At 42.4% G+C, this 71,861-nt stretch overlaps 2 protein-coding genes across 8 annotated transcripts; one reads left to right on the top strand and one right to left on the bottom strand.

Moving 5' to 3' along the window:
* The first annotated feature begins 28,154 nt into the window (after window positions 1–28,154).
* Window positions 28,155–55,154, top strand: rimbp2b (RIMS binding protein 2b). Of its 5 annotated transcripts, XM_070904004.1 has the most exons (21): window positions 28,155–28,256; window positions 30,343–30,393; window positions 33,196–33,400; window positions 34,369–34,517; window positions 35,213–35,292; window positions 35,973–36,082; window positions 36,162–37,034; window positions 39,846–39,997; window positions 40,577–40,786; window positions 40,952–41,230; window positions 41,537–41,686; window positions 42,060–42,062; window positions 42,335–42,484; window positions 46,062–46,170; window positions 46,685–46,810; window positions 48,205–48,386; window positions 48,641–48,809; window positions 49,342–49,445; window positions 50,880–50,951; window positions 52,184–52,318; window positions 54,957–55,154. In XM_070904004.1, the coding sequence occupies exons 1-21, from the start codon at window positions 28,155–28,157 to the stop codon at window positions 55,152–55,154; spliced, it is 3,609 nt and encodes a 1,202-aa protein (XP_070760105.1). The 5 variants fall into 5 exon arrangements, with proteins under 5 accessions (XP_070760105.1, XP_070760106.1, XP_070760108.1 ...); XM_070904005.1 differs by lacking the exon at window positions 46,685–46,810; XM_070904007.1 differs by lacking the exons at window positions 46,685–46,810; window positions 54,957–55,154 and adding an exon at window positions 53,210–53,233.
* A 2,761-nt stretch (window positions 55,155–57,915) lies between these two features.
* On the bottom strand, window positions 57,916–66,466 carry piwil1 (piwi-like RNA-mediated gene silencing 1). Of its 3 annotated transcripts, none has more exons than XM_070903788.1 (20): window positions 66,392–66,466; window positions 65,605–65,707; window positions 65,059–65,187; window positions 64,737–64,951; window positions 64,223–64,344; window positions 63,866–63,946; window positions 63,082–63,279; window positions 62,755–62,863; window positions 62,399–62,525; window positions 62,014–62,131; window positions 61,417–61,531; window positions 61,123–61,310; window positions 60,639–60,711; window positions 60,214–60,414; window positions 59,427–59,530; window positions 59,160–59,230; window positions 58,901–59,054; window positions 58,592–58,717; window positions 58,370–58,517; window positions 57,916–58,032 (listed from the first exon to the last, which is right to left on the bottom strand). In XM_070903788.1, exons 1-20 carry the CDS (start codon window positions 66,464–66,466, stop codon window positions 57,916–57,918), a joined length of 2,574 nt encoding a protein of 857 aa, XP_070759889.1. The 3 variants fall into 3 exon arrangements, with proteins under 3 accessions (XP_070759889.1, XP_070759890.1, XP_070759891.1); XM_070903789.1 differs by having other exon boundaries at window positions 66,398–66,466; XM_070903790.1 differs by having other exon boundaries at window positions 65,605–65,692; window positions 66,404–66,466.
* Window positions 66,467–71,861: the final 5,395 nt, after the last annotated feature.

Here is a 71,861-nt window from a genome sequence, read left to right as displayed (position 1 = left end):
TCCTGCTGTTACTGTTAAAAAGACCCCTTTTTTAATCATTCCTTGTAGAACTTAATGTTGAATTGTTTAATATTATAAAGAGTAACGTCTAGACCTGCTCTGTATGAGAAGTACCCTGAGATAACTTCTGTTATGATTTGGCGCTATATAGATATAATTGAATTGAATTGAATTGTCCAATTTCACATTTTGAATTTGGTTTGGGTTGTTAAATCATTGTTATATAATCTGTTTACTGTAGAAATTTTAATTTAAGTATTATTGTTGCTCCTCCTCCTTCCAGTGCAGTCCTTCAGGGGTTCACTGAACGTCTCTGGAAATTTCTAGAAACAAGCATAATGACTTTGTTACAAAACTCGGCTCAAAGGGACAGATTCCTCCAGCAGACACCGGTTTCAGTTAGAATTTAACTTTGAGATTATGTCACTTTGTTGGCTCTGATGACATATTATGTACAAGTGTTGTGCATTTTGTACAACTTTTATGCAAATAAGCTGGACCGCAACTAATGATTATTTTCATTATTGAGTAATCTGAATATTTTTGGGCTTTTTGAATCTTTTAGTCTATAAAACGTTGAAAAAAGTATTGAAAAATGTCCATCACAAGTTCCCTTCTTCAAATATCTTAGTTTGTCTGACCAACAGTCCAAAAATAATCAGTCTACAATAATAAAAACACAGAGAAAAGCAGCAAATCTTCATATTGGAGATGCTGGAACCAGACAATATTTGGAGTTTGTGCTTAATAATTGACTTAAGTGATGAAACAATTATCAAAATTGTTGCTGATTATTTTCTGACGATCAGCTATTCAATGAATCGACTAATCGTTTCGGCTCTAAAAATGACCTTCTGAGATGTAATTTATCCGTCTGTCTGATCTGTCTTCACTACGGTAACATGACCACAATGGAAAGTCACTCATTATTATTCAACATTAAGCTAAGGCTTTGGTCCCAACCTGACAGTGTCTGATGCTCTGATCATTCAATAGGCTACACTGGAGCTGCTGTGCTGACCTGTTGTTGCATAACACCGAGATGGCGTAGACATTTACCGGCCGGGAGTCCTTTACCTGCTGTTGTTTGATATTGGTGGCGGATTTGAACCCTGTTAAAGAGGCAGGGCGTTTGGCGTTTCCTTGCTGCATTGCTGCCATAAGCACTGCCTTCGACTTAAAGAATGCCTCTCCCCTCTTTCTCTCTCTGCACTGATGATGACTCACACTCCAACACACCCTGCAGAAATCTCCTCTCATGCACCCGAGAGAGAGAGAGAGAGAGAGGAAGAGAGAGAGAGTGAGAGAGAGAGAGAGATGTGTTCTTCTATATCTCTCTAACACACACAATACCTGTTCATGTGTCCTGATCCAACTGCTCTGTCTGTCTGTTTACAGAAATACCTGTACTCATCAGTATTCCCTGCAGGGTGGAATTGCAGCTGGTGATTTTACGGTGCTAAACCCTTGAGTGTATGTTGCATTTTTTCGGGCAACCGGTCCTCTTATCTGCAACCGAGGGGCTTCAGGAGAGCAGAAATCACAAAAAAAGCCCACATTTGAGGTCATTATTTTAGCAGAGGGAGTTGAGTGTCAGATCAAAGCATTAGCAAACATTGCATGCATAAAGACTTAGGTACAAAGGTGCCATTTATAGATTGTTCTCGTGATCCTCTCACCGTAGGCTGCCCTCCAGTGAGCGAGCTAACATTGTGTGACATTTGCAGTGATGCTGAAGTCCAGCCTGCACGTGCTGCAGTGCCGTAGGTCCGCTGCCCTCGGGCTTCTGCTTCTCTGGAAATAGAAAAAGAGCAAAGAGACCGAGCGTGATTAATGGCCATATATGTGCAGCAGAAAACACAACAGGCCTGTCTGCCACCATTTCCTAACACACGGCCCCACAGGCTGAGAATTGCATAACAGATCTGTGAAGTTGCTCATGCTGATTCTTAATTGCTTCAGTTCGTTTATCGTGTGTGATTGCGGCTGTGTGGCCTTGTGCGACGCACGCGTGTCAGGTGGGATCACAGTCTCAGTGAGATGCGGGCGGCTTCAGATTCTGAGTGGTTTGCCCTGCAACGGATCGCTCTCCTCTTATTTACCCTGCCCCCAAGTGCTGCTCTCAGGACTGTCTTTGGAAGAAATGTTTTATCTTTCCCCTCTCGTGCCAGTCTTGACTGGCACTCTGTTTTTTTTTTCTATTAAGAATGTGCTATTTTTAGCGCACTGTGTCAAAACACGGCTGTCTCATCCTGTGTATGTATGTGCTCACTGAAATAACTTCCCTTCCCCAGAAGGCTTGAGTGGTCTCTTCAGCTACATGTGCTGCAGCCCTGTTTGCTGTGCTTCACACTGCATGCAGACCCATTACGCAACCCTGTGCATCAGCCGTGGGGCCACCGGGCCAGAATGGCAGCCAGCTACCAATCACTCTCCCTCTCATCTTTCTTTTCTCTCCCGTTTTCATCTCTTTCTCTGTCTGTCTTTTTTTTCCCCTGACCCCCCCCCCCCCCCCTTCCCCCCCCTTTGTTCCTTTCTTACTTCATGTTTTTCGAGGTAAAGGAGAATGCATGGTGCACTGATTTGTTTGTATACCAAATTTCAGCAGTCTGTGTTTTAGGGAGTCTGTAAAAGCTGTAGATTGCCGCTGGCTTGCAGCGTGGTTCTCTCGGTGTACTGGAGTGTGAAGGCAGGTCAGCAGGGGCCAGCAGAAGAAGAGAGGATGATCTGTCCTTTGTTGTCAGCGGGCTTCCTGTGTGCTCTGCCTCATCTTAATGCAAAGTAGACGGTTGTATTTTCAGAAGTATTGGACCTCTGAATGGACATAGTCGGCAATACTCCACTAATTGTTCGATCTGCCATACATATGTGCCTTGAATTACGCCATCGACTGATCAGGAGAAAGTGTAACATGTAGATCATCATCGTATTCCCATGAAAAACATACTGTAGCTTGACATTCACTGTTAGCAAGGCAGATTTCATTGTGTGCCTGCATGTGATGCTTTTCCTGTTGGCCATGTGAACAGGAGAGTTGTGTTTAAGAATCAGTGTATTCTCTGTAGCTCTACAAGTCTGTTCTCTATGCACATAAATGCACTGTATGTTTACCAGAGTGAGTTGGTGTAGATTATACAAACGCTGCAAAAGGAAAAACGGGAAGAAGTATTTAGTGGTTACTAATTAAGTAAAAACCTCCTGTATTCAAAAGTGAAAGTAAACAAGTATTGGCAGGACAAAAAGTATCTATCATGAAGAATGGTCACTTTCAGAATGTTGGATTATCCATTGATGTTGAAGCAACATGTTAGCATTGTAGCTACAATTTTAAAATGCTTAGCTAAGCTAACCAGCTGCTGGTTCGAGCTGTCGCTGTTATCTTAGCTTAGCACAAAGACTGGAGTACTATCCTGCCTCTGTCCAAAAGTATAAAAAAAAAACCCACTACTGCTGTACCACCACCTCAAAAGCTCACTAATGAATTAATTGTATCTTGTTTGTTTTAATCGTTAAATGTAAAAGTGTAAAAAAAAGTTAAGCCCGGCTCGTTGTTTCCGCCTGTGTCCAGTCTTAGTGGAAGCTAATGGGCTGCTGGTTGTAGCTTCATATTCAATGGACACATATGAGAGTGGTATCCATCTTCTCGTCTAACTGTTGGCACGAAAGCGAATAAGCTTATTTCCCAAAACGGTGAACTGTTCCTTTAAGTACCATTTTAGTAGAGTCGTAAGTACCAACTAAACCACGTTCTGTGTATTTTTCTGAAACTTAATAAGCATGGAGTTTGAAGAGAGAAATTAAAGGCAAATTATGTTCCACAAATTAAAAGCACATCATGCTCTGTTCAAGTGAGAGTATGTCTGCTTTGACATCTCACACTAGCTGAACCTCATCAACATTGAGCTGAGACTCTATTAAGGTGGTAAATGAGCCTCAGACGGATATTTGAAGTAGTTCAGAGTTTTAATTAAATGAACTGGGATATCCGAGAAGTTATGTTGACCCTGTCACGCTCTCTTTCTCACACACACACACACACACACACACACACACACACACACACATAGTCTATTTTATTCCTTCTGTTGCTTCATTTTCAAAGCATGAAAAATGCTTTGAAAAAAAAAAACCAGAGACATCCTGTATGATAAAACAATGCACAACAGTGCCGCCTGTGCCATTTCAGCCTGCACAGGAACACTTGTGTGATGTGGCATATATATAGAATACACATATTCTGTGTGGAGAAATATGACAATCTCAGCACAATCAAGTTCTGCATCAACTTGTATGTAAATGTAAAACCTTTTGCCAAACAGCATCTCTTCAGTTTCACATAAAACCTTTTGCTTTGCCAGCACAAATGCTAAGGTAACCGCTGAGAGCTGGGCAACATTTGCTTAAGTGTTCTCAGTGCAAAGATAATTAGTGTGGTCCTGTGTTACACAAAGGCTAGATATATGGCTTATTTTGCAATGTGTATTCACTCATTGTACTGCACTGTACTCTGATAGAAGCAACCATCACACACACACATTGTATTATTTGTTGCTGTATGCTAGCATGTATGCAAAATGACTTTTAAAACATACTTCCAGTGTAACTGTTTGAGGTTATTTGTTGTGAGTTCCAGTGAGCCTAAACTGCTTGGATCAGTACTAGCATTTGCTCTGTTACCAAAACCAGCATCACCCAGCCCCTGCTGAGTGGAGGCAGCAGAAACTGATGGTGCTACAGTTGTGTCCTTTCTGAGAAACACACAAACACACACACACACACACACATATTTCTACACTGCTCTCGGTTTCGTGGCAGGAAGCATGAAATTGTGGTGGCCATTCATACAGCTCCAAATTGTCCTGAGATGTGTTTTTTCTTCTGCCGTTTGTTGAATACAGAAAGGAATTATAACTAAGATCTCTCTGTCTCACACCCACGTGTCTGTTTTGGACCCTTCTGAGTCAATTGTCAATTTTTTCCAAAGCAAAAAAACTAAATTGGAGTTCCTTTTTTTGTCCTGGACATTCAAATTGGAGTTCATAGTGATGGAAATGGAGAGTCCAATGATTGACAGGTTGGAGTGTTGTTTTTCTGCTGTTTATTCTCTCCCCGGTGTGCAGGAATCAAAGTCCTGACAGCCCTTCTCTGATTTCTGGATGAGGACCAGCGAGCATATTGACAATCAAGCCTTGTGCAACAGCAGCCATCTACTCCAGGCTGTTGTTTATATGGTAATGCTGGACTCTGTCACTCCCGCACGACCGACTCACTTGCTGTTAGTCGTGTATAGCAGGCCTCATATTAATTTTAACTCCTATTCAGTTTGACAAAATGTCTCCTATGATGATCTTTTGTCTAGAGCATCTGTGAGATCACGATACCTGCTAAATTTAGTTTACCAGCAAAGGCCCGTTGATTACAAAATGTACTTCACTGTGACTTCTGGGGAGAAAAAAATAAAAATCAGATTTCCAGTCCCAATTTACCCTGGAGTTACAGGGCTCTCTGCTGTAAAAATAAGTAATTTGTTTTCAAATGAGCCTCAGCAGGGACGCCTCCTCATTTGTTCCATGCTACTATGTCTGTGTGACCACGCTGTCTATCCGTGTACCTGAAAATCCGTGTGTGCATTTTCTGATATACTTCAATGTATGTTTTTCTCCCTAACTAAATCCCCTGAGCGTCTTTGTTACTATGAAATATAAAATAACTTAAAATAGTATAAAGGGTGCTTAAGGGTAGAAGTATTTTTCTCCATGATAGGGCCCTGCATGGCAATGTTCAGGGTCCGTCAGTCCACCACTTTGGTCCAGGCTGAAATATCCGATTAAGTGTTGATGGATTACCATGAAATACATTCCTAATGACCTCACCTGTACACTGGGCTAGTGCTAATTAGTAAATGTTAGCACGCTAACGTGCTAAACTAAGAATGATGTTAAACATTATGCCTGCTAAACGTCAGCATTGTCATTATTAGCTTGTTGCCGTAGTGTTAGCATTTCGTACAGCCTCACAGAGCAACTAGACTATTTTTTTATTAATGGATAATGCTCTTTAATTAATCAATTGTGTCCTTGAGGGCACAATGAAATAACTTCATGCTCACACACCCACACACACACACACACGTGCAAGCTCTGGCACTGTTATTTCATCCCTCTGATCTGTTTGTTGTCTATTGTCTCTTTATTTACCTCTTTGCCTGTATTGCAAACATTATGATAATAATAGAGCTGAATCAAATTTGTCTATTCGTTGCTGGCATTGTTTAGTTTCTCCATCTGACCGCTTGTAGGATTTGGCACTTGGATACTGTAGGCAGCAAGTCCTCGCTCAGGTAATGACCAGTAATTGAGTGTCCTGTAAATTGGCAGTGATGGTTAGAGAGTGTCCCCCAGATGGGAAGCAATGGCGTCTGTTTCTGCTGCGATTGTGCCAGACTCCTGTGGGGTGAGAGCCTCACTCTTTATCTCCTCCTGGGCACCACCTGTCTCCCATTACTGGACACGGGATCTCTTCACCCACACCCTAATGTGAAAACTCACATCACAGTCTGAGTGGTTTCGCTGAGGCCAAAAGCCAAGTCTGACACCTCATAATAATCAATTCACAGACGGGCAGCCTCTCTAACTCGCACGTTTACAAGCCGATGATCCTCTACACCAGGCCACACACGACCTTCCTCTCCATTTTCCTCTTTCTCTGGCATTAAAGACCCATTAATGGACACCTCTGTGGGGCCAGGCTGACAGCAGCTCTTGGCAAGCATTGAAGATTGGGCCGAGGGAGGGATGTTTAAGCCTGGTGCTGAGATTCAGGTTAGAAAAGACAAGGATCTGCTCAGTCCCCGCCTGAATTAAAGGTGTCAAAACATGCATGCCAGCTCTTGACTGTTTACAGCAGCATTGTACAAACTATATTTTGCCAACATAAAGTTTATTTCACAAAGGATATAAAAGTTAAGGTGCACTCATTATATTGGTTTTGCAATCTGGAGAGCAAACTAATTGGTCACCAGCTGTTGAAATGTGGTTAATGAATGGAAAGGCAATAGAGAGCTGTTCCCTGCATCCAGTCCAGCTCCTCCCTGCAGGATGGAGCAGCATATGTCTGTGGCTCTGGCTCAGGATCAAAGCGGGAGACGAGCCACCTCAGCTGGTGGCGGCCCCTTTCGGCTGTAACAGCCTGGGCTCTGACTGTGTGGGGCAGGAAGATGGTTAAATTAGCTGCAGCCAGTGTAGAATTAGCGTTCGCTAAGAGTTTGTCGTTGCATTCAGTTGAATTGAGCTGAGGCAAAGGAAGGGGATGTGCCATCAGAGCTTGCGCTGGTTAGTGCAGACTGTATATCAAAGTTTTGCTGCACTAATGCTGTGAAGCACAAAGTCACAACAGCATCACCAACACAGAGGTGTTGTTGCTGTCTGATACAGTAGAGCACAGGATGTAATCCAGCGGGTGGAAGAGAGACTCCTCAATCTTTTTACAAATTACAGGTGTAGATGAAGTTATAGGACATGATGGTCCCAGCTAATGATAAACAGTCCGATGTGTGCCAAAGGCTGCACCAGTTTGGATCTGAAGGATCACTGTACGCAGTATAACTCGTAATTATCCAACTTAGTCTACCTTGACATTTCATAGGTCAGTGATTTTGCATTACCAGGGACATCGGGATAACACTGGATCCGAACAAATAGGACAGCATGTAATATTTTGTGTTATAATCAGCTTATCTGGTTGGGGCCCAAGTGTGCAGAAAAACAGGCAGCCTGGTTCGATGTGAATTAATTTGATCATGGCAGGTTTGCGAGATTCTCTTTCTCTGTTGGCTTCTGACTGAGAGGGGCGCAGATGTGAGAGCACAACTCCCCGCAGACAGGGAGCGAGCGAGTCTGGCAAATTCGTGACAGCACGGAGGGAAAGATGGCTGCTCCTTTTACTTATTTTTTTACAAAGACATGGCTGTTTTCTGATGTGTCTGGTTGAGCTTGTAATCTGTCTGTTTGTTTCAGAACTGTCCAGTAATTTATATTAAATGCGGTGTATCTGTTTTTTATAATAGTCCAGACACATTGGCCAGGTCAAACTATGTGGCTCTTTAGGCTGACCTCAACAAATTTCTGTACTGCTTCGTTTTTATATTTTAGAGTTTTTGTGTGTCACTAGCCATTAATGATCACAAAATACAACCAAAATATAATGTGGAGGAATGTACTTTTTCACAGTTTGAATATGGTATGCAGTGAATGTTAGCTCCAACAACAGTGTGTAGACACAAAAAGCTTATTTTAACTGACAGTAAATCAAATAATTTATTAGCATCACAGACAATGGGAAGGAAAGAGTTGTTTTCATGCTTACAGATGAGAGTCAGAGGTTCACATTTACAGATATTTACAGATTTAGTTGAAGTTGTGCTCTCTGTGCTTGTATCTTCAGCCAACAGGCTGCTAAAAAGAATAAACGCAGGCCTCTACTGTTGCTAATGTGTCAGCGGCACTCCACAAGTACCTTGATTTCCTGTGTGTACAGTTGCATCGTATTAGTGGGTCTGATTCATGGTTCATTTGTTCTCCCGTTTGCTCCGCTGCTCCGTTTCCAATGTTGACACTGCCTCCTGAGGCTTGGACACTCTGTCCGGAGCGCTCAGAGAGCAGTCCATCATCCCAGTAGCTCATCTACCTGCACGGCTACTGGCCACTCTAATGAGACTGAGCCGTGAAACTCTGGTCTCAGTGTTGTGTATTTACACACTGGCCATCTGGGTACTTTAACTCCTCGAGCCACGCGATGCTACACATCTCTTGGAGTGGTTTTCAGCATTATTTCAGTTATGCTTATTTCATTTAGGTTATTTATTCAAGTAATTCTGTCATCTTCTGACAGTATTACAGTAAATATTCTGACCTTAAGTTGAGGTTGACATGACAGATATGTAGCAATGCTGAAAACCTAATGTGAGTCCAGTTCTGTAGTCGTCCACCACCTTTTTGTGAAATAGGGGCTCAGATATTATTTAAGCCACAACAGCATTAGTTTCTATAAAATGCTTGCTGGGTTGTTTACATTTTGAAATGTTGGTCCCAATGGGCTCCCACAGCTCTCATTGTGAATCTGGCCAAAGGTGATGGATTTTGCAGGAACTGTTCAGAAAAATTGGAATGCAATCTGCAGCTTTTTTTTTTGTTAGAAAGAAATTACAAAGGGAAAAAAAAAGATAGCACTTGAGTGATACCCAGCCTGGGAGTCAGTGAGTGAGCTTTATTTGACTCGGGCTCATTACATTAGTCGAGACATAGATAGTAGTAAAATAGTTTCAAATGAAAAATGCTGTGATTGTGATTTTTTTTGCAGAAATGTTCATTTGCTCTGGCAAATATGCAATTTGCAATAATGAATCAATAAGAGAGATTGAAATATAGATGTGTGGATGCCCTCCTGGTGTGTTTGTTTGGCTTTCAGCCTGTGTGTATCTTTGTGACTAAGCCAGCTGTGGACCTCTGACGCTCTATAGATCTCTGCACTATTGTCTCTGCAAGCACTGTGCACTGCAATCTCTGATGAAAAGGAATAACACAGGATTAACAACACACCACTTCATCTTTGTGGTGCAGTGAGTCAATCCTCAAAGTTTACAGTCCATATAAATAAAATAACTTCCTGCCCACACACGTACCTCCTAGCGCTGTTTTCTCCAGACTACAGTCACAATAAAAGCTGCAGAGGTGATACATGTTTACGTTTTGTTACAAGGTGTGTTACTGTGCTGCCATGAGAGATGGAGGTTACCATGTGAACTGAAAGACAGTCTGTAGAAGCTTGGCCAGCAAATCCAGCTGGGGATGAGTAAGCCTCTGTGTCTGAGTGGGCAACAGCAGTAGGCTTCCAGCATTTGCTTGGTTGCAGCAGTAATCATCAGATGTTCTCTGTGGACCTTTAGTCAGCGAAATGGTTTCAGCTGCCAAAACATGAAAATAAAACCTGTTTATTCTCTGATCATACAGTAGTTTCTCCATATATATATATATATCGGTGCATTATTGAATCCAGCATTGTCATAGGGAAACAAGCAGATTTCACAGCACTGCACAGCCCCCTCCTTTATCTCGGTATGAGTCTGTTGTGGCTGCATGAGTCATTGTTTAGTTTCCATTAAGGTAAAAGTCTCATCTGACATCTTTGTGTTCATGCAGTGGGATTATCAGATTTACAGTCCTCTCTCTGGAGCCTCTCATACACACTGAGCCTGCTCTTTCAAATTAGCCCCCTATTCTGACAACCTTACATTTTATTATAGATCCTCGTCGATCCTTTTTGTTCTGCTCTTCTGCTCTCCTTCCTTCACTCCTTTTAGTATAGAGGCCTCTGATAGTAGCAGAATAGTTCATTATCATTCATTCTCTTCTCCCCTGTCGTGCCTACAGTATTCCCCCTTCTTCTCTCCTTCTCCTCCCTTTGTGCTCCTCAGTAGTAGTAGTGTTAGACTCATATGACATCAGCAGGCGAGTAGTGTGGTGCTCGGTGGCTCAGAGAGGTCAGACCCTGGTGATGGTGGCAGCTTCATTTTGGATTCAGCAGCACGCCACTGCTCTTGGATCCTGGTGGGGAGATAGTGTGAAAAAAAAAAAAAAGCGATAGAAAGAAGGAGAGGAAGTGGAATCCAGACTGGGCTACTCCTTTTGCCACTGCTGCATGATGTTTAATATGCCTGATAGAGGACGCCTCGCCGAGGTCTTATACCCGGGACAAAATGCTGCAGAGCTGAGGAGCTTAGATGGTAAATCCTGCCTCCATCCCATTTTTCATTTTGCCCTTTCTCCCTTCTTTTTCATTTGCATTCATATCTAGGCCTCGCTGCCTTCACGCATCTCTCTCATGATCATACGTTCATTCACTATCACTCTTCACCCTTTCCTCTCCGCTCCTTTCTGCTCATTCCTTCTGGTCTGTGTGTGCGTGTGTGGAGGAACGAACGTGTTGACCTCTGGGAGTTACACTTGTTTTTTTTTTGTTTTTTTTCTGTAAATCTGTGATTCAGCAGTCAGTCTGCATGTTGCTGTGCATACACACGCATGCACACACACACACACACACACACAAACATGCACACAGATACACACTTGCATGCGGCAGACGAGTACAGTATTAGTGGAGTGCAAGCATCTGTGCCTGCGCGCACAGACTTAAGCTGTAGGGGTTATGTAACTTACTCTGCCATTTCAAATGATTTGAAATCAAAGTGCTTGCTGTGTTGGACTAGATTTTAGTGTGTCTGGGCCTGCAGTATGTGCAGTATATAGTCATATACTACACGATGCTAAGTGGAACTGGTGCTTAGTTGTTGAGTAACAGAGGGGAGTCCTCTCTTAAAGACCCTGACAACACTCAGCATTGGCAGTCTTTCCTCCAGCCTCCTTAATGGCCTTCCCTTTGGCTGCGGCTCGGCTGGAGAAAAGAAACAAGCACCTAATAATAAGAAGAAAGTGTCTCAAGACAATATATATATCTCGGGGAGCACAACTGACATTTTGAGAGGCGACAAATTAGTTGTAAAGCTAGGGTATGTGCCACAGTTAGAGGTGATGTACTGTTTGTTTCTGAGCGTAACTACTCCCAGTAAAAAGTCAAGTGCTTTTTTTTTTTGTAGGGTGGCCTTCAGTTTTATTATAATGTAGCTCTGCTGAGTTGTAGCACCGTGTGTGCCTGGGTACTTCTTGAAGGATTAGCATTCAGTGTCATAATTACATGAAGTTAACCTAAAAGATTTTGCAAGGAGAACTGAGGCTGCTTTAAAACTCATCCTGGAGCAAGTCTCACTCCTGTGCATGTCTGTCTATGTTTGATATGTCCATCAGATATCTGCTGTTTGCATAGAATCGCCCCCCCCCCCCCCCCCCGGTAGAAAACGTTTGCAGTCTTTTTGCTCAGCCATAGGCAGGATTATTACCCATCATTACGCATCATGCATATTCAACACAACGAGGGATGAGGGAGAGGGAGAGAGAGAGAGAGAGAGAGAGAGAGAGAGAAATGAGGTTATCCCTGCTTGCCAGAGATTATACACAGAGCATTCCCAAACTACAAAAGATCAGAAGACCGAATGCTGAGAAAAGGATGGGGAAAGCCTTCTGTGTTAATTACTCATTGCCGAAATAAAAGTGTAGTATGTGAACCTCATTTCATCAAGATGTTGTTGTGCATCGAACTCACAGTGGAGAGAAGTAAACTGTATGTGTATATATATATATATATATATATACACCACATGCTGCTGTTGTGTTGTCCCGTGGGAACTCTCCATGGTGCTGAACACCAAGACGGCTGTGTTCATGGCTCACAGCTGAGGCTCGGCTGTTTTTAGGTCTTGCTTTCTTTTGCAAAACATTTGCTAACCTTTATAGCTTGATTTGGTGCTGGTATAATAAATGATAATTAGTATTCAAGCTAGGTTTAAAGGTGTGTTGGTGAGCTTATTTGTAAAAGGAAAAACACAAGTGTGTAAAAGTAACTTGTAGAGGTGCATATTGGTACACAAGTCCAGTTGGGGACTTTGTGCACAAGGGTAGTTGATATATAGATAAAATAGAGATTAATATGTCAACGATTTATTTTCATGTATTCTATAGAATGTTAGAAAACAACAAATGTGATGCGCATCCAGAGCCCAAGGTCGCACCTGGGGTCTGAAACTACAAAATACTCAGTTTACAATGAAATGAAACAGAGAAAAGCAGCAAATTCTCATATTTGAGAAGCTGGAAACTGAGTTGTTTGTGACTGTTGTTTTTTTAATATTTTTCTTTTTAAAACTGATTCTGTCGATTGGCTCATCAATTAATCACTAAACCTATTCAGATATGGTAAAAAAAAAAAAAATCTAAATGTAATCAATGACAGCGTTCACAACTTGTTCATTCATTCATTTTACATTGTCCTTCAGGACTTTTGGCCTTGATCATCTGAATCTTGCTATGACCTAAAACCAAACCTAAGCTGAAAAAAAGTTGTGAAAATATTTCAGATTTTCTGCCATGAAACAGAATGGGAAGTTCCTGCTGCATTTAGTGCACAGACAACATGGCGGTAGTATAGGTCGCTGTGGATGCACCTCTCTTGTGAACGCATTTGCATTAGTGCCATTGAAGCACGAATGCTACATCCAGTCTTAGGAGATGGTCGTCCTCATCTGTCTTCATCTGCTGTGCAGTAAACGCCTCTTCACTTATACAGGAGCTCATTACTCACAATGGCAGCCATTTGAATCTTTTATCAGAGGGATTTTTAATTGAACATTGGCAAACGTGCTCCAAACAAATGGGCCTCGGCAAGCCTGAGAGCTGTGTGTTTGTGTGCGTCTGCAAGTGTGTGAGTGAAATATTCTTTGTGTGTGTTGCAGCCGTCTGGTTCTGAAACCTGTACACATTAGATACCAGCCCACATGGGAGATAGCAAGCTGTCTGCGGAGGCTCTGTGTGATTCACTCAAAGGAAATCATTTAGAGTCCACATGGTAGTATATATTGTGCATATGTAGACTTTTTTTTTGAACGTGTCGACTCTTTCTTACTCTTTTCGTATTTTTTTTAACATTTCATTCAGCTTTGCATGTGCTTCCGTTGACGGCATAGTGAGCAAGAACCGTGGAGTTGAAGGTGTTATAAATCCCATCGAAACTACAGTAACAAACACCTGCAGCGGCTAATGTCGCTCCCAGCTGCATAAGTAAGCAAAGGATCTAAGCATGAACGTGACAGTATTTGTGTTGTTTATTTGAAATAATTATATAATATAGTAATTTTGCTGACCATAAACTGAAAGCTGGAATTCTCTCTTTTATGGCTTTTGGTCAAACAGTTCTGTTTGCCTCAGAAGTTGACTCTTCCAAGTAAGCTTATCCATTTCATGCTTTACCCTTACTCTTACACTTGGATGTAGTTCTGCCACATCCTAACCTAACTTTAAACAAATCCCAGAAACACATTTATAAAATCCTTGAGCATGATTTTAATTCTAAATCCTAACCACAACCATACCTTTATCTTAACTCTTCATCCTCAGTGGGTATTGAATCCTCAATTCAGAGGACATTTATTTTCCACATCTTTCTGTCCATGTAAGGGTTTTAGCCCTTGGATAGTACATGCTAACACATATATAGTATATACAGTTGAGCAGGATCACTGGTTGACCAGCTACGACAGATAAGGGGTCAAAGATTTAATCATACCAACTGTCACTTGCCGGGGGTGAAACGCCACAAGGTTACAGATCTCAAAAAGGGTCAAAGCTTGTTCCTCCTCCTTCCGCTCGTCCTGTCCTCTGACCTTATTGCTCACTGTCTTATTGAATATTGTCGGCACTCGCGGGTCAAGAGGGGAACCAGCTGATGTTGCAGAGCAAAAATGTCTTCCGTTTGAATGGATTCCAATATATATTCAAAGTCAAACCAAGCTGTGAGCATTTCTGTGATGAAGTGCACATTCATGCATTCCCACATGCAGCGTGTATTGTGTGCTGTGGGCTTCTGGTGGCTCCGCTGGTGCTTATTATAGTCTCATTATAGGCTCAGGGACACGTGCTGCCATGCTACCAGTGTGTGTGTGTGTGTGTGTGTTTGTGTGTGCGTGTGTGTGCGCGTGCGTGTGCACTGGTAACACACACTGACACGGATAAAATCCTGTTTAATTCTATACACTAATCTTGGAACATCCAGCTGCACTTTCACTTCCATCCATAGCAAGGATGTTCCTCGTACACTGATAGAGAGCTCAGTCTGCTGATAAACAGAGGATCTGGTTGGTGATGTAACACCAGTAACGCAATACTCATGTATTTTGTGCCGTAAGAGCAGTTCAATAGTTGGCTGTGCATTAAATGAATGCCCATCAAGAAGGTGTGTATTCTCTGTTTACATGGGCATACCCTTCAGAAGGTGTTCACCTCCTGATGAGAGTGGAGTCACAAAAATATGTGGCATCTCCAGAGCAGGGCAGAAGACACAGGCAGCTTTGATGGGGATATCCCATTCCTTTCTAGCTGTCTGCCCCTGCTGTGAAGCCAGTGGTGATGAGCTCTCTGAACAACACCGATAGACTAAACAAGCCGTCCTCCGTGGAAACTGTGGCAGACTTTAGTCATGTTTTGGCTCTAATCGCACATTGTGACGAAAGCTGAACTTCTATTCACTGTAATTCCAGCTAGCGCAGCATTCAGCTGTCAGCTCAGTTAAACAGCTGCTTGATGGAAACATAACAGGCATTCAAAAACCTCAGGAGGGAATATTAAGTGTCAGCTCGGCACAAGTAGAAACCTCTGCTGTAAAAATGGTCAATAGAGAAATATATGTGAAAAATGGGGAAAAGGACAGATTCAAGTTGTTAAAGTTGTAGGTTAAAGATTTTTTTTTGGGGGAGTTAAATCTTCATCACATTATTAATCACAATGTAGGATTGAGTTGTCACCTTGAATGGCTGCTTGATGGATACATAACAGGCATGAAAAAAAACCTTACAAGAGAACATTGGGTGTCGGCTGGGTGCTGGTGGAACCTCACATTATGACTAATGAGAGAGAATGCAATAGTTTGCTGCGCATATTCAAACATACTGCATTAAAACATACTGAGTTTGTATCTAATTAACATGGGAGACAGAATAGACTTTTTAAGCATAGGCTTTTTGACATGTTACAGCAGAACACAGGTGCAGTCAAATGTGCACAGTGGAGTTTTTTTTTTACGTATTTTAAATCCTGCATTGTTTACATCCATGTTTACCACCATCTGGCGCGCACCCAGGCCCATGTTTGTGCACATGACGGGGACCCACTCGCAAAAAAAATCTGCTCCAAAGCGCTACTAGAGGTCAGAAACTCCACAGGGAACCTTTACTAACGTTAATGATGTCTGCGTTCCAATTAGGGGTTTCAGTTACAGGGATCGGCTATTGTGCATGCTGCCCAACTAGCATTGCTTTACAGGGACCCCGACGACCGACTCAAAAACAATATGTGGAGATATAAGAGAGATTCAAGGCAAGGCTTTTAGTTGTAGGTTCAATGCTTTGGTTAATAATTAGCAAATTAGCATTAGCAATTAGCATGCTAACACGCTGAACTGATGAACACTGTGTACATTATGTTTGCGAAACATCAGCATGTTAGCATTGTCATCGTGAGCAACAGATTTTTTAGCTTGATCCTTGTCCCCACGTTATTCCCAGATCATTCCAGCCTCCTGTCTGTTTATATCTATCAGCTAATGTCTGGAGCTCCCTCTGTCTACACACATACACTCACACACCTAAAAAAATAGTGCTGAATAATGGAATGCTCCAGCTCTCCCTCTCCCTGCCCAGTTTTACTGAGTTCTCTGAGGAAGCTTCTGTTCCTGACAAACCATAACAGCTGTCCTCCGCTTTTTTTTTCTCTTCTCCCCCCCCTCCTCAGGAGACTGAGATTGGCACCAGAAGGAAGGAGTGTGAAGCACTTGAGGCAGAGGTGAAGAAAAAGAATCAAACATGTCAGACTTTGGTAAGTGCTCCAAAAATATCCCCTGGCCTCTGAGCGAAAAGGACGCAGGCTAAAATTGATTTGTACCTGAGAGCCTCGCCCGCTATCGTCACGCACAAACGTCCCCTGAGAAAATGAGTGGCGGCCCACTGTAATGATAGCTCGCTTCTCAGGCGGTGATGACTGAAATTGAAAAAATGGGAGTTGCAGTATCTGTGGGTTGGGTGTTGTTAGCATGGGGAATGCATCTGAGAATGAGAGATACACTTTGCAGCAGTAATTATTTGCTGTGTGTGTGATGTACAAACACAAAGAGAAGAAATACAGTTTACTATGATGTTCATAAACAATGTGTACGTTGAGTGGTATCCTCATACTGTGGCTGTATTGATTTATTTTGTATACACATCAGTTCCTGGAGCTCTGTACGACACTGCTGTTATTTAAGTATACAGCAGAACACAGTACCATGTGTGGTTTCCAAGTAATGGTCACCACTGGGAAAGGTCAGAGATATGTTACACAAGACTTTTCGTATGGTGTTTGGTACCTTTTGAAGGACATTTTCTCACAATGCCCCAGAAATGTCATTCTGTCAGCTAGAATGGCCTCGACTCAGGACAAAAGGCACAGGAAAGAGGGAAAAAAAGATGAGGTGGAGAGAACCTGCTGAGAAGAAGAAAAAAAAACATCCTCTTTTTTTTTTTTTATACATGTCTCGTCTTGACATTTTAGCTATTGGTTATTTAAATAAAGGCTGTGTATTAGTCCTGTGTTTATGGAATCAGATTTGTGTCAACACAATCAAACAAATCTTCTTAAATATCAAACAAAAATGAGACGCTGCTGTGCAGCAAGTGTGAGTTTCAGTTATGGCGGACACCCTAAACAGCTTGATTATATTGACACAAATCCGATTCCACACATGTTGGTCTTCTTTGCACATGATTGCTCATAATATGACGGATGAATCCAAATGGATGGCTAGTTTAGGTTGTACGTACAGTGGTATGTTGGTTTCTTTCAATGGTTAGCAATGTCACCTCACATGTTGATGTTGTTGATTATCAGTGGTGCTGTAGAGCAATGTTTTGATGAGTGGGTTCCCTGTATTGTTTGTATGTTGTGCATGTGCCGTGAAACACAGGAGAGGTGTAGTGCACATATTGTGCACTAACTGCAGAGGGATGCAAAAGAGGCAGTAGTGCCTTTTAAAAGATAGTAATACATCATAGCAATGCATCATAGAAGAAAAGAAGACTGGAAGATGATGTAAAGGATGCACGGCTGATGGATGAATATCTGCAACAGCATCTATTTCATTACTTGCAAAGTTCAAGGGAGACTGAAGTGAAGTGCTGATGTCCAAATTTCTCCTAGTGCCCCACCGCCATCAGTGACAGTGTTTTCTGTTGGTCTGAGTGGTTAAACAAACGGGGCACTGTGGCTGTGTTGCCTGTGTTGGCTTTTGTGTTAAGAAGAGTGAGTATAGTTTGCCTGAAATGACATGAGATTGTGTTCATTCAACTTTTATTATTAAGTGGTGCTGGGGAGTGGAGGATTTTCAGTTGGAGCCAGGCTGAAGTACACTGAAGTAACTGCCACTGACCAGCAGTGGCAGTTACTTCACTATGTTGTATTTATTTTCGTAGGCAAACATACTGTACCTCAAATAAGAGGAGCTCTGTCAGTCTCTCACAGCAGAGCTGCAAATCATAGCACAAATAAAGTGAACGGTTCTGGTCTGAAGGGTATTACCAGTTCAGTTACGGGAGCCCCACTAAACAGAATGACTAATCACTTTATATTATGTTACACTGAGATGGAGGGCTCTGCTCAGCTTCTGTTAAACTTTATTCTGAGGGAGGCTGACATCTTACTGCTCTGATGTTGCAGTAGACATTCTCAAAGAGAGGATCCCCATGGGCTGTGCAGCAAAATGTTGAGTTTAGTTTTAGTTGAATTCACTAGAATTTTAGAGAATGTGTAAGTGCAGACACTTGCAGGCCTACGCTCTGTGGTTTTGGAGTTGGAAAAAAACAGTACAGGGTGACTGACTAAAAGCCGACTCATGAAAGTTGAAGTTTAGCACTACATAAAAGTGATACGTGTTTGTAACCTGTAGAAGCAGACGTAGGCACGGAGTAGTGCAGATGGCCTGGAGTGAGATTTTTCCTATGAAGGCTGGAGTTGGAGGGATTCAGCAGTAATTTAAATGGCACTGTTTGGTCCTAGACTATTTGTATTCATTCCCTCATGGCCCCAAGCCCTCTTCTTTAGATGAGCTGTCTTTGTGTGTGGCTCTCTGCCCCAAATAAACACTCCATTAGGACTGTTTTCTTTGCTGCCCTCCTCTCACATTCCCTGCCCACAGCAGCACTTCCCTCCTCGCCCATTGTCAGCCTGCTGACTCCTGGGGAAGCCACCCAAAGGACAAACTGTCCCCAAATGGCGTGCAGAAATGGCCGGCTGGTCTCCACAGACTGCAGCACAGCTCGTATCTCCTCCTGCACTGAGCTCTGAGAACAGAGACACAAACACAGACAAGACAGATGAACATTATTGTGAGGGGATGGTGAGTTGACAGTAATGTCACTCCCTGTTTGGTCTAAACTGGCTTACCTCTCTGTCTCCCCTCTCCCCAGTCCTCTCCTTCTCAGGTTAAAGTAAAGAGTGCACATATACAGAATTAGGTGCAGCTGTTAGCGACTCAGTACAACTGCTCCGCTGTTTACCAAACACTGACAGCATGTACAGGGATATACATGGATTTTTCTTACCAAGTCTTTGAAATTCCAGCTGGTATTAATGTCGTGTCTCCTCATAGTTAGTTCAGCTGTCATGTATATAAACACTGAGCGTGTGAGTGACAGTAAACACTGGCATAGCCATCTGGCACCTCCACCTTCCCGGGTATCGGGTGTATAACTACAGACCATCAGAGGAGTATGCCTCCGCTAGCATTTAAGGCCAGTTGCCATGGCGACAAGCATCTTCTGTGCCAGCGTCGCTCGAATATGTACCAGTGCTAATCGAAGATTAATACTGAGGCAGACAGCAGGCAGACTCAACAAGTCCAGGGACTGGGCTGTGGAGCTGTGCTCTCAAATTGACCTCAATGGCTACTGTGAAATGCCTGCCTTAGTGGTCAGCTTAGCTTTCATTATGAGCCGTTTGTAAGCGCAAGCGCCTTCTGTCAAAGGTGTGATTGGCAGCTCTCATTGCTTGGACACTTGAATTGTTTGTGCAAAAGCCAAAATGTCCGAAATCAATTTCAAAGATTGACTCTTTTTCTTTGTTTCTTTTTAAACCGTACAGTAAATTCAGATATGCATTAGTCCCGTAAATGTACTGCATATTTGTGGTTTGTTTGTTTATGTACATCATGCTGTGCAACGCTTAAAGAGAACTCTGCTATTTACCATTTAGATGGTGGCAGAGAACCACAAGCCCTGTGTAAGGGAAATGCATTGTGTACTTTACACTCCAAAATGCAGCTGAAGTCAGTACATTTCAACTGTGCACTTGAAAACCATCAACGTTACCAGTAGCCAGTAGTCAGGAGGGCAAGGTTCAGAGCCACAGTGCTTTCATAACACCTGTAATATGTACACATTTAGTCTTAGTGCGGATGGTCGGGGTAAAGAAATACAGTAAGTCAGGCCGGAAAGGTTCGGCTGATCATTAGTACAATGGCGATAGTGGCTGTCGTCTATGCTGAACAAGAGCAAATGATGCTGCTTACACTGAGTCTACAGAGCGGAGAGTAAGTGGGTGAAATGTTTGCTTGGCTCATGTGCTAAATGGCAGAGTTGATTCATCTGTCAGGCTTATCGAATTTAAACACACAGCTCTGGCACCCCAGGCTGAGTCAGACCACGTCTGGACAAAACACACACGACTGCCTCAGCACTGCTTTCAAACACAGGAGTAACCCTGGTTCTCTGCCCCGGCCTAATACTGTTGTTCCACAGTGTATTATTCATGAGACTATCCTGGCTTGTCAAGAGCGAATAGAACACATCTAGAAGACTTCCCTGTTCATCTCTACACACAATCACAATCATGTGTTTTTCATTTTTTCGTGTTGTTCGCTGACTCGATTGTATATTTGTAATATCAAGAATTGCAAATCAGTCACACTTACCGTTTATGTCATGGAGGTTTTACTTGGTTACATTTCATTTTTGCTACTATCAAGTCTGTAAAGCATTACAGATCATTAGTCAAGCTGAATTTATGCTGTGTACATTTTATGCGTAAATTGGTGTTCGTAGTCGAACCAAAATTCCAATGCAAATCACACCTCAGCAGAATATCTTTTCAGCTGAATAATGTTGGAGGCAGCTCAATATAGGCCACAATGTATTCTGCATGGAATTCTCTCCGTCACTGGGCTCGCAGGATCTCCATAAAAAACGTGTCTTGCCAAGGGATTATGACGTATACTGATCTGTTTAAAGCGTTAACACTGTGACAATACAGGACAAAGACACAGCTGATTCTCTGTGTTCAAGACAGTTTCGTCTTGCGTGTGCTGTCACATCCAAATTCCAAAAAACAGGATTTTGAATGATGATGGCAGTCATGTTGAAATGCTTAAATCAACAACAACAGCTTGAATTTTAAAAGCATTTCAGCCCATTGTTCCCCTCAGTGTGCATACAGTAAAATATGAGCTCTCTGTTTTTTTTTCCTGCGGCTGTTCTTGTCCTTCGGAATGAACACCTGGGGGCTCAGCCAGCCCCACATTAGCTCTGAATTGAAGGATCAATGGATATGAATAGGAATGCCAATGCAATCTAGTGCTTGTACGGGAAGCATTAAAATTGACTGGACACAATTGACGCAGGTTGAAATGCCCATAATTTTTTTGGGGACGTGACAGAAATGAAATTAATGGAAAAGCAAGATTTCAGATGTGACTTTGGTACCGTCTTCAGGCTGTTGTTTACTTATCACTGCTTGTCCTTGACAGTGTTTCTCCTCCATGGTGTGCATGTGTCTGCACTGCATATATCTAATTGATCGTACTGTACATGCCCATATAAGAATTTATTGTTATGAATATTATTATTAGTAGTAGTGAGTAGCAGTAGAGTTAGTCGCAGTATTATCATATTTAAACTAGTATGGATATATTATGTGCATTATAGCTAGCTAATAATACATGATTTGAAAGATGTTTTTGTACATGTAATTTGAGTACAGGGCAGTAGAGTATATCCTATCTGTTACTGTCCTGTCAGTACAGTACAGTACAGTATATGCTTTAGTAAATGATATAATGTTGATAGGTTTCTCTAATTTGCTGTCCTACCTTCTCGTGAAGAAAGCTACACTAATGGCAATATCAGAACATATTAATACCAAATTAATGATGCATCATCTGGTTGTCATGTTCTCATTGTAATTTGGTTATAATACATTTTGACTTAGCGAACTTGCTCATAGTAGGAAAAGCACTGGTGTTACTAATAACATTAACGATGGCTCAGTTCTATTCAAGTGTCCCAGTGACAGTGTGACAGTGAGCCAGCATGCACAATACCAGGACCCTAAAACTGAAGCTAAGTGGAATTGAGCCACCATTCATTTTATTGCTTACACCTGTGATTTTCCTACTGTGACAGGTCAAAGTGTCTTCTGTGAAAAAGGCTTATTGCCGTGACCGGCACCTTATTTTCGGCATGCAGACAACTCGTGCTGATTTTACTTTATACACATCACTGCAGCAGAGGAAAATGTTTAACATGTTCTAGTCTGTTAAGAGGTGTATCCTTGCAAGCATGTTAATTTTTTTATGTTTACTCCTGTCTGCATTTGCCCTCTGAAACATCCTTCATAAGTAAAACATAAGGGAGCAGGAGCAGGCGCACCCTCACCAGCCATTAAGAAGCACTGTATTTACTGTAAATGTATCATGCATGAGCCAGAAGGTTTCTTAGCTCCCGACAAGAACAACACTACATGCTGCTGTAGCTGTAGTGAACTGCACACCTCAGAGAACTCTCCAGTTGACACTGCAAATTGCATCCACGGGACGCCTCACGACTGTTGATTGAATGTAATTAAGTTTTCCTCCTCTGCAATGAAGGGAATTTCTTTTACCGTCAGCTCAATACTCGCGGTAGAGAGTGGAGAAAGGAAGCTCTTCGTGTGTGTGTGTGTGTGTGTGTGTGGTTAGGAGGTTATCTGAATGCATGTTTGATTTACATTTACGTTTGAGAGCGATGAAGACAATTTTCATGGTTTCTTATTCCAGTATGTTTAAGACATTGACATAAAAGCACATATTCTGACTCTATTATTGTTCCGCTGTAGTGGCTGAAATGGCAGCTTCTTTTAGTCATGCTGTCTAGAACATACTAGAGAACCTCGAGCGGTCTCCTCAGATGAATAATGCATGGGCTATCGCTAACAACATGCTGCGTTTGAGTGCTGTGCTCTGGTCTAATCATGGTGACTTCTTGGGTTCTAAATGCTGTTTTCTTTCTGCCTTTTTTGCCCAGGAGAATGAGCTTCAAGATTTCCTCCAGGAGAACAAGCACTTGAACCTCCAGTTGTTCAACAATAGCCACAAGGCGTTTGAGAATGAGAAGGTAAGAGGCGGAAAGGCCTTAGTTTTTACCTTTTGACTATATACTGTATACTGTATCTCAGTGCTGCACCATTCACGTGTAATGCTTTTAAGCTCACATGTCAGTACACCTAAAGCACCTTTTTACCAATGCTTGCGGCGTGGCTCTATGGATGTTGTTCTGTCAGCCGGTCGGTCATTCAACCACTTTGGTCCAGTCTGAAATACAAGCTATTGGGTGGATTGCTGTGACATTTTATTCAGACATTCGTTGTCACCAGAGGATGAATCCTACAGACTTTTGTCTGTAGCACCACCATGAGGCTGACATATTTGGTTTGTTGAAATATCTTGATAGCTCTTGGATGAGTTGCCGTGAAGTTCGGCACAGATATTCATGTATCCTAATTGCTTTGGTGATCCCCTGACTCAAAGTGCCACCAAGAGGTTTTTGAGTGACATGTCTCAACAACTATTGAATCGACTGCCGTGAAATGTAATACAGACATTTATATTGAATTCTAGTAGCTTTGGTGATCCCTTAGTTTTCCATCCAGCGTGATTATCTGGTCATAATTTCAATTTGTTCAGTGTTTGGTTTATGACCAAATACTTGCAAAACCAATGACATTCCCACAAGCCTCGGCTGTACTTTGCGTTTGGTGCTAATTAGCAAATGTTAGCATGCTAACGTACGAAACTGAGATGGTGAACATTATACCTGGTAATCAGCATGTTAGCATTGTCATTTTAAGCATGTTAGCATGCTTACATTAGCACTTTGCACAAATCACCGCTGTGCCTAAGTGCAGCCTCTCAGAGCTGCTAACGTGGCTGTAGACTTGTTTGTCTTGTTTCTTTATAGACCGTGGCCTCTCTGGCCTTTACATGTAAACTCTATCAGATTACTTTCTGGGTCACTCTATAACTTAGCCAAAACTGCCCTAGGATGCTGGATAGATAGAGCTGTTTTTCCAATTTCCAGCATATAAATGAAAGCAACGAGCCTCCTGTTCTATTAAAACACCCTCACCTCCCTTTTAGCTCCGAGACTTCGAAGCCCTTCAGAGCTGATAACACAAAGTCAAAGTAGATCAACAAACAAAGAGCACCAGGCCTCTCTCTATGGACAGGAAGGCAATTTCCTGAAGAAGCTGATTGGCAGGTAGTTGCTGTTGGGGCGAAGAAGGGTGGGATGCTGGTTATAGATGTCTTATCTGGACGGGGGTGGCTCTTGGAGCAGCTATCCTGAACGGTTATCACACTGACGGATATGAGAGCAGCACTCTGCGGGGCAGTGCGGATATTAGCCCTCGCTTACACCCCCGTGTTCTGATCCCAATCGTCACTGAATGAACTAGGAGGGGCTACAAACTGCACCTCCTTCTACCCATAATAGACTATTGACCTGCTTCTGCTGAATCCAATATGGGTTCGTTCGATCTGTCTACATTAGGTCTGACAGTCACCTCATATCCATGTGGACAGTTTTTGCTGTGTGGAGGCGGGCCATATCTGTTTGTGTTTTGCTTTGCTGGTGTTTGTTGAAACGCCCTCCTCGAGGAATCATTAGTCATTCATGGCTGCTCTGAGGAAGGGGCTTTGCCACATAACGACTGCAGGAACCAGTTATTTTGCTGCCGATTAGGGGCCTTTAAAAAGCTGATTGAAATATAGTGCCTCTTAAGAAACAGTACAACTGGTCTGTGGGAGACAGATTATTAAGAATATGTAGAAATAGAAATGGTCACACTTTTCAGATGTTGTTCATAATGGCAGTATAGACCTCATTGGAGTTGAATTGGTGTACAGTGTTAATATAATGTGCACTTGCTTCAGTCAATTGAATGCTTAGTGCTTGGTTAACAATGAAGCGTGAATAATTTATTAATATTTTGGTCTACAGCCATGGGAGTCAGTGAATTATGTTACTCTTGCATTATTATAATATTTAAAGGCTTTTATCACCAAAACCAGCCAGCTCCCACGTCTGGCCTGTAACAGTTTCTGCCTGCTTTAAAAGCTTGGAATGCTTTAGGTGACATGAAAGCAAATGGTTTTTTTTTTTACAGCATAGTGCTTAAAATCAACACTGACTACCCGAAAAATAGGAGCAGCTGTACAATTTAATTCAATCCAAAGCAACAGCTCTATCTCTATGAAATGTATTATGTTCAGTTTTTGTTGTTATTGTATCAAAAAGGCACTGATTGAACTATAGTCAGGTGGGAGGCTTCGTGATTGGATTATACTGAATGGCAAACTGTTAATTGGGCCACTGTTGCACGTGCTTAGACACCGTTGCCACAAGTTAATCTAGCTGTGTTATTTCATTCAAAATAACACAGCTAGTTAATAATATAAGACAGCTGGTTATGTGACTTATAAAACCCCAAACTAACGAGTAGTTATTTTTGTACGACGCTGACTCTGTAACACTCTCTCCTCCATCTTTAGTTCCTTAGTGTGAATCATGGGAATTTTTTTGCCAGTGCTAATTAGCATCACTTAGCTACAGTGACTTTTGCCTACCACCACCTTGCAGTGATTACACTGTTATTATAGTCTGTAATGATGCATTTAATGTAAAGCTCTTGAAATAGGCTTTATTATTGCCATCATGGTATGGTTAGGTCCAGGTGGCACAGATTTCGAGGCACTCTTAACGTTACCTTGTGGTATTTTTGACTGCTAGTTGCAATGTTTTGATGAGTGGGTCCCTATTTTGTTTGTATCTCATGCATGCGGACAAGAACATGGGTGACACGATACACATTCCTGCAAACGGTTTCTCACTATTACGGTTTATTATCATCAGGTGGCAGTAATGTGCCAAAACAAAGGCGCAATGCAGCAGCCAAATGCGGGGAAGAAGCAGATTCCATGTTACAGATTTTGAATTTGAAAATCAGCTTTGCAAACGTTTTGTGAGGAAGGAAATGTTTTAAAAATGGTTTTGGGCCTGGAGGATACACTCAATGCGATATGTGATAAGAAACACTGAATGTAAACAGAACCACATAGTACCGTTACTTTCTCCATGCAGCAAAAACCTGGGCTGGACACCTGTACTTAAGTAGTTCCAAAACAAAATCAGCTTGTTTTAAAGAGAGCAGTGGATGGTACACAATAACCATCCGTTTGCTATGCCGACTTTTTTATCGCTATATCTGACCTTTTTCTAACTCTGAACAAAGAGGTGGGAGACTTTGGAGAGTTGTGGCTCATTAAACTTAAGAGTGGCAGGAGAAAATGGGTTGACCAGGAAACCTGAAAGGGTAACCTCTTTCGTAGGGGAGCTAGAGAATGACCTCTCCCATATCTGCAAAGAAAGAACCTGCCAGCATTTCTAAAGAGGCTCATTTTTTTTTTAGTTTAGAGCAGTGTGAAAACCAAATATAAATATACAACTGATTAAAACGGCCTGGTTTGACCCAAAAAGAAAAGAAACGGTAGCACGGCTGCACTCTCAAACTCAGTCTCTTTGCTCCTTGCTTGTTCTGTCTGCGCAGGTGAAGTCTGAGTATGCCCAACTCAAAGAGACCCTTGGTGCTGTGACGCAGGAGAGAGATTTAGCCCTGTGGGAGAGGAACCAGCTCCAAGACAAACTGGAGAACCTAGAGCAGGTGCTCAAGGTGAGGAAGCCAGCTCCAAGGGCAGACTTGACCCCGGTATACTGTGTGCAGCTCTAGGTCTAGTAGTCCGACTATCCCGGGGATCCTAACTCAGGGGGTTTTTATGGAGCCTTACCCTTTGCCAGTACCCCTTCTCCTACCTGTGCTACACTGCCTCCATCTGGTTATCTTCAGCTGTACTACTGTCTAATGTCCCTGACATGTCTGTTGCCTTCCAGTGTCGTGTTGGGAGGTCTGACCAGGAGCTGTGAAAGAGTAGAAGCTTGGAGCAGTCTGCCCCCCTTTCCTTTCCTATTCCACCCTTTCATGTTGTCCTACCCTCCCTGACTGGTCCCCTCCCACCTTCCCTGTCCCCTCTCCCCCTGCTAGATTTATAAGGTATCACTGCTATGTCCGTCTGTTAGGGAGCAGTCCTGTTCAGTCCCATTCTGAATGCTTTCTGTCCACTTCAGTGGCTGTGCTTATCTCTCCCTTTATCCGTGGGCTGCTTACCAGACATACGAATGGTCACCTGGCTATACGACCACAGCACTGTGGAATGTGATTTTTTTGCATGAGGCAGGACAAAGAGTTTGGCTGTATGATGACGGGAGGGGGAGGAAGAGGACACAGAGAGAGTGGGTCACCCTTCATGATGATAATGTCACCTACAAGTTTGATGACATTACCTATCGTAGACCTTAATTTTGACTGGCATGAAAATGTCATTTGCTTCTTTCACCTGACAGCGTCGCAAATATTCACACGTAGTGGGAGCAGTGATGTGACTGGATGACATGGGCATATTGTGTTATGAAGAGCCTAGCATTCAGTCCCTTGTAGTGTATGGCTTCTTTTGTTGTTATGGATGACCACAGACAAGTGAGCACGCTACGGAGTTTGCTCACCCTTTTCATGTAACGTAAAACCCTGTATTGATCATGCAAAGACAACATCGCTGAGGACAGCTTTCCAAACAGTCCCAGTGACCAGACTTCTGACGGGTATTGTGTTACCTAAAGGGGGCAGCAAACCTGGCTGTGGATTGATGTTAGTTTTTTTTTTTTTTTTTTGTGTTCACACAGCAAAGCATCTCTAGTCCTCATCCATAAGCACCTTTTGTGCAAAATTTGATCTGATCTCTCCCGCAGATCACTCGACATAAACTGTTCTCACATGGCATTTGCTGTGGCATAGTTTATGTCTTCCTTGTTTTTAAGGGTTTAAAGGTCAGTACACTGTTAACCAGCCTCTGTATGTGTGATGTGTGTGCACATGTAACACCTGTGTTGTCTCTGAGTGTGGAGTAGAAGACTGGAGATGCATTTTGTGTTGGCTCCGTGCCGTTGGATTTTAGTTCCACTAACAGCAGCCCTCTCTATGCCCCCCCCCCTCCCCCCACAATCCTCCCCCCTGGCTCTCCACCCCTGCACCCCCTGCGGACAGCATATGCGCGAGGCTGCGGAGCGGAGGCAGCAGCTAGAGTTGGAGCATGAGCAGGCCTTGGCTGTACTCAATGCAAAGCAGCAGGAGATTGACCTTCTTCAGAAGGTAAGGGAACTCAGGTTACTTAACACTCACAGCGCCAGCGGTTTGGGCTGTCTTGTTTGTGCCCATGTCACGGTTCAAAGAGCTTTTTGTGGAGCACCGGTGCGATACATACAGTCCAACAAAGGTGAAAGTCACCTCAGACTGTATAATAGAGAGGAGAGCAGAGCAAAGAATAGTGCTCTTTATTGGCTATAGCACTCACCCCTCTCAACGTTTTCATCACTGGCGCTACTAGAGCTCTCCCAGCGCATCCTCTTAACCCCATCCTTCAGCTGTCCATCACTCTCCAAACCCTGAGTGCTCGACATTTCAGGAGCACTCCTCTTGTTTGTTACAAGCAAGCAAATCAAACATTCAAACCCCAGAGTAGTTATGACACTTTTTAGAGGCTTGCTTAAAACAAAAGTGCTGGCCCAGGCCATTTGATGGTCGGGCTTCCTCCTCTGTGCACTGGCGCTGACTGTAATGTCAAAGCAAGCCCAGCAAATGGCTGAGATTGCTGATAGTGTGAACGTGATAGGAATTGTCACCAATGCCTTCTCCAGAAACAGTGTGCGTACCCCAGTGTTGCTGTTGTTGCAGTGCTGCTCTGACTTCACAGTCAGCCTTTCACAAGCAGAGTTCTCAGCTTTTTTCTCTCATTAGCAGAAGCTCATTACTGCCTTATCTTCCTTCAGACACTGGCTGCTCTCTGCATTCTCCTAAATTAATTGCCTGCAAAGTTGATTTATGAAATTGTAAAGCCCACAGATGCTCTCATATTCATGTGGAACACTTTTTTTTTTTCTCAACAGATGTTTCTAGTTCCCATAAGAAAAATGGGAGTGTATTTATGCTATGTTTCTATACGGCTCAATGCTTCTATAATACCCAAACCTTATTCCTCTTGAATGCACTAGCCTCCTTCATTTATCACGGATGGAACATCGTTTTACATTTGCTCAAAATGATGTTCGTTTGCACAGAGCTTCAGTCATTTTTATTAGATATAGCTTAAGCAACCATTCAAACATACACCCTGGCAATATGTTCATTGCTCAAAAGGTCCATCTACAGCAGGTATTCGTCATACAAAGCCAGGGTCAGACCTGCATTGCAATATATTGTAGCTACAAATAGACCTCAGTCGGAGTATGAGATGTCTGGGATTACAATGTCAGGACAGGTTACGTAGATAGGGGTCTCAAACTCAAACACCTAGTGGGCAGTGGCTGGGGGGGGGGGGCAGCTTTCTGCTGGTAGATGATGCACTCAGTTGCATTAAACGCCATGTTGACTTCTCTCGAAACTGCTCCAGGTCAGTCTATCTTTTAGGTTTAGAAAGATCAATACCGCCTGATACATCTGTCCTTTAGATATTTGCAGGGCTTAATTTGTGCTGGATCCTGCCGGAACAGGATTACATTAGTAAGCCTTAGAGGTGCTGGTAGCTTGATTGTGTTACCTTTGGATGGAGCCATGTTAGCTGTCTATCCCTGTTTCCAGTCTTTATGCTAAGCTAAGACAGGCATTATAGTGTTAGGCTTTTGATCTTTTCATCTAACTTTCGGCCAGAAAGCGAATAAGCGTATTTCCCAAAATGTCAATTTCCACTTTTCCTTTAAATGTGAATTAAGAGCCAGTTTCAGCTCTAGAAAATGTAATTATTTAGATGATTTCTATGTTGGGAAAAAATAAAACATTTATTTGTGAGCCAGATTCATCTATGGCTGTATCTGGCCCCTGGGCTGGTAGTTTGAGACCCCTGGTTTAGACTGAGTTTAAAGGTAAAAGTAGTAAACTGACTTACAGATGCTTCCTTGAGTATAAAAACACAACATAAGTACTAACTGCTCAAATCAAGGCACTGTTGGTAAATGTGAAATGTGAGTAAAATAATAAACTGGCAATAAGTTTCATCCTTCATTGCGACATCATGTACTGTGGACAGATGGTGGCTTTCTTTTCAACCAGTTTTACCCTGAGCAACAATGACTGAGAAGGTGTTTCCATTTGGTTTGTAAAGGCTTTCATTGGTGTTTTAAACTGAAACTAAACTGCAATATAAATGAAAGTGAACTGAAACACTGCACCCTGTGTTTCCCAGGCTCAGGTTGAGGCTAAAAAGGAACATGAAGGCGCTGTCCATCTGTTAGAGGTGAGCGTCTGGACTCCGGTGGGGGGTGGGGGTGGAGGGGGGGGGTTGACTGTGTGTGTTTATGTGGTTGCTTCTGGAGGATAGGGGACTAGTCAGCCCCGGGGCAGACCTGTGTATACCCAGAGCCATTTCCTGCTCTTCTTGACCTCACTACCTGAACCTTTTTTTTTTTTTTTTTAGTTCTCATGTTTTAAAATATGAATCCTGGGCTGACTTCTTTTCACAATATTGTTAAATTGACTTGTGAATTAACTTAACAGAGTTGTGTAAATAGCCTTTTTCAGACACAGTCACAGATAGACAGTGTCAAAGCAGAATTTCCAGAGTGTTGTGCTTTCAAGATGTGTATGAGTGATCACATGTGTAATTGTGCTTTATTTCTTTCCTACATCTCTTTTTACTGAATGGGTGCGTGTTTATGCTTATACAGAACCACTTGGACAGCATGCAGGTATTTCAGAATTGTTTTTATTTATTTACTTGATTTTTATATTTATTTATTTATTTTTTTATACACCTTTCCCAGTATAGTCAATAGTCAATGTTTGCAGGAGGTATGGTGATGCAACACCACATTACAAATAAAACGATTCATCACCATCTAAGTTTTGTATTGATGATGAACACGATAGATATACAAGTGGTACTCAAAAGGTAACAGGTAACATATAGCATACATCAGTTCAGAACTAATCTGATGTGTGGTCTTTGCTTTTTGGTTTTCAGAAATATTCGGGGCTTTACTCCCCACTGAGCTCTGTTTCGCATTTCCCATCAAAGCAAACTCACAAGTGGAGGGCTTTTTGAAAGTCTGGAACATGACTGACAGCATAAACTGGAGGTCTTTCTGACTTGATCATAAAGAAAAATTCAGCCACACTCACTTAAGAATTGATGAAAAGATTCTACACGTAAAATCAAGTCTCAGAATATGGATCGACTTCAATTAAAGACGAATGCCTGGGGCCTCACTGACCGACCTCAATTCCACATAATCAAAGCCCATCAACATATTGAGGCGAGCAAATTTAACTTTATAAAACCAAACGTGTTAAAAGTGTGTGTTTAGTTGTGAACAAACAAAAATATCGGACTATAATAAATCTATTTTAAATAAAAAGCAATCAAAAGTCTTTGGAAGTCTTTATGTATTGCAGATATTTTAGAATGAAATCTTTTCAGTTTTTCATCTAGAGTAAATAAATATTAGTCATTACATCTTTATATTGTTGCATACAGTGGATAGCTTTTTGAGTGTACAAGACTGTGTTGTTATCAAAGGATCACATTCAGTTGTGATCCTTTCTGTTGTAGCATTGCATGAATATTATCCAGCATGTGTTTTAAAGACTGTCTACTTGCCATACAGCTGAGAACTGTATGATGCTATTAAAACTAGCACTTCTTAATTTACTAATTCTATTTCACGACGCAAGAATTCCTTCGTCGCTTCTGCTAACAGCATGTTGTATCCGGCAACAACCTGTCTGCATGAAATGAGTTTTAACGGCATAAAACATATTAAAGTAGTAATCGGGGGAATTGCTGTGTGTTGGGCAGTGCTAAAAAAAATTCCATGGTAGCTTCAGCGTCTCTGGTTCAGATTGTTGTCAGTTTGAGATGGAGAAGTGATATTTGATGATCAATTATTCTGCTTGAGAAATTATGCTCTAGCACCTGGAATTTCCATTATACCTGCCCGAACAATTATGTTCAGTTTGTCGGTGTTAGTTTGTGCAAGTTTCCTGCTCTTAAAGTATACGGCTGGTGTTATTTTACATTTTTGTTGTTAACAAATGCCATGAAAAGACCTCTTCCCTACTCTGTCTGTTGCTCCAACTCCATTCATTGGCAGTGGAGATGTAAATCTCGACAAAAAATAAAAAACAGATATTATTAATTACAATAATTAAGTTATTTCCAATAAAAGCTGGTCTCTGCAGTTTTTAGCAAACATTTCTCAAACAGAAGTAAATAGTACATTTGCTTGGGACTATTTTCAGCTGCGGATTAATACACATTTGGGGCTCTAGTGAGTATTTACAGCTGCTGGTCAGTGTATGTGGGCTTGACTTAAAATAAACTCCAGTGCCCATGTTCATCATAATGAAGAAACATGTCTCCCAGTGCAACAGTGCAGCTCATTGATGTGTTTTTTAATAGTTTTTGGACAACAGTGGAGCTCTATGGTGCAGAGGAATAAGCTATATCAGGTTTTGGGTACACAGACTATCCTCGTCAGTAGGATTAAATTGTTGGTTTTGGTCTTTTCAAGGGATTACTTGACAATAAGACAAAATACAGAATACCGTCAGCCGCATCCTCTAAGACACTGTGCAGTTTGGGTATGCATACTGCCCTGAAGCAAGAGGCTTTTTTATTTTCAGTATTATAAGCATTAACTGTAGTTGTGCATGTGATTTGTATACTGTACAGTCAGTAGCAGTTAAAAAGTCATTTCAAGAAGTGTTGTTCTGTAATCACTGATCCACGTGTTAAATCCTACAGTAAATCTCATTCCATGTTCTATTTGTGTGTAGTCAGTAGACGTATAGCATCGTATACGTACCTACTGCACATATGAGTCTATTCCAGTATTTCTGTGTGCACAATGGTCAGTCCTGCATCCTGTGATTTTTTTTTCTTCTCTTGTTTTCCTCTGTTTCCCATCCTTTCTCTCCCTGTTCCTGTCTGCCTGTCTGTCTGTCTGTCTGTCTGTCTGTCTGTCTGTCCGTCCCTCTCTCGCTCTGTCTCGGTCTCTCACTCCTCTCTCGACTGACTCTCCTCCCTCACCATCATCAGGCCAAAGTTCGCGAGCTGGAGGAAAAATGTCGGACTCAGAGTGAGCAGTTCAACCTCCTTTCGAAAGAGCTGGAGAAGTTCCGGCTCCAGGCTGGGAAGTTTGATATTCTCAGCACTGAACCCTTAACTTTATGTGAATCTCCTGGGTCACCCAACAAATCCCTGTCACAGCTCCTTAATGGACTGGCTGCCCCCATAGGAAAAGGTATGTGGGGGTTCATATTGATGCTTAATCTAAGATGTTTTATAGGTCATATGTTAGTATTTAAGCAGTATTTTTAGAAAACAAAATAGTAATATTGATTTATTGTCATATTTTCAAGTGGCTGAAATCTCATTTACGACTGAAGTTGATAAATAAGAGGCCACCAAATGAATTTTGCTAGATGAAGCCCACTCTTCCTACAGCGCTGTGCAATTGAATGAATGTATCATTTCTGCCATGTGAGAGCTGCTGGCAGTAACTCTACACTGTACATATTAGAAGAGTAGTAGTCAGTTCCCTCACAACGAGGTGAAGGAACAGGAAGTCTGAGAGGCTTCTGGCTTAATCTGCAGTGAACGCAAACTCTTAATGAAATAATCAATCATCGTGAGAAATAGCCTCGAGCTGGCAAAACTTGTTCTCTTGTTTGTTTTTGACTTTTTTTTTGTGTGAGTACACAAATGCTCCACTAATTACAGTGGTATGTATCATTCAACTCTTGCTATGAAGTTTTAATGTATTTATTTATTTTACAAATGACTGTAAACAGAAGAATACAGTACTGCGATATCCACCTGGATGACACCTGCTTAACAGTGGTGACATCTATTTAAGTAGTAGTACCATTTAAAAGGAGAGTGAGTAGATCATGTCATAGTGCAGGTAAATGGCTAATATATGTAAATGAACACACAGCATACAATCAGCTATATCGCCAGGTTATCAGGTGTGAGTACTGTTACTGTCTTTGTGGTTTGCATTGCATTTTAAAACAATGTGGATCGCGACATGTTTACACAACGTCAGTACTGTCGCACACTGTTAAAATGTCTTTCTTGGATATAGACGGTAGTGTAGTTAATGAACTCTTTTGTAATAGGATTTTCTTTTTGTCCCAGGTTTGATATTAGCTCTGTTATCGTGGCTTCTGTGATGATCTGATGAGAGAAGTTCTGTTTGTTCCACAGGCAATGAGGCTCCAACAAGCAGATCTTTGATATCCGAGTTCATTCGACCACTCCAGATCAGTGGAGACAAGCCCGAGCTCCTCTCTGTCAAGCCAACATTCCTCACTCGCAGTCGAGGCCGCAGCCCAGCACGGGCTTTCCTCTCTGAGGTATCTGATGGTGTCTGTTTGTCTCCCATATGGCTTTTGCTTTATTGCACATTTCTCCATGTACACTTTGCCTAACAGCTGCAAGACTTTCTAAATATTCTAAATGACAATGTGGAGTTGCAATATAGAAGAATCCCCAGTGATTTAGATGCTTTATTCCGCCCTCTTCACTCAAATGAAACCCTGTCAGCTGTGTGAACTTCCACCAACAGCCAGTGACAAAATCAAACTTAACTTGCCAGTGTTAGATCTCTTACCTCTCTCACACCTTTGTTATCCTTTAGTATAGACAGCACTTTGTAACAATTTAGTGACAAAATGCCGCTCCATTTTAATCTAAGTAATGTGTTTGGGCTGAACAAGAGAAAATCCATGCAGCAGGGATGCGGGAGGCTTCCTGGTTTTACTAATGCAGGCTGACTATTTGGGATTTGGAAAATATTTTTAGTCCACGGGAGGTGAAAAGTTTAAACAAAAGAAATATCATGCATATTATCATTGCATTCTCTCTGAACGCCTTGGCGTTTTTATACAAAACGTTCAAATTAGTTTATTAACGTCTTCCTCCATAAGATGCACAGTCATTTCAACATAGAAAGCTCGCCACCCCGCTTTTTTCTAAATATGAGGTGGAAGGTGACAACACAAAGAAGGAAGGATGTTGAAAATAGGATTATTTGTGCCTTTTTCTCTAGATGGACAAAGAGCTCGGCTCAACTACCAGGTCCAAACCCAGGTTCACAGGGAAGGTTCGTCTGTGTATTGCTCGATACAGGTACGTATACGCAACGCACAATGACTCCACCTACTAGTCGCAGTGTCTCTTGTTTCATTTGATTTCATCCTTACTGTTACCAACTTTCTCTTTCAAGCCCTTATTGTGCTTTAACTTTGGAAATATTTATAGTGGTTTCAAGTGTTAACAGGAGCTTTGTGATAACATTACAGAAAACCCCCAAAGTGCAACAGTTTAAGAGAGGGTGAAATTAACAATGAGAGTTGGCCAAAAAATCCTTTCCGTACCTGCAGTAAACTGAACTGGCTGCTCAGTGTAGACAAGTCATTGACAAATCTTGTTGAGACTGTTTGCGTTCTCTCACAGAGCTTAAGGCTGTGGTCTTAAAGATGATTCAGTGTTTCTATCTCTAAGGAAAATTACCTGTCAGCACAAAAAATAATTGGAATCCTCAGAGCACAAATATGTGAAATGGTGCCAGAGCTTTCAACCCACGCTGTTCTCAGCTCTCTCTTATTTGTAAAAAAAAAAAACAACAACAACCAAAACAAAATAAATAGAAACAAACTTCGTATTTTCAAAGCAGCATCTTTCCTTGACATACGTGTTAGAGAACTGTTTGACATAAAAAGAAACCTGATGGAGAGTAATTGTAAAAATGATTTGTAAAATATAACACTTGGGCAGTTGAATTGTTGATTCGTGTTTTTTCGCTGTAGTTACAATCCTTATGACGGGCCTAATGAGCATCCTGAGGCAGAGCTCCCCCTGGTGGCAGGGAAGTACCTCTACGTTTACGGGACAATGGACGAGGATGGCTTTTATGAAGGTCTGACCTGCCTTGGTATTGTTTAATCTTTTGTCCTTAACATCACCACTTTACCGACTATCTCCTTTTTGTTTCTCAGGAGAGCTGCTGGATGGACAGCGGGGACTCGTCCCATCCAATTTTGTGGATTTTGTCAAAGATGAGGAGACATCCTCCATCCAACACAGGGACACAGTAACTAAAGAACCTGGCTACCTCAACCACAGTAGCCTGGGGCTGCAGAGACTGGGGGTCGGCACAGGAACGGGAACAGGCATAAGCAGCCTGCTGTCTGACAGTAAACTAGACTGTCTAAGCACCAGCAGCTTGGGCATGGACCTCCTGGGCTCCTCCAGCAATGGGACAGGAACCTTGGATGTCAGCATTGACGAGGTCGGTGAAGACATTGTGCCTTATCCCCGCCGCATCAACCTGATTAAACAACTGGCCAAGAGTGTGATTATTGGCTGGGATCCTCCCGTGGTCCCACCGGGCTGGGGCACCATCAGTGGCTACAATGTCTTGGTGGATAAGGAGTTGCGCATGAGTGTCCCCTACGGGGGCAGGACAAAGTCTCTTATTGAAAAGCTCAATCTGGTCACCAACACCTACCGTATCTCAGTGCAGAGCATCACTGACCGCGGCCCGTCGGACGAGCTCCGGTGCACTATGCTCGTGGGAAAGGACGTGGTGGTGGCACCTTACTACCTGCGGGTGGACAGCATCACACAGGTCTCTGCTGAGCTCTCTTGGATGCCCAGCAACAGCAACTACAGTCACACCATCTTCCTCAACGGTGCAGAGTACGACATGGTCAAGGCGGGGGGCTATAAGTACAAGTTCTTCAACCTGAAGCCCATGACCGTTTACAAGGTGAAGGTTGTGGCGCAGCCGCATCAGGTGCCTTGGCAGCTTCCGATGGATCAAAGGGAGAAGAGGGAAATCTCGGTCGAGTTCTGCACTCAGCCTGCAGGTCAGCCTCCAAAACATTACTCACTTCTATCTGTTTAGCGAACCACAGCAATGCAGGGACTTTTTCTTTTTCTCTGTGTGGTGTGTGGTTGTATAGCCTAGACCTGCTGAGATATTTTTAGCCACGCTAGCACGGCTCTAGGGATGATAATCTGTTGGTTGGTTGGCTGGTCCACTACTTTGGTCCAGACTGAAATATCGCCACGACATCTTGTACAGATATCCACAGGGCCCAGGGAACGTATCCTAATGACTGAGGATTCCCTGACCTTTTTATCTAGCGCCATCATTGGGTCCAAAGTTTAATAGTTTAATATACTTTTTTAGTTAATGACCAAATCTTCAGCTGTACATTTAGCATGTTAGCATTGTCACTGTGAGAATGTTAGCATGTTGTTAGCATTTAGCTCAAATCAGCGCTCTACCTAAACTAGCATTACCTGCTTTTTTTTTGGTCACCTGCTGGGGGCAGTATAAACTTGTTGAGGTGAATATATTAGCAAATAGCTGCTTATTTACACATCCAGCAGACACAGAGCAACATTACCATTCATCTGGAGGCATGTTTTAGACCACATTCAGTTCGACATTCACTCCCTTTTTAACTTCTTTTGTCCCCACTGCGCTCCACTACGTTTACTGTCGAGCTGCTAACTTTGTCTGTCTGCTGTTTGGCGCTCGGCAGTAGACAGTGGATTTGTCAGAGATCTTTTTCATTGAAAAACGAGAGCTGGCTGTGGCTGTGAACAAGGTTGATGAGAGCGCTCAGACTGAACAGAAGTCTTACTTTTGTTTTGAAGAAGTCGTGTGTAAAAGGTGTTTTCATGATAAAGGGGTGACATTGTTCTCCCCAATCTGATTGCCGTTCTTGTACGCTATTGCTCTGTTCTGTTTCAAAGTCATCTGATATTTCACCGTGAAAGCCGTCTGATAATTTACACCCAACCCAGCAATCTGTTTATTTACTCTGCCACGCTGAGCTTCGAGCCCTTTACATTTGCAAACCTGACAAACGTCTCAGCCATTTTCATTTTTCCCCAGCCACTTTTAAATTGCCCTCAAGGATTTGTGTGTGTGTGCGCTGCTGCGATAAGACACATGCATGGTAAAAGTGCAGTGAGAAAACATTGAAGAAGCATTTGCTGAATGGAGCTACATAACACTGGAAACAAGAGTGTCTCAAAGCCAAATTAGTGTAAATGGAGAGCGTAGATCTCTGCGATTTCTTCTCCCATGAGGCTCGATGATGCTTTGCTGTTGCCAGCGCTAACTTGGGTCTCACAGCCTGACTATCTTGGAATCTTTTAAAGTGAGAATGTAATAAGAGTGAGTCTCTCCACAGCCAGCTACATTCATGGCACTGCTTTGTGTGTGTGAATGTATAGGTACAGAATGTAAATATGGCTCAGACTTGTCTGAATTGTTGTTTTTTTTATATGCTATTATATGATAAAGGGCTCAGGGGGGGTGAAAACTCCTATTGTTAAGGTACCAGAGTAAGATGGAAGAATATCAGAAAATTAGAAACAAGCAGGACATAACGGAGAGATTATGAAGTCATGTCATGAACAGGACAAGAGAGGGAATAAAGGGAGAACACAGAGGAAGTGAGGCTGAAGTTTGAATTGACATTTTTTCCGTTGGCAGCTGACGTGCTAGCATGCTGAGAGTTCATTAAATGATCTATCTATTGAACATGTTAATTAGAGCCGCGTGAAATAGTCTCAGTGTCGGTGGCGGACAACTGTCGTCAATAAAGATGAGGAACTATATTAGGCTTTCACACTCGGCATGCGTTCTTCAAGCAAGTGACTTCATTACAGTAGTTCTTAGCATTACAACATTTTTATTAATATTAGTCACACGGGGCAGCCTCCAGTTCCCTGCCCGCATATCAGCATCTGCTGTTTGTGTCCAGTATTAATGGAAGTGGCTCCACTGAAATATTCATTTTAAGCACTCGTTTCAGTTCTCAGAGGAGCTTGTTTGTGACAAGCGTAGTTTAAAAATGACAAGAGGAAATGAAATCTCCAAACCACCACATCTGCTGCTCCGAGACCGCGTGTGTTGTCTGCTGACAGTCAGCGTAGAAATGTGATTAAGATTGAATTGATGTAGATTCTCGGACACACACAAACAGCTGCACGTTGCAGCTCGGAGATACTGCTGACAGCATCTGCTCACTCTCCCTCACTGTGTGACTGCAGGGGAGCAGCAGCACCGCACAGATGGGCACGTTGTTTAGTATGCAGGCAGCACTTACAGATTGTGGAAATAGCAAACTGTGTTTTATTTGATGCTCCATAGAGTATTGTCAGCGAGAATCTGGCAACAGGATATTGCTGTACAATACGCTGATGGCCGAATGTTGGCAAACTCTCAGGATACACACCATGAACCTCCACAGAGATGAGCATCAATATAACAAAGTCATTATTCCCTTATTTTGATGTAATAAATACTACATTCAGCTGTCAGTGACCACATGCCAGATCTTCCTTTTAGTGACATTGAAAATGCTTTTAGAATTATTTAGAATTTACTATATTATTACGTTTTAATACAGTTCTTGGTCATACTATGAGGTTAGGCTGTATACAGTACTTTAGATGTGACACATGCAATACAGTTCCCCTAGAATGAGAATATCCTTATTTCATACCACTGTGAAATGGTTATTGACTGCGAGAAGTCCATAGTGCAGAGGTCAGCACATTTTTTTTTTTTTTTATCAAATAGGCAGAAATGGCTCAGCCACTGTTGAGCTGTCTTTTTTTCTCTCCTTATCCAGTGTGTGTGTTGTGCTCCCCAGGGCCCCCTCTCCCTCCCCAGGAAGTGCAGGTCCAGTGTGGTCAGACGCCCGGGGTCCTGCAGGTCAGATGGAAGCCGCCGGCGCTGACGTCTTCAGGAACCTCCAACGGGGCCAGCGTGATTGGCTACGCTGTGTGCACAAAGGGACAAAAGGTACCATATGTCAGAAAGAGTTCATTTCTTTTGAGTCTTACAAAAAGGTAGCCGTTTCCTTCCTCAGTGGTGACTTCTATGAGTAGTGCTCTGTTGCCATCTCCTGGAAAAATGATATAATGCTGATATCCAGCCCCCAGGGACAAGCATTGCTTAAGACATAAGTTCAAAAAAGAGAGCTGTAACAGGCTCCATGGTGCTGCGTCACTATGACGTCCCTTTTTTCCTCTGGCAGCTATTGCTTTTGTTGTCTGTGTGTGTGCAAATGTGTCTATCAACTGTGACAGTGTCCAGTTTATTTTTAAAAACCAAAATCAGCATGCTGGACAGAGGAGAGAAAAAAAGTGACCATTTTCCAACAGGCCTGAAGTTTAAAGTGGAGCTCCAGCATCCACAAATCTGTGTGTTATATTTGTATTTCTTGATAATCGGGTATTTCTCTTCAGCCAACAGATAAGAGAGCTACAAATGCATGTAGATATGTTTGTATGATGTTAGGGTTACAGAGTGAGTACTTTTGTATGCTGACATTCTGAATTGCCCTTTGGTAAGGACTCTCTGGTTCCTTTGTGAATGCAGATAGCAGAGGTCTTATACCCCACAGCAGACTATGTGACCGTGGAGTTAAACAGGATTCAGTGTCTGGAGGCCAGGGAGGTCATTGTAAGGACGTTATCAACACAAGGAGAGTCCCAGGACTCGCCCGTGGCCATCATCCCGCACAATCTCTTGGGCTCTCCACGGCTCTCCCACCGAACCACTGCACCTCCCCACCCTATCTCCCACCCGGTGCACTCACAAACCCATCCTCCTTACCCATCAACGTACCCCCCCAATCACCCGCAGCCCCAGGTGCAGCCTCTGCCTCGAGCCCAGCCCCACACGCTGCCCCACGCACAGCCGCACTCGCAGCCCATCTGCCACCCCCCTCCTCATCCCCAGGCTCATTTCCAGCGCCACTCCATGCCCAAGTCCAAACCATTAGTAAGTGCCAGAGAGCCAGAAACCAAAGACCATGAGGTGGGCCTGCGGTCAGCCCAGCCCTGGGAGCGATGCCCCTCTCCGCTGCCTCCCATGCGAGGATCCAACCTGGAGCCGCCACACTTCCAGCCACGCAGATCGCCCTCTCCTCAGAGGATCCTGCCGCAGCCTCAGGGAGTCCCCATCCCCAACACCATCGCCAAGGCCATGGCCAGGGAAGCTGCCCAGAGAGTGTTTGCCGAGGGCAACCGGGTGCGTGGGGATTTAATTGTACTCATCTCAATACGTGATAGAATCTAGTATCGAGCCTCGAGTTTTCACTATGCTATGTATATATCTGTCAGGATGATAAGATCATTTCACTTGTGTCTGAAAATCGGCTTGCTTTAAAAACCATTAACGCAACAAATATTGGTTTCAAGATAGATAGTTTGTCTCTCGAAAGCTATTATGAAACTACATTGGCAAGAAGTGGGGGGAAAAAAAGATTTTAGGAATATTAAACAGAATGATTTGGATCATTTCACAATCTAAATGTCCTGACATTTCTTTTATCAGGTTGAGAAAAGGAATATTTTCAGTGAGCGAGGTAACGCCTCGCATCCAGTCAACTCTGACGAGGAGGAGGACGGCTACGACTCTCCTCATGCGAGGAGGAGAGGAGCCTCGGTGGATGAATTCCTCAGAGGCTCAGAGTTGGGCAGACAGGTACTTTACAGGGAACACAACAACCTGTGCTCAGCCAATCAGTGAGTGAGCAGCGCTTGTTTCTAGGAAGAGCCTGGAATCAGTTACCTACATGTGAATCGTATCAAATTGAAGCCTCTCTTAATACATATTACTGCATCTGGACTGTATCAATATTTTTATTTTCTAAAATCTTGTGTCCTTCATTTTTTAAAAAAAATAAATACTTTTAAGAGAAGAAGAAAAAAGTGTCAATCAAGTATCCAGTTGTAAATTGACATTTTCATAATTCTAGTGCACGTTGTGCAGGGAGACAAGAGTCCTCACCAACACACACACACCTTTGTGAGCTCCACATTCTGGCTTTGATTGGACCAAAAGCTTGACCCTCCAGCCAGTAGACTTTTTATATATTTAAGCTAAATGAAATTCTGTATGTTGGCCAGCCAATTGGAGGATATAGCTGCTTCTGCACTTGTACGGAGATGTCCTCTGTAAGTGTCATCATTGGCACTAATCAGTCAGTGCTGTGGTATTCTGAAGTGTAGGCACTTTCCTTCGTCTCTGTGGTAATGGTGACAAAAATAAAAAGATGAGGATATAAAACTCTACCTAATATGCTTCCTTTCAACTTTTTTCGGTCTCGCTTTCCCTTAGCACCCTCATCAGCACTACAGCCACAGCGAGGAGTACCACACGGAGAGCAGCCGGGGTTCTGACCTGTCCGACATTATGGAGGAGGACGAGGAAGATCTTTACTCCGAGATGCAGCTGGAGGAGGGCCGCAGGCGCAGTATCAACTCTCACAACACTCTTAAGGTACGTACTGCACACCTTCAGTCCGTAGTGGCCAGGGAGGAGGACGGAGGAACGTGGGGAAGACAGAGGTTTAGGGAGGGTGGGAGGGTCCTGCCACCTGCACAGGTCCCCCGCGCTCTCTCACAGGCTCTACAGCCAGGCCCGTCGTGGCTTTGCCTGGCCGAGCTCCCCCCCGCCTCTGCGATAGCCGAATCAGCCTCCTCAACCCGGCCTGCTCTTCCACCCTGCCCCTCCAGCACTGCTTTATTCATGCGAGGCTGAGCTCATAGGAATGGCTGTGTGTACATAACTGTACGGCATGCGAGAGGGGAAGGCCGTAAACAGAAAGCATAATGTTTTTTTTTACGGTTTGCATTGCATTTTGATGCTCTTTATACTGCACTGAAGGAGTATTACAAGGATTCAAGTCAAATGTTAGAATGTGATATTGAAGTGCAAATTTTAATATGCTGTACTGTATCAAAGGGTCATGGCATATGAAGTGCATATGGGAATCTCATTTAAGTGAGTACTTAAATGGAAATATTCACTTTTGTTTATGTCTGTCACGTCCTAATGTTTGATTTTTCTATCGTCGATGTAGATGTCAACATGATCCTATCTTCATTTGGTCTGTCAGTGGGGATGTGTGGATGTAAAGCCAATATGCAAAAAAAGTATCATGTTAGTGGGAGGTACTGTCGTGGCTGATTGGTCCTCTGTATTATAGTACACAATATAGAATCAATACAGAATAACTGCAAATTTGCTTAGGTTATCCCTGTTTATGTCCATCTACCTGTCCAGTAATGTGGTGTTAACGAGAGGCATTCATTGGTGTGTTTACTCTCTAAATGCACCAATGCTGCATCTCCTTTTTGTCATTGCCATCTATTTGTAAACCAGTGCTGCACATTATCCATCCCCCTTATGTTTCTGTAAAAACATTATTATTTTAAGACATGTATAGCAACGATAATAAACATTTTATTAAATATTTGTTAAGGGAATAGTTAAAGATGAACTGTCTAATTTGCTTCTGCTATTTGTTTTCTGTGAGCACATCGAAGGGATTGTGTATGTGTCGCTGCATTTGAAATTGTTGCTGAAGAAGTGTCCTGTATGTCCAGCTGATTCTTCTACTCGCTCAGCTTCATGTAGTTAATTTGGTTAAAATGGCTTTTTTTTAATTTTTTTTAAAGATTCATTTATTCATTTCATCCTCATCGATCACCCGTAGCCCTAACTAAGTCTGTCACTTACTTTTTGTCTGGATATTTCTCATTTCTCACAAGTGAAATTCCCTTTTCCACGTTTAACCTTCGTGCCCACACTCAGTTTATCAGTTATCACTCCATATTTGAGCCTTCACAGATTCCTGTTCAGAGCATGCCATTTCCTCCTCACGGAATGAGACTGCATGTCTTACTACATTGCCACAAATGACTAATTCTGTCTTTATTTTGTCTTTCCCCCCCATTTGTTCTATTCACATACTGTGTTGTTTCCTGCCTTTTCTAAAACCTTCGAAAAACTTTTCAACCCCCCCCCCCCCCTTCACAAAAATCTAAACTGAACCTTTTCAATTGAACTGACTCTAACTGAACTGTGAAATTGTGGAACTTTTCCTCCTGGTCATGACTGAAGGCGTATTACAAGCGTCAGGACTTAGCTGAGGAAAGAGACTGCTGGGACCTCCAGAGAGAGGTGGTGAAGCAGAAGTCGCTCCGCAGCAAGCGTCTCCACAGCATCCCCGAGGTGGCTGAGGAAGAGTTGGACGGCGTGGACAGCATGGGCCAGCGTCTGTGCTTCGAAGACGGCGGGCGGCCGGGAACGCCACACACTCAGCGGAGGATGTACCCCCAGGACCCCCACATGCACAATCATCGCACCCCCAACAAGAACTCCCGCCACCTGCAGCGGCAGCGCTCCTCCCCCCGCTTCACTGACAGCCGCTACGGCTACAACCCAGACGACCGCAGCTTGGGACGACCCAGCCGCCAGAACACCAAGAGTCCTGACAGTGGTTTAGACTGCGGCAGTGAGGAAGAAGGCTCTCTAGGCCGGGGTCATCGAGGGTACTATGCTCACGGGAGCCCCATGCGGGGGCCCGTGCACATCATCCACTGTGAAGGCCCGGTAGAAAGGCGGGCGCTGGCTATGGGCCGTAAAAGAACTCTGACCCGTCAGTGCAGCGTGGAGGAGGAGTTCTCTGACATCCCAGTGACTGCAGCCAAGTCGGTACACACGGGTGACTTTAGGAACAGGGAGCACTTTGGGCCCGGTCGGGAGGCTGGGCAGCGAAACTACTCCAGGGAAGGAACCCTGAGCGAGGGCAGGCTGAACGAGCTGGACAGGGTCTATTACAGCCCCCACAGGGAGGCTAGGGCCCACTCTTTGTCCAGGCTCAACCGGGACCAGCCGCTGGTGTGTGATTCAGGCTTTCTGCTGTACTTTCCATCAGCAAGCTGCAGCTATTCTGTTTTCTTAATGTTGTCTGTTTTTCTTCATGATTACCCCCCCCCCCCCCCCCCCGTTCTTTATTTGGCATTTTGTTTACTCTCACATGTTCATGGTTGGTCTGATTTGATGTTTTATTTTATGTGAATTACTTTGCTTGTACTCAAAATGTCAGGTGGATTTAAAAGTAAAGCTTTCAATTACCTAAAGGCCATTTAACTATGTTTTGACTTCTCATGTCTTTGAAGGGAAAGGTTCCATTTAGAGGAAAGTCTCTGTGCAGTGCATGGGGTCGTGTTGCTCCCGTCTTCTCCTCCCCTGCCCCTGCCTCCTCTCGGCCAGCTGCCGGCTTCATCTGTCGCTCTCCATGTCTCGCCCTCTAGAGCTGCAGCCCGTATCGCTCCACCTTGCGCTTGGAGCTTTATTTTCAGCATCTCCTGCCTCTCATTGCATCCCACACGAAAGAAGGCCAGATCAAGACCTTTTTCAGCCTGCGTTGATTCATTTAGCCTTCAACCCATACGCATCGTCTCTTGCTTGTCTCTTTCACTTGTTTCAGCAGAAACTTCTCTTGTTCCTCGTCATTTCTCATGTATTAAATGTTTTTGATCGTTGTAATACAAAGCCCCAGGCTGAAGCTATAACGGCTTTGCTCATCTAACCACGTCTGTATCCATTCTCGATCACACTCGCCCTCCACTTTTACTCCTTTTCTTCTCGTCCACCTTTTTCTCTCCGTTCTTTACTCATCGTGTCTGTCTTTTGTGCCGTCATTTGCTTTCTTTTCTCATCAAGGAGTTGACATGCACAGAACAAAACAAACCAAACAAATGGTCTTTAGCTAAACATCTGACCCTTCCTAACCCCCAGTCCATATTGTCGTGTTGGGGTTGATTTGATTTACTTGTTTTGATGGTTTGTTGGGTTTCTTTATTGTTTTATGGATTTTTTTTTTTTGTTTTACTATTATTTTGCCTCCCTAAGGACAAATGGAAGCCACATCATTTGCTCTTATGGTGTTTTAGTTGTTTTTAACAGGATTGTGGGATTCTTTTAAATTCTTTTAAATGTTTACTCATCTTCACAATGCCGGCGCTTTGCTGTTCTAACCTCTTATCTGTTGTTTTTTACTCTAAAGATCATTGGGAACTCATCATCACATGGAGGCACTGATCGCCTGGACCACTCAGGGAGGAGGCTGGTTCACATCGGCACCCCCCCTCAGCAACGGCCCATCCCATCCATTGGTTAGTGAGGTCACCACACGAGGAGACGCCTCATCCCCACCTGCAGGGCTACTGATGTTTGTGCTATTTATACCATGTGTTTCCCTTACCCATGTGAGCCGAGCTGTACATCTCTCCCATAGAGCTTAAACAACCACGTTGACCCTTACTTTGTGGGGGTGTTTGTACACCCCGTAGCTGTCCATCCTCACGTGCTGGATTCGCCAAATGTTCACTCGCAGTTTTGCAGGAAAGTTACCCCAGATACACTCCCTATGCCTGTGATTAATGTGGGTTAACATGTTTACATGACCACCCAATTTGACCCCCTCCCCCGCAACAGTGCAAGCATTGCTGTTTTACACCCAGTGACTCCAGAGTGAAACCTGTTGCCTTGTACACCCCCCTCCCCTCCCCACCTCAGGGCAACCTCATCATCCTACTGTCTCAGCATGAGTGAATGGGCCATGGGGTAGAGCAGAGTGTGTGTGCGGGGGATCTCTGACCGTAACGTTGTGATTGGTGTCTTCTGTAGAGATCACCATGGACAGTAACAGTGAGGGGAGTGAGGGGAACCCCTCACCCGTCAAGGAGGATGTTTACTATGGCAGTGTAGCTCGGCGCAGGATATGGCGATCTATGTCCTCAGAGGATCAATCTGGTATGTGGTGCAGCTTCTCTCCAAGATGACAATTGACCTTGACTATGTCAGAAAAAGGCCAAGAATCGTTCTTGAACACATGCAGTGATATCATGGTGGTCTTTGTTCTGTGCTGGACAGTTAACTGCTTTGTTTTAGTTTAGCTTAGCTTAGCCGAAATAAAGCTGACGGGGGAAGCCAAGACTGGCCACTTTTCCCGTTGCTGGAGAATGAAAATCCCTTCCCTGTATGTACTCCTACACCTTCAATCCCAAGAAACCCCAACTCACTCACTCTTCCCGATTCACCCTCCATATCCAGGCTCCTCTCCCACCCCACCGTAACTTGGCCAGCCCTCCTCTTCCTTAGCTTCTCCGCCACCTGCTCTTTTCCTTCTCCTCACTCCTTAATGAGCCAGTAGCCTGTTTCCTTTGTTCATTTTGCATGACCTGTTCACAATACAGTGAGAAGGAAAGACACATGACTGGATGAGATGGTGCATTCTTGCCTTGTTGGTATTACTCGGTTGCACATTCATTACCTCGGCTGCCATCAAAATCACGTTTTACACTGTTGACGCACATTTTACATCTTCCAAAAAGCATATTTCAGTTGCTACGTTAGTACTGGTTGCAGTATCTCTGAGTCATTATTCAGACTTACAATCTGCCATTGAAACATTTAACATGGTGATCCATGAGAAGCATGGGTAACTGATATCAGGTTCATCCCTTCCCCCTCACTGTCGCTGATATCTGAGTTGCCGGGAACTGCTGGGGCATTTGATGTGTTATCTCCCTTGGGAACGTGCCTCCTTCGCCCCCTTTTTTTCACTGCACATTGTCTCCAGATGTGGCCTCAAAGCATGACAGCACACCTGCATTTGATGTAGGAATGCTCTCCTCGTCATGTCCGATCCCGGGAAAGCATGCATGTTAATCAGCCTCTGTGAGATAAGGCAGTGAAACAGCAATGAACAATAGTGCAGTGTTACTCGTGTCCTCCTGGTGTGCACAGTCATTGAGTTTCCCTTGCACCCCCAAAACTGCTTGTGTTTCCTGTCTGTGCCGTGTTGTACTGTGTTCTATGATGTTTAGTGACTGTCACGCCAACAAGCAGAGATGTGTGAACGAAGAACCCTGCTGTGCTACGATTGTACCGAACCTTTCATTGTAAAAGCGTCCTTTGCTTTCAGTGCGTGAAACACAACAGGAGTATCGTTTCCAAAGTGGAAGAGATTCAATCTAAAAGCATAATTATCGCATTCGATCTCTGGCTCTTTTTTCACACATGCATCTCATCGCCCTCTCCCCTGTCAGCTCTAACAAAGAGACATCTTCTGCTCTCATTGCCTCTACAGCCAGCGTGGCTGTATAAGGCTGGTAGTAGCAGCAGAGGCCTCCTCTATGTTTCAGACGGCTATGGCGGGCGCAGGCACAGGCGGGGACGGTGCTCCCCGGATTACTATGAGGAATCGGAGCCGGAGGAGATGACCCGTGTGTTTGTGGCTCTGTTTGACTATGACCCCATGTCCATGTCTCCCAACCCTGACGCTGCTGATGAGGAGCTGCCATTCAAGGAGGGCCAGATCATCAAGGTGGTGGCTTGATTCTTGACACTACTAAGACCCACAGATGGATATGTTTCATACGCAGCTAAAAAATCAAGTAGAAAACTTCTGCTAGATTTCTCATCTGTCTTTTATGTTGTTTAAAAATCCCCTACGCTTAAATGTTGTCTTAGCTAATGCCTTTAGAATGACATATTAGTACTCTTTGCAGTATTTATGTATATATCTGTCCTTTGTTTCTGGCTGCATTGTCTTCCCCTGACACTTTGTTGTTTCTTTAGGTTTTTGGGAACAAAGACACGGATGGCTTCTACAGGGCAGAGATCCGAGACCGAGTGGGTCTGATCCCCTGCAACATGGTCTCTGAGATCCAAACAGAGGATGACGAAATGATGGACCAGCTCCTCAAACAGGGCTTCCTGCCACTCAACACTCCTGTGGAGAAGTTAGGTGAGATATCATTGTCCTACTGGACCACCTCAGCCTCTTTTTTTTTTTTTTTTTTTTTTGTTACTTTTCCCTTGTGTGTCTGGCCAACTTAATGCTCTACTGAACTGTCTTTTACTGACACATTTCTGCTTTACTCTCCCCACTTAATTATGTTTTTCTGCTTTCCTGTAAAGTGAACTGTGACCGTTTCAAAGATGGCCGCTCAATAAATCGCAGGTCCAGAAAGTCCAAGAGAGGTCTGTGTCCAGTGAGGTGCTCTCTGCTTCATCTTTACTGCTTCTTTTTTTTTCACTTCTCACCATCCTAATTCATCCTGTGAGCTGCATTTAGCTAACCTCCACTGTATTTGCTGTCACTAAGCTTTCCCTAACTATGAACATAGTTGACTTTGCAAGCCAAAAGATCAGATTGCAAAGATTGTTGGACTTGCAAGGCTGTTATGTATCGTCACTGGTCATCACATCCTTCAGTAAAGTTTTACATTATTCCCACTGATTAGTCTTCTGTCTTTTATTACTTTTCCTCTCCATAGAGAGGAACAGGCGGAGTGGCCGTCAACATCCGATGTCAACGCGGAGAATGGTGGCTCTGTATGACTACGATCCTCGCGAGAGCTCCCCTAACGTTGATGTAGAGGTACCGTCCTCCTGTGGCTCCAGCTGTCCACTTTGTCTTGACCATTCTCTGTCACCACCATCATGTTAACAAATGCATAAAAGCAGACAACGCGCAAGATATGTTTGTGGCGCGCAGACACAAAGATGAAGATGTTGTATTTGTAGTTTGGTCAATTCCGAATTCAAAGGAATAGTTTGACATTTTGGGGCCAAAATATTATTCACTCTGTTGCCGAGTTTGATGAGAAGATTGATACCACTTTCGTGCCCTGTCCGTTGGATGTGAAGCTACAGCGGACAGTTAGCTCAAAGACTGGAAGGACGTTTTATTAAATCAGCACCTCTAAAGCACACTAATTAACATGTGATACCTCGTTTGTTTAATCCGTACAAAAACCAAAGACAATTGTGGGTTTTACAGGGGGTTAAGACGTCAAGACTTGCGCTCAGCCAAGAAATATTCTGGTACATAACTGCCGTTTTTTTACACTTCAGTTCGTGTACGGATTAAAAGAGATATAACGTGTTAATTAGTGAGCTTTAGAGGTGCTGGTAGGCAGATTCTTTTTACCCTTAGACCGAGCCAGACTAGGTGTTTCTCACTGCTTTCGGCCTTTATGTCAAGCTAAGCTAACCGTCTCCTAGCTGGAGCTTCATATTTAATGGACAGATAATAAGAGTGGTGTCAACCTTCTTATCCAACTCTTGGCAACATGATGCCCAAGTACTCCTTTAAGTGCGATTCAGGGCAATATGTGCACAGGCGAGGTTGAATAACAAGTTACAGTTAGTGTAAGCTGTGTAAGCTTGAGGATTGAATTACTCTCCCGTGCTGTTTTTTTGCCCCTCCCCCCCGTTCACTTACTCTTTCTATTGGCACTGCCACCGACACAGTATGAGGGCAACAGGCTGAATGAGGAGGTGAGTGAGGGTGAGGAGGGTACGGTACTGTCTGCTCTCTTGTGTGTGTGTTTCCTCCCCCGTTTGTTGGAGTGCAAACGAGGAGGTGGGCTTCGGATGACGGGCCACGGCCCTCTGTCTCCGGTGGTCATGAATACAGCCCCTCATGCACTGCCCGAGCCAGCATCTCCCCTCCTCGGTTTGGTCTTTTGTGTCGACCTGTCTCCTACATACTGTACATACTGCTATGTTTGGTTTGTGTGTTTTTCGAGAATCCCGTTAGGAGAGATGTGCCCAGTGTGTTGCAATCCTGTCTTCAGAGCTCCAGCATTTGATGCATTCACAGTTGCAACAGTCCGTCTGCCGAGACTGAATTGACACTCGTGTTTAAGATGCATCACATTGATTTGGAGAAGGAAGCACAGCATTTCAAACTCATCAAACCCCAGTAGATTTGATGTTTGGGAAAGTCCTCGGTGCACTGCAACTGCTGTAAACAACAAGAAAAGTACAACAGGCCAAATGTATCTCAAGGCTTTTTCTTCTCTGACAGGCTGAACTGACTTTCTGTGCCGGTGATGTCATCACAGTTTTTGGTGAAATAGATGAAGATGGCTTTTACTATGTAAGTGTTAAACATTTCTATTTCCGTCTCTGTTGAGTATTGGTTTCTGTGCAAATGTACTCATAGAGTTGTGACGTGGGAGGATTCATTTTGGGTATGCAAGGTATTCATTTTCTGCACTTTGGGGACTTGGATATGCATGAAATTATACGTGTCCCTGTTGAATCATTGGTACAAAAAGATGAGCAAATACTGATATGATTCTTTGATAAAAAGACAAACCCTGTGTATATGAGAATTTAAGGAAAAAAGTAATCGACAATTCCTAAGGAGCATTTCTGTACGAAAGCTTAAAAGTCTGAATTTTGCTTTATAGAACTCATACATTCATCAGTTTTTGGATTCTGGGTCAAGTTTGGATAAATTCCCCAGGGGAAGTATTTCTGATTCTGATAACAATTATGAAACATTTATATCTCAGAAAGAAACTAGAAGTACATAAAAACTGGTGGCAATAACTTAAACCTATATAAATAAGAAAAAAACTATTTTAGAGTATTGTTAAATTATCCAGAAGACTCCCAATAATCATAGTAATTTAAGATTAAGAGGTGTGTTAGAAAATATCAGGTTGTTTGATAAAGAGTCAAAGGTGAAAGCCCCCCGTGAAACTTAATGCTGAGGTAGAGGTTAGCTACGACTCTCAGGGTGCATTTCGGCAAGAAACATCCGATCGCCGGGCTTAAACTTGAGGGTGACAGTGTTGAGAAACGCGAAAACACAATCTGCAGCTTAAATCAATTCACTTTTAAACTCCGTGTTGAATTTGGGTGAATTCCGCAGCTATGGCGCCACGTTTCAAGTTTTCAAGTGTAACAAGGAAGCGTTTGGAATTCACTACTGCTCTGAGCCTCTGACTGGCCTCTTCTCCATGCCAACGACGGCCGATCGACGATGAGTCAATCAATCAATCAATCAATCAATCAATCAAGCTTATTTGTTACATGAAATGTAATCCCGCCAGTTCCTTCAATTTGTGCATTAAAAAGAGTTTAAAAAAGAATAAGAATAGTAATAAATACATGTGCATGATTGGCCCTCTCACTTTGTAACTGTATTAGCAAACAATTCTGGCATCAGCAGCATCCACCCATTTCTAAAACTCTATTGCAGCTTTAATTTGTCATTTCTATGTGCCTCCTCAAAGTATTGGGAGAAACTGTTCAACTACAGGGTGACATTTAAAGTTAAATACGGCCGAGGGAGTCTCACTGTCCTTGTGTTCTCCTCAGGGCGAGCTCAATGGACACAAGGGACTTGTTCCTTCCAACTTTCTAGAAGAAGTGCCTGATGATGTAGAGGTTTTTCTCACTGACTCACCATCTCGATACCCCCAGGACACTCCAGCACGGATAAAGACCAAAAGGGTACATGCTCCTTCGCAGTACTAGCCCTCTGTCATCCATTTACTCTTTTCACTTCCCTCTATCTCCTTTAGTTTCGTGTCTGTGCGTGTGTGTGTGTGTGTGTGTGTCTCATTGAAGTACAATGGGATTTCTGACTTTGGAGCATTACACTGTAAATAAGTAGATGTCTAAGATCTATGAAAAAATAAAACTTTCAGACTAATACTTGACAGAGGTACTTTTATTTTTCATGTTTACTGCTGTGAAAGGGGGGAAGTTCTGCATTGTATAATACATGGATATATTGAATTCATAAAGCATTCTCAATGAGAGTAAAATGGAGGGTGGGGTTGAGGGGGCTCCTGTGACTTTTTACTTGTTCTGTCATGTCTTGAAAAACAGCAGTTAACACTTTTTGCACATGCATATTTAGCATTCTAACAGATGCTTTATGAATATATTCTGTGTTTGATCTCAAATCATTTCTAATAGAGTAAATAGTTTTGTTGTACTGAAAGATGAACTATGTAGTCTGTAGCTCAGCATGTTCTATAGTCCAGATGCATGAATTCTTGAACATTTTATATAAAGATAAGTCTAGTGTAGTACAACTTTTGTATCTGCTCCTGAACGCCTTGTTTTGTATATTGCTTTCTTGTAAAGTAGCACGCAAAGGTCACTTAGCCTATGTTGCCATCAGAGAATAATTTCAGAAGTAATTATTTACTAAATGTAAATATGTGATGTTATTTTTCTGTTTAACAAATAATGCAATTGTTGGATTATTAATAGGTGTCATCAGATATTTATTTCCTTGTGTTCTAATTTGCCATTGTCACAGTGCAAAATATTGAAATGCCATCACCATATTTTGTTTTATTTCTTTTCCTCACCCGCTTGGCAAAACAGAAGAAGAGTGTTCATTTCACACCTTAAAGGCTCTGTTTCCGTCACGTAAGTGAGCAACTGAGGATACCAAGATTACGCTCCCCTCGTCTAATGCAGATGACATGGGTACCCTTAGTTTCTGGTATGCAACATGTGTACTTTACATTCCTTTAGGTAGTTTTAGGAATCCTCTTTGTTCCACCAAAACACTCGATACTGTTTGTTGGTAGGAGACAGTAACCCTAGCCAATGCATTAGACAAGAAGTATGGTATCTTCAGTTGTTTCTCTGAGTGTTGTACATGACAATGTCCGTCTCCTGCAATAAGTCTCCTGCTGTAACTCATGATAAGCTAAAAGGCTATTGTTGTACAATAACCCTCAATTATCAAAACGTTCAGTTCAAATTAATGGTACTAACATTTGGACTGCTCTCAGTGCAGTGTGACATGCTGACATCCCAGAGAGAAATCCAGAAAACCCACAAATTCTATGCAAAAACCCAAAGAAAAGCATAAAACCCGTGTTCATTTGGTTTCGCAGTTCTAATGTAAGTTGGCTGTTTGCTCTAGCCAGATTTGGGACCCGTTTTCTTGTATGCAAAGAATAATGTGAAATGGCAAAAACAAACACATTTATGATACATAAAAAACCTTTCATTTTGTTCAAATCAGTTGGTATTTTGGTTTTCAAATCAGTACTAATTTTGTGAACCAAGATGAACTATTGATTAGATTGCCAACTAATGGTTATTGATTTAAAGTGAGACTATGCAACTTTTGCTGAGCAGTGGCCACCGCGGCTACAAATGACAATTATGAGATAATGCTAAATTTGCTACACTACTTATTAGCGTTTAGCTGGAATGCTGTTATTGTAACAGTAGCACAAGTGGTGAAGAGTCACAGAGTCAAAGAACTGACTCAGCAATATTTACCCAAAGTTTGCTAACATTAGCCACCATAAGCTACTGGTCATACCAGACCAAGTCAGGCTGTAGCAACAAAGCCCCTGAATGTATTGAAGTGAGTAATGGTGCTTTGTTAGAATTCAACTTTTCATTAAGTAAGTGGGAGAATTATTTATTTGTTCTCTCAAAGGTTACATAGTCTGGCTTTAAACTCAGTATAATAGAATACCAAATGCAGCAGAATGACTTTACAGTCACACGTTCTGGTGTTATAAATTATATTCACACATACTGTATATATAAATATAGGGGCCATGTAAGTGGAATCTTTAACCATCTGTCTTCCCAAAGTGCAATTTAAAGGAGCCTTTTAGCTCATGATTACAGAAAAGGAATAGTGACTAGTAGTTTCTCTGTAACCCAGTTGTATCAGTAAATATCTATATATATTTAAGAGGAAGGAAAGTGAATGTGATATAAATACGTCCCAAAATGCAAATGTACCCGTTTATGTGAGAGAAACTGCCCTGCATTTGATAATTCACTGTTGGCAAATGTTGTCACCTTACATTGATGTGGAAGTTAGTCAATGTCATACTTAAATTCTGTGTTGTTGTAGCTTATTCATAGCAGCTTGATTAAAAAAAAAAACACTGTTTCTACCTGACAGAGGGGGGGAGGGGAAGGGAGTGTGTATCTATACCTGAGTGCACAGGACAACATCCAGGGAGGTAGACTTCAGAGCTATGGTGGCCCTGCTGAGACAGAAAGGACTTAAGAGAAGGAGGGGAGTAGTGACTGAGGTGTGAGAGACGGCTGGCTTTTTAACACCCTCAACTGTCCCTTACGGGTCTCCCATTAGGTTCCATTGGAAAAATCGGGTCCGCCCAGAAGAGCATCCTCTCCCACAGTGCGTCCACACATCCCTGGCTCTGGCCCTGCCACCGTGGGGCCCGGGAGTCCCATCAGGGCCCCACTGGACATGTACTCCTCCAAAAAGAAAAAGGGACTGCTCTCCAAAGGGAAGAAACTATTGCAAAGACTTGGCGCTGTAAAATAATTTCTTGACATACTTGGGAGAGTGTCATCCACTTCCTTGTCGTGTTTAAAAAAAAAAAAAAAAGAGAAAAAAAAAAAGAAATCAAAATATAACAGTGGACAGGTTGGCATTTGTGAGCTTAGCAAATGCTTTATTCTTGTACATCTGTTGTATACTAGAATATTTGTATTTTGTTAACAGTATCAACTTCATATTTTCAATAACACATTTCATATTATGGTCCCGAGACCTCATGGTGTCGGCCGGTGTAGTATTGAGTATCTTACCTCCAAGTCTCTGGCTGATGAAGTTTTGCTGTGGACAGAGACAGGGCCTGGGCCATTCTCCATTTTGCACTTGGTCAAGTCTGATGGCTCTTAATACACCACATTACTAGTCTGACCGGTGTCTCTGTGTACAGAAATCAGAATGTCATTCGAACACTGAGGGCTCAATTAAACCTTGGAGTCCATTTTGAATCCAAAGGAAAAGATGGACGCGGAGGGCCTCGACTTGAGCTCGTGCAAAAAACAGCCCGTCACAGAAATTGTATGAGAGGTTTGCATGCTTTACTTCAGCACATTCCCTCCTGACCCCTTGAGAGTGCATGCAACGTGATGGGCTCAGTGTGGAACCTGGAGCAGGTAGCACGTTTAACGCAGCCAGCGTGGCTGACATGCTGTGCAATATACTGTGACAAATCAGCAGAATTAACTCCTACTCTTCTTCTACTTCTGCCCTATCTCAACAACTGTGGTAGAGGCAAGCCCCCCCCCCACACACACACACAAACACAAACATGTCAGACACCTACAAAACAAGCACATACTGTACCTACTACAGGGTCTCTGCAGTAAAATCAGCCTGAATGGAAATGCCTAGTAGATCCGACCTCCATGTATTTGCCTTATAATCGCACAATGGTTAGTACTTTGTCCAGTAGAGCGTGCAGTTCCATGCCTACTAATCATTTATGTTGTTACTTCATAAAACAAGAAATGTTTGCAGATGTTAACCTGACTTGTGACGTGCAGGGTATTGTGTGACTGTCGTGATTTCCATAGGACCAGAGCTTACATATAACCGTCCGAGACTCCTGTGTTGACAATGTCCATCATCCATCGTTAAGCCCAAGAAAGACATTTTTTAATCTTAGAAATATACCTTTGAAAATAGATCAGAATAGTTTAAAAGGGCAAACATTCTCCCTGCATACTAATGTTTGGGGCTACTGAGTAAATGAAGGGACTTTGTTTTTATTTGAGTTCACTGTTTTTGATGCCACACTGATGCACATCTGATTTAAAACAATGACTATTCTACAAATGAAACAATATTACATGAGCAGAAAAATGAAGAACAAATAGTAGTGACTGTGTGTGATATAGCATCAGCAAATGAAGTCCTGTTATTATACTGCATTTGATTCCTAACATGCAACACTTTTGGGCTTCACTAGAAGACTAAAGGTTTGACTGTTTTCACAGTAGTTAACGGTGAGACACAAGGCTACCTCTACCCTTCTAACCCAAAACTTATTAGATCTGAAATATGTTTATTCAAGCCAATCTGTCATTGATGCCTGTTCAGTGTGTCCCGAGTTATGTTGGTGCAGAATACAAGTACTGTATATCAATATATATATAGAGATATATATATCTACACCTTAATGTAGAGTAGTGAATGTATGATGAATTGAAAGCCAATGTATTTTCAAAGCTGCCCAAAAGGATTGCGCAGATGTCCGTCTTTGTGCGTGAAATGAAACAGTCCACCTTTATTTCCTCACACCATTCTGTTTTCCATTTCATCCTCATGTATTTTAAAATCTAGCCTATTTTTTCTGTACACAAGAGTTGAACTGAAACTGCCAAAAAAGAATGTATGCAAAACATTCTGTAATACTTTCTGTACAATTCTCGGCCCAACAGCCATGTTAACCTACGGTTAACTGTAAACTGTACATCTTTTCCTATTTATGGACCATGTCTTCAGACATTGCTTCTATTCATTTTGAGTGACTGTTGCTCTTTTTGTACTTTGTCCATTTGTAAAATTGTTTTTAAATGTTTATACTTGATTTTCAAACTGCCTCTTTTGTACATTTAACTTTATAATCAAACAGTGCAAGCTTTCCCCATGGTGTCTTGAAGACCATATTGTTTAAAAGTCTGCAATTGTGTGCTAGCTTTATGATAAGAATTATCAGCCTATATTGATGGTTACAAATTATTGTGTGGGTGTGCATGTGCAATCTTTTCTAAAAAAAAAAATCTAAATAAATTTGATATTTTGTAATGTTTGCATGTGTGATTTAACTTGACACCAGAAATTACACATTCCACACAAACAAATGTTTATTAGAGCCATTTGCAACATAGCAATAACAGGAACCCTATGAAAAAAACTTAAGGCAAAACCCAACATCAACTTATATGGGTAATGAAATTATAGGTGAATACATGTAGTCTAACATGTAGTCTTTGAAATATTACTGATTTCAGAAACAGCTTCAATTAACGCTCACAGATGTTTTAGTCTTTAACATCTTCATCCTGAATTGTGGCTGTCTTTGTATTGGACTTTAATATGCAATATAAACCTGTTAAACTGCGTAACTCAATACACAAGGCTACCTGACTCAATCTGACACTGGAAATGCAAACAAACTCTTAGCATCGTCAAGACTCAACTATTAACTGAAGAGAACATTTCTAACGAAAGTGTACATACATACGGTACTTTAGAGTCAGAGCCGAACAAATTGCTAGTCTCTTTATCCTCATAGGTAGAAGAGGAGGTCGTCCAGTTTCATACTGGGCTCCCGGTGGATGCTTTCACCCACAAGGAAAGCCAACTTGTGGGCGTACTGGCAGGGAGCTGGCACTCGGATGATCCCCTACAGCACAAATACAGAGAAAGTAAACTAGAGCGTGTCAATTCCAAAATCACTCTTTGACCTTTACTACTTTATTTGACTAAATCATGTTGGCTCTGATCAGTTATTATTATTAAATATATCAGAAATTCAAAAACAGGTACCCATCTATAAATTAAATTATAGTTGGGTACAACCACCTACACCCCCCCTTGGGAGGACTCTGCCACTCCTGTACTGTAAGACATTTTCAGTGCAGTTAGAAAGTTCACAAAATTTCTCCAGACCTGTGGAGAAACTGTACGAACACCCAGGATGAAACAAACTTGTTAACGCACTGATAGCAAACCCAGCCTACCTGCCAGTTGTAGTACATGTGGCACAGCTTGTAGGTGAGCCGCTGCATATGATCAGGTTTCAGCCCGCTGGTGTCGTACACCACATTGTAGTGGGTTGGGGAGACACTTCCACTGCGGACAGCCTGGCTCACGATGTAATAGTCATACCTGGCCAAACAAAGGTTAACTACAACTACCACTAAATAGATGATAAGTTGCAGGAACAGCCAACAAAAACATACCACTCTGGACGGGTGACCTCTGAGTCAACGATGGTGCCTGGGGGAGGGTTGGACACCTTGCCATTGAGGAGAGCGAAGAACCTGCTGCTGATGCGCTTCTTCACCACCACCACACTCAGCTTGGGCCTAAGACAAGCAGATGGAGAGGCTCCTTCTAAAACTGGCAATTTACCGTATTAATTTGAGCTTTGGTTAAAGTTGTTTTGGTGCGAGAGCTCCCCCACTCAGTTATTGGCATTACCTCTACATTACATTGAAGAGTAATTAGCAGCTCTAAAAGATGAAAACTTTGGACACTGAAAAACTCACGTGTAGTCTTGCCCCATGGACTTGATGGAGTCCATGAGCTGCGAAATCTCATAGGTGACCACGCTGTGCAGCTGGCCGTCTCCCACTCCATCTCGGTACACAATGATGCGAGAAGGCAGGCAGTTGTTGAACTTCAGATATTCTTTCAGTGCAGCTGGAAAACAAAGACGCAGAACAGTTATGCTGAGACTGTTGATGGAGAATTAACAAGTATGTTAAAATTAAATCAAAGCTTGTCAAATTTAGGAAAGCAACTTACCACTGAAAGCCATCTTCAGTCCGTCCATGATCTCCTGCCCTTTGTGCTGCAGCACACACTTTGAGAACCACCTTGACAAAGAAATCAGAAATATCACACAATTATTAGTTGTACTTTGACACTAAATTGAAGACTGGGAGGTTAACAACAACAACTGTTGCACATTTGAAGCACAACCTAATTCAGACTGTTGACCAACATACAGCATGGAGAGAAACTGTGCAGCCCCTCATGGCACACAGCTACCCGTCTGTTGTAGATACTAACCTGCTCATGCCCTGGTTGAGGCTGGCCACTAGAGCTCCAATGGACCTTTTCCCTGCAGTGCTGTCATGGTAGCAGTCAATGCCCACAATCATCAGCTGTTTGAGCTGCACAAAGAGGTGGGACAAGTTAGCAGCAGTTCTATATTCCAGTTGACGCAAACAGCATTTTATCAATACTTCCCATTTGTTAACTTTGGAGTTTTTACGCCAACCTTGAACAGACTCAAAAACTGTCAGGAAAACTAATGCAGTATCTGCCTCTTCTGGCACATTTAATCTCAAGATTAACCTTGACCCGTGGAGAGACCTTATGAGTAACAGTACAGCTATCCAGGTTCACAACTAGGGCTGAATACCTGAATCAGAAAGACAAAGTAAGACAATATTACACGTGTGTCTCAAATGTGCATAAAGCCCACAAATCAAGACAAATTGAAGATGGCAAACAAGCAAGAATAATAATTCCTTGCCATTTTGGGGACAGATAGTGCTGTAGATGCCCATTTGTTAGTCTTTGTGCAGCCAGCTCCATATCTAGCAATAAACAAACCTGGTTTAGTCCCCAAAACTGATTTATCCACTACATCCTGTTTAGTGTCTTGTTTAAATGTGACATCATGATTAAAATTATTGTAACATTACAAGATACAATTTTCATTCTCCATCTCCTCCAAAATGACATCCGACATCTTAATCCGCTCCAGAAGTACTCAATACTTGTTTTCCCATGACGACCTTAACTTTTATTTTCTTCAAGGTACAAATTAGTTAATGCACACATGACTTACAGGGATTTCCACACTCCAGAGCTCTCCTCCCATCTTGCAAACCATCTGCAATGCAATCTTGGTAGCCACAGTCATGAGTGTCTGAGGTCGGCTGAGGGTACGGGAAATCACACACTGGCTGGGAGTGGGGCAGTCCACACACAGGTACTTCTTGACGCTGTCGTACTTGTCCTTCCTGTTGCTGGGAAGGACCACCACCACCTAACAAATACAAACCACTGGAAGGTCTCATACTGCGTCGTTAGCAGGGCACATCGCTATGCCTCAAAAACACAACACACGTACACGTAAACACGGCTACAATGCAAAAATTAAAGTTGATCCATGGTTCACAAGAAATGTCAAAGCACGGATTAAGTAACAAGCAAAAGTCAATCTGATGCAGGTGAACTGCAGGTTAATGCATTATATTTTCAGTCACTAACCATCTGTATTTGGGGTCTAACATTGTGCTGCAGGGCTCTGAGGAGAGACTCCTGATAATCCTCATACTCGATCCTGAATGAAAGGACAGAGTACAATAATTCAAATTACATGACCACCCAATCAGGGCTGAGCAATTTGACCAAAAAAACAGTACCATAATTCACATAGTTAGGTAACAATTAACTAAGGTTAGCAAATCTTGAACTTCCACCACTACATTAAATTTAAGGTTATAACCTTTACGTATTGGACTGCATTAGTTTTAGCTAGGTGTACCTAATAAACTGGCAACAGGGTGCATTTAAAATGTATTCTACACTTGCATATACATATTACACAACTGTCAATCACAAATTACTTTTGCTGATGCTGAAAATTCAAAGATTTCAGGCATCATAAAGCTCTCTTAGGGCTACAATCATTTCCTCATATCGCAGGGTGGTGCAGAAACCCTGTTTTTGACTGTAGACTGCTGGAACTCACAAGACAGCTCTCTGTATGCGGATACCAAGTGGACTCGAGACTTTGTTGAGGGTCTGCAGGAGGGACTGGGCTTCGTTGCTGTTACGACGGGTGTAAAACATGAGCCAGTTATTCAGCAGAGGAGCGCTGATCAGAGGCAACCCGCGCATCTCTCTGGACCAGTCAGCTGCCGAGGGGCTGTACTCATACTAGGTGACACAAATTGTTACGTTAATCTCTCAACTAAGATCATATGAACAAATCCATTTAAGTCATTCAAAAGAACACATTTATGTAACCACAAGCATATTATACCGATCTTGATCCCTGGAGAATCCTCTCCCTTGGGAGGACTCTGCCAGTCAGATTTAGGAGTTTCTTATCAAAGTTGAGTCCCCACATATCCAACTCCGCCTGTGCATCAGCATTCCTACAAAATAATTTGTAGGATTTAAATTGGAGCCTGGGATTATACTGCCTAAAGATGTTGACAGGGAAAATTGTTATTTTAACTGCTGTGCATATAAACAGACTAATTACACAAGCTGCTGAGTTGAGGGCAACTTCCAGTGAAGAGCCTTCATGATTGACTGAAAGACTAACACAACTATTGACATAGTATCTGAACAGGCAAGGAAAAGTAGTTGAGACGGGGTCAATGGTAACATTTGACCAAGAGCATTTGTCATGTTTACAACTTCTCCACTGTCAAGTAAGACCTAATAACGACCGACTGGGATTTTCAAGGCCTTGAAGTCACATCTATTCTACCATGTATTGATTAGACCTATACTGCACTGTCTAGTGCGGCCAGATGTCAGTTAAGCATTTTTGACTATGAAAGCTTTGGCCACAAGTACACAGATAAAACACAGTTAACTGACTAACTCTGACACATTGAGTGTCACCTACTCCTGTATCTTGGCGACAAATCTGTTGAGGCGTGCCTCCCTCTGCTCTGGGGACAATCTGGTGTGGCTGTTCAAGTCCTTCATGATGTTCAAGTCAGATCGCATCTTGTCAGTCAAGCCTGTCGACACAATGAGTTCTCATTTGAAGTTATGACTTATTTCACTGAATGGCCATAGTTTACCAATGGATCACATCCGAACAGACTATGAACATTTGCAGCAATAAATTGCTGTCAACAATAACCACATAAGTATTTCTTTTATGCTCAGTTACAGTAGAATGACATCCTTATCATATATATTTGATAGCGGCTCTATAGGTAAAGCAATAAAGGTCTAAAATGTTGACATGTTAAGTCTGAATAAAGAGTCAATAAGATAGTAACCTGTAAGGAAGCACAGCTCCGGGATGAGCATGGCTGGGCCAGGAGGAGGGCCTCCAACAGGACCCAGCCTCTTCACATGGCTGATCAGCAGCACCTGGTTCCCATCCTTGATATCCTTGCCATATTGCTTAAAACACAAAGCATGCATATTTGAGTGCAGACCAGAACGAGTCCATGAATAATATCACTGTGCTCTAACCAGATTTAGCCTAAAGATTGCATCCATACGCCAGGAAAAGTAAATTAAACACCTGCCTATTGAGTCTTATCTTCGTGTGCATCTGTTGACGCAGGACGGTTGATATCAAATATTGTCCCAGATACACCAATACTTGTGTTTAGTGCATGACACCTACATTCTTGTAGTAGTCCTTGAAGGAAATGTCTGTATCCCCCCTCTTGAATGTGTTGCTGGGAGTGTGATCCCATGCAATATCATCAATCCTGTAGGTTTTGTTGTTGTACCTAAAAAATTGAGAGGCAGCGAGAGACAAGTGAAAGTCCAGCACAGGTACTGAATGAAGTTACTGTGCTTTGAAACTGATACCTTTGTGTTGCTAATAAACATCACTTCACACATACAAACATACCTATCCCAGTATGTATTATAAGACTTCTGCATATTAATCCAAGAATGTGTGTGTGTGTGTGTGTGTGTGTGTGTGTGTGTGAAATGTTTGTACTTGGTGAGGACTATGAGTCCAATAAGCTCCTTAGCGCAGATCTCAGGGAAGCGTTCATTTCCATAATGCTGCCTCAGGTTGATCATGAAGTCGAGAACCGTCTCACTACGCAGCACCTTGTGGCTCACGTCAGTACACAGCATGATGGACGATTCGTACTGCAAGATGGTGGTGGCGTAGCCTGGCCAGATGGTCAGCCTAGGGTAGATGGACAGGCTCACTGTTTTTTAACCCAAACCTTGTAAAAAAGTTGTTTTCCATCCTTGAAGACAACTTCAACACCCATTAACACAACTTCAGATAACTGACCTCTCCATCATTTTAGCCCTTAAAGACTAGGATAACTCTACAAAAATCAACAAACCTGTAGTCAGATAGTCCCTCACATCTTATTTTGACGTAAACTTGATTTCTTACACAGTAACACAAGTTAAGTTCATTCAACTTAAACAAGCAAACATTTACCTTTTTCCCCCCAAAGAACACAGAATTGTCTGAATGTAGTATGGGTTTCCCAAGTTTAAACCTAAAATGTTTGTGAAGACTTTCTATTAGTGAAGGCAAGCTATACACAACCATAAATGATGAAGAACAACTTTCAAGGCCACTCTAATGCAGTGTGGACAAAGAATGCAGTAATAAACTGAGAAAAAATGCACGTCATTTAAAATATTTTGTGTTCACCAGCGTTAATATGTACCCCTGCCATTAGTTTTCTTATTTGAGAAGCAAATACGTGATTGAGATGTATAGAAGAAAACAATAGTGAAGGAAATGAATATACTTGTGCTGTGGGATGTTGAGTGGATCACCAGGGTTGTAGTAGTTGCGTCCAATCTGCTGCATGTCAAGAATCCTCAAGATCCTGTAGAAATGAAATAACGTTAATGAGAAGTTTGTAAGTTTCCAAAGTTCCAAATTGCTGTGGTGAATTGTATTCATGGTGTCTAAGCATTTGTAGTCGGATGTAATAATTTACTTCTATTTGAACATGCGACACTCATAACCACAAGCACACTAGAGTCACAAGCAAATCCAGTTATTGAAGGATGCTTCATTTAATTTGGCTGATGCATTACATATTCCTGTTCTTAATGTGCATAACTTATTGTTAAGGAGACCTGAAAACTGGAAAATGTACCTTCTGAATATGATGTTGTAAAACTGAATGCACACTGGTGAAGTGGGTGGTAGTTCATTTGTCAGGGTGACAGTTATCTGAACCTTCTCTTTATTCCTGGTCTCGCTGTGGAGCACAGTCTCCTAAACACAAGGTTAGACATTGCAGTACAAGGAAGAAGACCTTGTCAGGGGGGAACGAAATTTCAAAATGTACAAATCAAACTTTCCCTCCCAAAGAAGTTACAATAGAACCTTAAAATCAAATTAATAAATGGTGATTCCAAAAGGTATACAGGAACTAAACATGGAGCTCTAATGACGGAAATCTCAATTGATTGGTCAGTTAACTCTTGGTCTTGTGCAAGCAACTCTGGGAATTACAAAACACTGTTTACGATCCAACGGTGCGACTAGCCTTAATGTTATGTTTTTCCTTCCCTTAAGTGTTTTATTCTAAACAGTTGTTAAAAACAGTTGTGCTTATTCAATTTGTTAGATTTCCTAAATCCTTTACATTTGAAGTATCAGATCACCTTGCTGTGTAATCTGTGAGGCAGAAAAAGCACTGCTCCATCAAAGCTTCGCGCTGAGCCAAGTGCTTCATCATGATGAAATAGGAGTGCAGATCTCAGGCGACGAGACTCCATTGGTGGTTTGAAGTCCACGTGGTACTGATACAGAACCCACCGAGGGCGAGACAGGATGCGAAAGAAGTTCGCCGTCAACGGAATGGTGGAACCAGATGTTCCTGGGGAAGTACACACACACTTTTAGGGAGTAAGTTATAATCCTCTTCACAAATTATAAAATGTACAAGTGCTGAATGTGTTTGTGGACATTCAAATGATGACAGACCAGATTTGGATTCCTTAACATGCTCCATAGCCTGCCTCGTGTTAACCCCTGTATCATGAAAGTCACGGCGGCGTCCACCTCTTTCTCCAAGCTTCACCTGCTGAAATCCAGCTGAAATCTGTAGAACAGCTAAAAAATTTTTTAGGACCGTCAGGACCAGTTTGCATATTCTACAATGCAAAAATCGTAGTTTGCACACTTAATAGTCCTGAGAACAATGATAGCAATAGGAAATGTTTAATTGCCTGGAAAGTAAAATCAACTACACCACAAGCCCAGTGCATGCTAATTTTTTTTATCTCCTGGTTTGAAATACCCAGTTTTCCTTACACTGCAGTCCTTGCCATGGCTAACTTTGCTCTTGGTCTGAGGAAGGAGCAGGCAATGTGCTGAAAAATGGTGAGTAAACTGCACCACTGTGGAGGACCTTTCTGTCAATTCACATTTCAAACTGCATTTCCATGCAAAACTTTGAAAAAGCAAGGAATAGTCAAAATCATTTAACATTAAGAAACAAATGTATCATGACTTTGTGTTAGACTGTACCTTCAGCAGAAAAGGGTCCTGGAGCACCTTTCTGCCTCCCTCTACCAACCAGCTCTCCCTCGGTGGGTGGGGCAGCTGCTTGAACAGGCTCTTGAGCTTGGCTCTTCACGAAAGAAAAAAGTTGGAGATGTGGCAATACAGTGTTCTTTCTCTGGTTTCAAGGGAAGCAAGTCAGTTTTGTTGATCTACTTTCAGCATCTTGCCCATTATTTTTATTTTATGCATTATCAAGGGCACTGTTCAAACTGAGATGAATACGCCAAATTTAAAAGGCCAATTTAGATTTTGCACAAGATTTCCAATAAGGTGGTGTGTCCCCTTCCTCGCTCAAGCTTAGTTTGCTTCTGCATTTTGCAGCCTACTACACGTGTGCATTACTGTCTAGTCTCAAAGATTTTTCACTGGGACAACAAGGTGCAAAAAAAATAACATCAATTTTATAAATATCAAACTCTTGAGGTGTGGTATTGATTGCCACTGTGTGCCATATGAGATATTCAAAAGGCAACAAGGCTGTTTTCCTGTTTTGTAAGGAAAACACTGTCAACAGTTTATATGGGGCCCGTCTCTTCTGTAAAAAGGTAACGTTACCTCCATCCAATTAATGTGGACGGCAACAGAAATCTCAGAGACAAAACCTGCTCAATTAGAGCCAGAAACATCTACACAACTGGATGGATACCACCAGTGATATTTAATAACGGCGCATCTGAACATGGTCCTAAAACTTACTGCTTCAAACAAGGATCGAGGAGGTTTAAATGATTACTGTAAAGCCTGCTCTTACCGATACAGGCACTGCAGTCTCTTGACCACGTGCTCTGCCTCTTGATCTCCCTCTTGCTCGTGTCCGATCAGTCATTTTGGACAGTCTCAAATGTCAAAAAAAAAAAATCCACCATTAATACAAAACTAAGACCAATGAAATAAAATATTCAGGAACAACATTTTCTGAAAACTAATCCTATCAAACATAAACAAAACTTGAAAGTGTCAATGTAACGTTATTTGCTGGGACACATTTAGGTATAAACAAAAGCGTATGCCATCCAAATATTTGATAGGTAACATAAATCACACGAACATTCTTACGTTGCTCGTACAGGTTTTCACTGTCAATGTTTTCCCTTGCAGACAAGATGGCACCTGCTTACCGTTAGACTAATTACAATGGCGCCTGCTAATTAAGATGGGCCCACACCCACCGCTCTAACGTCACCAGCTAAGGTTACGTTAACGCTAGCTAATGATAGCATGCTAACAAAAGTTAGTGCCACACAAAAACTCTTTTTCCTTTTGCAGGATATTACACTAGCATATTACACTCTAAGCATTAGGGAAGGTTAGTTACATTATTATTATTATTATTATTAAGTTACAGTACTCCCATGTTGGTTAGTACACTAATTTGCTAGCTAGTTAAATTACATTAACGTTAGCAATAGTTAGATAACATAGTGGCCTCACTGACTGGCTGAAAGTGGTGAAATTTCAATTAAATCTAAACTTGGTGAAGAAGTCAGATTTACGCATAAAATTTATTGTCAATATTAACATATGTTGTATAAATTTGAACAAGAATACTCACTTCTGGAGAAAGTTTCTTATGCCTCAGTATTCCTTGAATAAAGTTTATCACGTCCTAGATGCACTTTAGTTATAGGCCTCTTCACTGAGGAAAATGAATACGCCTGTAACTGTATTTCCTTTCATCAAACACTTCCGCAGTTTCCATAAGGCATCAATGTCTATTGCAAGTGCAGTTGTTCAGAATGAATCTAATAAAGACGATGTTGGAGGGTTTCTGAAAAAATAAATCAGAAAAGCAATAGAACTACTTTTTTTTACGCGCAGTGATCCGTTTGACCTAGTGTTGTTGTATGTGCATTTTTTTAACCGTGCAATCTCAAATGTGACCACGAGATGGCAGCAAAGCTTGAACAGTAAATATACAGACTCGGGCTGTCTGGGTTACTAACACCCTTGTCACTGAATCTCTGATACACATATTGTTGGTGTTTTATAAGTCAACAACAAAATGACGAATGTCCAGTTAGCTTAAATATACATTTATATACATAAATGTATATTTATGTCAGATTTAAACAGTGGGTAAACTAAGTGAAGGTATAAATGCTAAGATAAGAAAATAGCCTTGAGGGGCCTGTAGGTCTCAGACTGAGGGTATGAATGAAAATAAAGTATGACCATGATTTTTTTTTAGTATTGACTGACAGACCAAAATTGATTGACTGTGTACTTATGACCCTTTTATGATCCAAGACTAAAAAGGCCTTGTATATGGAGTTGATCATTCCCTTTCTTGTCAAGTTTAATATATGACCATGATGAAAAATTAATGATTCGGATATGTGAGTCTTAAGAATGCTTTTACAAAGTCAAAAATTCCTCTAATGAACTCCTTTTAAGAGGTACCTGTCCATGAGCTATTATTTCTTCCCAAACTTTTCCTCTCTTCTCCACATCCTGCCATTTGAAACAGAGCTTGGCACCTCAGAGGACATTTTTAGGAAGATGTACGCAAGATTACAGTCTTTCATGTCTGAGATCTAAGAGTGGTTACAGATTCAGACCCGAGGGACCAGTCCGGGAGGACCTGCTTCAGTCACTGTTTACCTGCAGGAAGAAGGCTGAGGGAAGATGAAGAAAAAGGCAGGGACATCAGTGTCATCAAGCCTGATTGTGGGGTAAAAAGGGAAAGTCACACAGAGAGCCACATAAGACACAGAAACCCACTAGGGTGTATCTGTCTATGAGCATGTGAACAGTTATAGATGAATTTAACATTGCAGACACACATAGTAATATTGTGTTGTCAAAATGCTGAGCAATATGAACCTGACACAAATGGCCCTGTACTGTAAAAGCTGTAAAACATAAGAAAAGTTTCCTTCAAAAGAACACGCTATCTCTTAAAAAACAACAAAGGCTATTGAAAAAGAGTAAAAATGAAAGAAAAAAGACGAAAACGTGGCCAGGGAGTGGGCTGCAAGCTGAGCTGTGTGAGGCTGAGAAAGGTGCACCCTGCCAGGGACGTTGATGAATGCGCTTCAGGCTTCAAGCTTGCCCTGCAGCCCCCAGCGGTGTGGATTCCACGCTTACGCTAATCACCCTCTGTGAGATACTACGGCACAAAGCTGATGAAAGGAAACATGCAACACAGTTAGTATATCAAACTGGCTGCACACACACAAAATACACACCCTTCATTCTTACACTATTATCATCGCAGCCAACAATGTCATCGTCGTCGTCACCATCGCTGTCAGGGACAGGTTTTTACATCGACACACAGTATTTGTATGATATTCATAGCATTCGACCTCACTTCCTGTTTGAAACGTTAAAAGCAAAACATGATGAAAGCTTTCGTTCGACATAAATCATTGAGCTTGAAGTCCTGATTGCAAAACTAGAACAAGAGGGGATTCTGAATAATAAGGATCTACCGAGCCATGATACCAGTAAGCGGGTTAGGAAAATTAGATTATTCTCTCGCCTGCCGCGGAACCTAATCTGCTCTGCATCAGTGTGTTCCTCCTTAAGAAGATGCAGGCACTGCAACCCACACACACACACACACACACACACACACACACACACACACTTGCACCATGGAGTTTCTAAGCCCATGCAGAATAAGCAGTCAAACCAAGCACACAGTAACAGTTTAATCTAAAACAAACTGGTGTTCTATTTATAATGAAGACGGAAAACACCATAACTAGTTTCTGGCTTTGTTAGCGATGGTGCACCGTTGGTTTTGTCAAAATCACAGAGGTTCACTTCCAATAGCAGATTCGAAAAAATAGCAGATTCGAAAAATAGCATGATTAATAAGCCATAAATTGTACTCTATCTACATTAAATACAGAAAAGTAAAAAAAAAAAATAAAAAAAAAATCTGGGAAAAGGCCGCTCCCTATTCGAAACAAACAAATTAAAAAACAGATTTTCTGCAGCATTGTGCATCTAATACATACATACCTAATGTGTGAAATAGCACTTATTCCAACCATACAATTTGTGACAGCATGACCATCCTCTATATGCCTCATAATCTGCACTATCTGTCGGCTGACTGATGGGAAACTAATACTGATACTGAAACTAATACTGAGTAAACTCCGTAGTAAACTCTAAGGGAGATGCACTTGAAAGCTGAAAAAGGAATGAAAATTCATGCTGTACAGAGCCTCTACTTGTTCTCCATTTTCAACTCCAATGTAAACAGGAAACGTTCTTTTTAAGATTTTGCAGAATTTGAGTACATTTCATCATTTTCCTACACAAAACTGACAGGTTTAAATATTTAAAAATCTGAATCATCTTGCTGTGTTCCTTTACGTGATAGAACACTTTGATCGTCAATATGTAAGTCAAGTGTTACTGTGTATACACATGGCATACAGTATATTCTACATATTTACTAATGACTGTAACTACATTTTTTCCATGCTTTCCATGTGGAAGCTGTAACTATGGGCAACAAAGTGTCTGGCTTGTGAGTCAGAATGACCCTAAACATGGGCTTACAGGTGGGGAACAGAGAACAGTAAGGGTTTAAATCAAACTTGCGATCACTGTCACATATGATCCCTTCTTTCTCTCCGGTGTCTTTCAGGGACACCTCCGAGCAAACCACACAGCTTAAAAAACAATCCTTCAAAAGAACCACGCACACACTATGGCTGAGCTGCTATTTAACCAAAACATTAACTGGGTTCACACGTCGTCATGATTCAACCCCTTATCTACGCTTCCTGCAAGCCTTAGTGCGAAGGACATAATCCATTCGGGTTGCATTTTTTTGGCAAATACTGTTTCCTGTTCATTTGATAACAAAAAGGCTTTGGCTGGTGGCCTTGACCTGTTGGAGATTATTTGTGTATACAGATACAGGAGAAAGATTTGATTCAATAGGCTTGGATTTGGCCACTGAATAAAGTAAAGGTAGAAAGTAAACAAATGCAATCATCATTTATCAGTTTGCTGAGAGGAAGTAATGCAACATTTGACGGTTGCATGTTGTGTTTGTGAATATGCTTGGTGTGTTCAAACGCTAGCCAGTCCAACCTTTTTTTTTTTTTTTTTTTTTTTTTGGGGGGGGGGAGGCAGAGGGTAAAGGCAGCAGGAGGAGGAGGAGGAGGCCCGTGCTGACCATAGCAGAGTCCTGCAGAGGCAGCCAGCCACAGTGAGGATGCCATGTGATCTCTGAAAAGTCAACAAGGGTTGGTCCACAGCTGGGCTGCAGGAGAACAGAGAGCAGACACGTAGCAACACCCTCCTGCTGGGAGCGGCCGAGGAGACGGAGGACTCACAGACTGCTTGTGAATCTACTGTAGATTTCTCCCCCTGAAATGTGAGCAGCCAGCGGGGGAGGAATCTCCTCCGATTCAGTTTCCGTGGTTTCGGAAGCAATTCCCATTTTTAGCGCTCATTTCAGTTTGCATACATGGTAGGATGCTAACCCTTGGATTCACTGCATTCTGATTCTTCGACAATAAATATCACAGCGTCTCCTCTGCGCCTCCTCTGAGAGCCGCCGCACAATGGGAGCGCTGCAAATTTAATTTCCACAAAAGATTAAGTTGCTTTCTGCATCGCTGAAAACTTTTCTGCGGGTTTGAAGTTGAAATCTCAGTGGTTATGCCTCTCTTTGTCCGGAGCATTGGTTTGAATAAAGGTGCACTGAAGCATCAGCGGCAAAGAATCTAATAAGCACAATGTGGGAATAAAGCAGAGGGGAGTGAGCATCAAAGGCAGCCAGGCACAGCATGACTGGCATCGGTCTGAACTCCCAACCTAAGACACTCAGCATGCTCTTCAGCAATCGCCCCCTTTAGACCAGTCCTGGGCAGTAATTAAAACCATCATTCCCACTGCCTCGCTATCTCATTAGCCACAGGACCCGAGGCTTTCATCCTTGCTGGTCCAAAAATATCACAACTCCACACCAGCAAAGATGAGTCCCGCACAACCAAAAACACACGTCTGTGACATCTCTGAGATGAACAGAGCATTATCTAACTATAATCCAACTCCAAAGAACAGTGGGAGATCAGAAAAGCCTGTCTCTTCATGTCCAATTTAATTATTATTGCACCTGACAGAGATGATTTGGAGGGAAACTGTCACCCTGCTGTTGGCTGATTAAATCTACCTGTGCAGGAAACAAAGAATAAACACAGATATGAAAGAGTAACCAAAATGCGACTATGACACGTTTGCTCTGC

This window comes from Enoplosus armatus, chromosome 4 (assembly GCF_043641665.1).
Source record: "Enoplosus armatus isolate fEnoArm2 chromosome 4, fEnoArm2.hap1, whole genome shotgun sequence".
NCBI lineage: Eukaryota > Metazoa > Chordata > Actinopteri > Centrarchiformes > Enoplosidae > Enoplosus > Enoplosus armatus.
The sequence above is the reverse complement of the archived record's forward strand: the minus strand, read 5'-3'. Positions and strand labels throughout refer to the sequence as shown.

Bases quoted from the DNA above. Each gene is read 5' to 3' on its own strand.
- rimbp2b (XM_070904004.1), top strand. From the start codon at position 28,155: ATGCGCGAGGCTGCGGAGCGGAGGCAGCAGCTAGAGTTGGAGCATGAG. The intron at 28,257-30,342 runs GTAAGGGAACTC...TGTGTTTCCCAG, and splicing joins AGATTGACCTTCTTCAGAAG to GCTCAGGTTGAGGCTAAAAA. The intron at 37,035-39,845 runs GTCAGCCTCCAA...TGTGCTCCCCAG, and splicing joins GTTCTGCACTCAGCCTGCAG to GGCCCCCTCTCCCTCCCCAG.
- piwil1 (XM_070903788.1), bottom strand. From the start codon at position 66,466: ATGACTGATCGGACACGAGCAAGAGGGAGATCAAGAGGCAGAGCACGT. The intron at 61,311-61,416 runs GTATAATATGCT...TGTGTCACCTAG, and splicing joins TTCTCCAGGGATCAAGATCG to TATGAGTACAGCCCCTCGGC. The intron at 59,531-60,213 runs GTAAGTCATGTG...CTCTTTGTGCAG, and splicing joins TCTGGAGTGTGGAAATCCCT to CTCAAACAGCTGATGATTGT.